General features: G+C 50.1%; 1 protein-coding gene across 2 annotated transcripts; it reads left to right on the top strand.

The window, feature by feature from the left end:
* Positions 1-20,649: 20,649 nt before the first annotated feature.
* Positions 20,650-67,984, top strand: calb2a (calbindin 2a). Of its 2 annotated transcripts, XM_052028672.1 has the most exons (10): positions 20,650-20,713; positions 22,336-22,416; positions 25,405-25,461; positions 36,156-36,233; positions 36,743-36,798; positions 38,856-38,895; positions 48,244-48,261; positions 56,861-56,914; positions 61,196-61,267; positions 64,210-67,984. In XM_052028672.1, the coding sequence occupies exons 1-10, from the start codon at positions 20,654-20,656 to the stop codon at positions 64,321-64,323; spliced, it is 630 nt and encodes a 209-aa protein (XP_051884632.1). In that variant the 5' UTR covers positions 20,650-20,653; the 3' UTR covers positions 64,324-67,984. The 2 variants fall into 2 exon arrangements, with proteins under 2 accessions (XP_051884632.1, XP_051884633.1); XM_052028673.1 differs by lacking the exon at positions 48,244-48,261.
* Positions 67,985-71,463: the final 3,479 nt, after the last annotated feature.

The following is a 71,463-nucleotide window of genomic DNA, read 5'->3' as shown; positions in this document are numbered from 1 at the left end:
AACTGGAGTTACCACATACACGATGTGGCTACAAGAGCAGGTCAGAGGCGAGGAATGCTGTGGTGAGTATCTCACCTCCTAACTCCCCAATGCCTGTCCACCATCTACAGGCTCAAGTCAGGAGTGTGAGGGAACGCTCCCCACTTGCCTGGGTGAGGGCAGCTTCAACAACACTCGAGAAGCTCGACACCATCCAGGACACAGCAGCTCACTTGACAGGCTCCCCATCCACACCCACTCACTCACTCCAGCACCGACACACAGCAGCAGCAGTCTGTCCCATCGACAGGAGGCACTGCAGCAACTCACCGAGACTCCTCAGGCAGCACCTTCCAAACCCACCACCTCTCCCAGCGAGAAGGACAAGGGCGGCAAAAGCTCGTGGAACACCACCCCCCTGGGAGTTGCCCTCCAAGCCACACACCGTCCCGACTCGGAAATATATCACCGTCCCTTCACTGTCACTGGGTCAAAGTCCTGGAAATCCCTCCCTAACAGCACTGTGGGTGCACCCACACCTCACGGACTGCAGCGGTTCCAGAAGGCAGCTCACCACCACCTGCTCACGGGCAACTAGGGACGGGCAATGAAATGCTGGCTCAACCTGTGAAGTGCACAGCCCTCCAATGAATAGAAAAAGAGTTGGGATGTCATGTTGCAGTTGTGCAAGGCATTGGTCAGTCTGTGTCTGGAGTATCGTATACAGTTCTGGTCACCACACCGCAGGAGTAGCAGTGGTAGCAATAGAGAGGGTGCAGAAGAGATTCACCAGGGTGTTCCCTGGAATGGAGGGCTGTCGTTATAGGGAGAGATTGGATGGGTTTGTTCTCACCGGAGCGCAGGAGGCTGAGGGGTGACCTTATAGAGGTTTATAACATAGGGGCAGAGATGGGGTCGATAGTAAGAATCTTTTTCAGAATGTGGGGGAGTCTAAAACTAGAGGGCACAGGTTTATATTGAGGGGGGGGAAGTCTTAAGGAGATCCAAGTGTCAAGTTCTTCACACACAGGGTGATGGGTGTATGGAAAGAGCTGCCAGAGGAAGTGGTAGAGGCAGGTACAGTTACAACGCTTAAAAAGCATTTGGACAAGAACTTGGATGGGGAAGGAATAGCGTGATAAAGGCCTAATGGAGGCAAATGGATTAACATAGGTAGGCATCACGGTCAGCATGGACAAGGTGGGCCAAAGGGCCTGCTTCTGTGCTGTACAACTCTGTGACTCTCTGACGTGCAAGCTATTGGTGAGGGGAATTAGAGGTGAGTGGTGTAGAAGGCAGGGATGTTGATTCATGTAGCACTGGCATCAGTTCTAAGGTAAGAGAGGGACATTCCTTTGGTTCCGGCATGGTTCAAGTGGATCCCTCCCAGTGTCCCGGCGAATCGGATAACTGGTGTAAAAACCTGACAACTGGAAGCGTGAGGTCACACACTTGGGTAAGAGGGACCAAAAGGAGGACTGTTATCTCAACAGAGAGACGGGAAATGACTGAAGTTCAGAGGGATCTAGTTGTTCTAGTGCATGAATCACAAGTTAGCAGGCAGGTCCAACGAGACAGTAACTGGCACGTTGGCCTTTATTGTGAAGGGGTTGGAATTTAAGAATAAGGAGGCTTAGTTCTGGTTGTACAGGGTGTTGGTGAAGCTACACCTGGAATACTGTGTGCAGTTTTGGTCTCCTAACCTAAAAAAGGATGTAGTAGCATTGGAGACCGTCCAAAGGAGATTCACCAGGCTCATTCCTGGGCTGAGAGGGTTGTCCTGTCGGGAGAGATTGGACAGGTTGGGTCTGTATTCCTTGGAAGTTAGAAGAATCATGGGTGACCTTTTTCAAACATACAAGATCCTAAGGGGTTGACAGGGTGGATGTTGAGACATTTCCCCTAGTGGGAGAGTCACGAACAAGGGGACATGGTTTATAAAATAAGTAGTTGTTCATTTAACACTGAGGTGCATGGAGATTTCTTCTCCCAGAGGGGGTTGAATCGCTGGAATTCTCTGCCCCCAAGGGTGGTGGAGGTCAGATCCTTAGATACAGGAGCCTGAGGGCATGTAACACCAGGCTCAAGGACAGCTTCTACCCCACTGTGATAAGACTATTGAACGGGTTCCCTTAGACGATGAGATGGACTCTGACCTCACGATCTACCTTGTCGTGACCTTGCACTTTATTGTCCACCTGCACTGCACTTCCTCTGTAGCTGTGACACTTTACTCTCTACTGTTATTGTTTTTACCTGTACCTCCTCAATGCACTCTGTACTAACTCAATGTAACTGCACTGTGTAATGAATTGACCTGTACGATCAGTTTGCAAGACAAATTTTTCACTGTACCTCGGTACAAGTGACAATAATAAACCAATACCAATCGTTAGATATGTTTAAGGTGGATATAGATAAATATGTGAAAGATCCAGGAATCGAGGGTTATGGGGAACTGGCACAAAACCATAGTACAATACAGGCCCTTCAGTCCACCATGTTGTGCCGACCTTCAAACCACACCTAAGACTATCTAACCCCTTCCTCCCACATATCCCTCTATTTTAAATTCCTCCATATGCTTATCTAACAATCTCTTGAACTTGACCAACGTACCTGCCTCCACCACCACCCCAGGCAGCACATTCCATGCACCAACCACTCTTTCGGTGAAAAACCTCCCTCTGACATCTCCCTTGAACTTCCCACCCATTACCTTAAAGCCATGCCCTCTTGTATTGAGCATTGGTGCCCTGGGAAAGAGGCGCTGGCTGTCCACTCTATCTATTCCTCTTAATATTTTGTATACATCTATCATGTCTCCCCTCATCCTTCTTCTCTCGAATGAGTAAAGCCCTAGCTCCCTTAGTCTCTCCTCATAATCTATACTCTCTAAACCAGGCAGCATCCTGGTAAATCTCCTTTGCACCCTCTCCAACACCTTCACATCCTTCAGTACTCTAAGTGTGGTCTAACCAGAATTTTGTAAAGCTGCATCATTACCTTGCGGCTCTTAAACTCGATCCCACGACTTATGAAAGCTAACATTGCATAAGCTTTCTTAACTACCCTATCCACCTCTGAGGCAACTTTCAGTGATCTGTGGATATGAACCCCCAGATCCCTCTGCTCCTCTACACTGCCCAGAATCCTGCCATTTACCTTGTACTCCGCCTTGGAGTTTGTCCTTCCAAAGTGTACCACCTCACACTTCTCCGGATTGAACTCCATCTGCCACTTCTCAGCCCAGCTCTGCATCCTATCAATATCCCTCTGGAAGCTTCGACAGCCCTCCACACTATCCACAACACCACCGATCTTTGTGTCATCTGCAAACTTGCTAACCCAGCCTTCTGCCCCCTCATCCAAGTCATTAATCAATATCACAAAAAGTAGAGGTCCCAGAACCAATCCCTGTGGGACACCACTAGTCACAGCTCTCCAATCTGAATGCACTCCCTCCGCCACAACCCTCTGCTTTCTACAGACAAGCCAATTCTGAATCTAATTAGTCCCTAATTAGTCCATGATTCTCTAAATGCTCATAGATCCTACCTCTTAGAATCCTTTCTAACAGCTTGCCCACCACAGATGTAAGGATCACTGGTCTGTAATTCCCTAGACTATCCCTACTACCTTTTTTGAATAAGGGGACAACATTTGCCACCCTCCAATCCTCCGGTACCATTCCCGTGGACGACGAGGACTCAAAGATCCTAGCCAACAGTTCAGCAATCTCCTCCCTCGCCTCGCAAAGCAGCCTGGGGAATATTCCGTCAGGACCCGGGGACTTATCTGTCCTAATATTTTCTAACAGCTCCAACACGTCCTCTCTCTTGATATTTACATGCTCTAGAACATTAACCTTACCAACACTGTCCTCAGCGTCATCAAGATCCCTCTCCTTCGTGAATACTGAAGAGAAGTATTCATTGAGAACCTCACCCACTTCCACAGCTTCCAGGCACATCTTCCCACCTTTGTCTCTAATCGGACCTACCTTTACTCTCGTCATCCTTCTGCTCTTCACGTACGAGAAAAAAGCCTTGGGATTCTCCTTAACCCTACTCGCCAAAGCCTTTTCACGTCCCCTTCTTGCTCTCCTCAGCCCCTTCTTAAGTTCCTTCCTTGCTTCTGTATATTCCTAATGAGCCCTGTCTGATCCTTGCTGCTTACACCTTATGTATGCTGCCTTCTTCTTCCTAACTAGTTGTTCCACCTCTCTTGTCACCCACGGTTCCTTCACCCTGCCATTCCTTCTCTGCCTCACCTGGGACAAATTTATCCCTAACACCCTGTGAAAGATCCCTGAACATCGACCACATCTCCATAGTACATTTCCCTTCAAAAGTGTCATCCCAATTCACACTCCCAAGTTCTCATCTTATAGCCTCATAATTTGCCTTTCCCCAATTAAATATCTTCCCGTCCTCTTTGCTCCTATCCCTGTCCATGACAATGCTAAAGGTTATGGAGCAGTGGTCACTGTCCCCCAAATGCTCACCCACTGAGAGATCTGTCACCTGACCCGGTTCATTACCTAAAACTAGATCTAATATGGCATCCCCTCTAGTCGGCCTGTCGACATACTGTGACAGGAATCCGTCCTGTACACACTTAACAAACTCCGCCCCGTCTAACCCTTTGGCAATAAGCAGGTGCCAATCAATATTTGGAAAGTCGAAGTCTCCCACTATAATAACCCTGTTATTTTTGCAGCTTTCCAAAATCTGCCTCCCCATCTGCTCCTCAGTATCCCTGCTGCAACCAGGTTGAGGGGTTGAGCAGGTTTGAGGGGCCAAGTGGCCTCCTCCTGCTCCTGTTTCCTGGTGTTCTTTAGACTCTAGGCTGGGCTTTAAACATTTTAAGCAGAGTGAGAGTGTGGCAGGATTCAGGGAAGGGCAGATTTAAAAGCAGCACGAGAATTGCCAAAACTGTGACAACGTAACAGAGATCGGGGTAAAAATATGCAGAGAACCCAGAGGGGGGAGAGTGCAACAAAGGTGAAGGCCTCAGTACCTCGTATGGTTGGGAAAATAGAAAAAAATCAAATCTTAAGTCACCATATCTGATTGCGCAAAGCATTTCCAACAAAACAGATGGATTAATAGATCAAAATTAATTGGATTGATCTAACAGGCAATACAGAGAGGTGGCGTCCAAGGTTAGGAATTAAATATTCCAGGAAGATTTAGGAGACTCAGGCAAAACAGGAGAAGAATAGAGGTCACCCGATGATGTAGGGTGGGGATGGTGGTAGCAGAGACCAGGAGCTCGTAGCTTGGAAAGCCCAGAACCTCTGTTGAAGCAAGGGGAGGGATGTAAACTGGGAACTGTTGACCGCTTAACCTGACACCTGTCGTAGGAGAAATGCTGCAATCTATTCTTCAGAAAGTGATAACAATGCATTTTGTAAACAATGAAAAGAATCTCGACGCTGGAGGAACTCAGCGGGTCGGGCAGCATCCGTGGAGGGAAACGGACAGTCGACGTTTCGGGTCGAGACCCTTCATCTGGGCTGAAGGACAGAGGGGGAGACTGCCGGTGTAAAGGGGTGAGGGGAGGCGGTGTGGCAAGAGCTGGCCGGTGATAGGTGGATCCAGGTGAGGAGGGGAGAGTGGGGATCGTGTCGGGAGCTGGCAGGTGATAGGCGGAGGTGACAAAGGCGTGGAATCTGATAGAGAAAGGTGGAGCCGGGAATAAAGGGAGGGAGGTGGGGAGGGCAGAGGGCGACAGTGGGGGGAGGGGAGCCGATGGGAGGAGTGCATGGGGGATGGGCAGATGTAAGAGGTTGGGAGGGAGGAAGGGACAAGGTGATGGGGGCCAGGTCGATCAGGAGGGGAGAGGAAAGGGGATGGGGGAGGATTAGTTGCCGGAAGTTGGAGAATTCAGCATTTATTTCGTCGGGTTGTAGACTATCCAGGCGGAATATGAGGTGCTGTTCCTCTAGTTTGTGCTTGGCCTCAACTTGGCAGTAGAGGAGGCCGCTCCCCTCCACCCCTATCCCTCCCCTTCTTCCCCTCAGCTCCCTACACCGGCCATCTCCCCTCTATCTTTCAATCCTGAAGAAGGGTCTCAACCTGAGCCGTCAACTGTTCACTTCCCTCCCACAGATGCTGCCCGACCCACTGAGTTCCTCCAGCGGAGCGTTGCTCCAGATTCCAGCATCTGCAGTCTCTTGTGTCCCAATAGAAAGAATCGAGCAGTCAATGTGATTTGTGAAAGGGAAATCATATTTAACAAGTCTTTTTGAATTTTTTTAACCTTGTAGGTAACAGAATAGATAAAGGGGAACCGGAGGATGGGGTGTATTTGGACTTTTAGAAGGCCTTCAACAAGGTGCCACTCAAGAAGTTAAATTAGGGTGAATGTTATTAGAGGTGAAAGCACTAGTAGGGATTTCAATGATCCAAAAAGTAACCGGGAATAAACGGTATTAAGAGCACAGTGTCCCGAATGTGAATTGAGGAAAACCTCTTTACCCAGAGTGGAGTCCAACAAGATGGGTGGAAATCAGAGTCCGGTTTATTATTATAGATTTGTACGATGTGAAATGTGTTGTTTTGCGGCAGCAGTAAAGTGCAAAGGCGTGAAGTTACTATAAATTACAAAAATAAATAAATAGTGCAAAAAGAAAGGAATAACGAGGTAGTGTTCACGTGTTCAAGGACAGTTCAGAAACCTGATGGAGGAGGGGAAGAGAGCAGGGGTGCAGAAGGAGTGACCCTGGATTTAACATTGAGAGGTTGGAAGAGCAGTTGTTGGTAATGATCATTATTCCGTTAGACTAGCGGAGTTATGGAAAAGAATGTTTCTAAATTGGAGGACGGCCAGTTTTCTAGGGCAGGGAAGGGATTTGGTTAAAGTGGATTGGAAGCAGTCAATCAGCCACGGAGCATTCATGAGGGAGTAAAGCACGTTCCCACTGGGAAAAAGGGCACATCTCCCAAATCCAGAGTTCCGTGACTCTCAAGGTGCGGAGAGGATCAGGAAAGAAAAAGGAGTTTATGTGAGACACGGAGTTTGACACGACCGAAGTCCTGGAAGCATAAAGAAAGTAACAGAGTGAAAGTAAATGAGAAGTTAGAAAAGAGAGCGTTTGAAAACTACGGAGAAATAAGTTCAGAAGATTCAAAGGTGCTTAATAAGTGCAAAAAAGTTTGAAAACTACGGAGAAATAAGTTCAGAAGATTCAAAGGTGCTTAATAAGTGCAAAAAAGTTTGAAAACTACGGAGAAATAAGTTCAGAAGATTCAAAGGTGCTTAATAAGTGCAAAAAAGAGCGGGAGGATAATTAAGGAAAGAGTGCGGCAACTGGGTCTCGAAAGGAAGCCCGTGTGTGGAGGTGGAGGATGTGGAGAAGGCTCGTAATGAGCACACTGAGAGTGTGGTCTTCACAAAAGAGGGCTAGGATGCAGATGTTGTAGTTATGTGCGTGAAATATTGATTGGTTTAAAGGGAGCAAAGTAGGAATTATTGAGGGGTTTATCATAGTAAAAAAAGTGGATAAGTCACCAGGCCCAGATAAAATCTATCCCAGGCTGTTAAAATTAATAAGGGAGGAAATTGTGCAAACTCTGACTGGAATTGTTTGGCCTTCTCCGGCTGGGGATGGGATGGCTTTTAACATTGCACGTTTGTTTAAAAAGGAAGGGATAAACCAAGCAATTAGGGCAGGCACGGTAGCGTAGCGGTTAGCGTGACGCAATTACAGCACCGTGACCCGGGTTCAATTCCCTCCGCTGTCTGTAAGGAGTTTGTACGTTCTCCCCTTGACTGCATGGGTTTCCTCCGGGTGCTCCGGTTTCCTCCCACATTCCAAAGACGTACGGGTTAGGAAGTTGTGGGCATGCTACGTTGGCGCCGGAAGCATGGCGACACTTGTGGGCTGCCCCCCAGCACATTCTTAGCAACGCAAAAATAACAGAGTACAAAGTAAAGTGTCACAGCTACATTGCATTGCAGGTAGGCAATAAGGTGCAAGGTCATAACAAGGTAGATTGTGAGGTCAAGAGCCCATCCCATCGTATAGGGGAACTGATCTTATCACAGCAGGATAGAAGCTGTCCTTGAGCCTGGTGGTATGTGCCCTCAGGCTCCTGTATCTTCTGCCTGATGGGAGAGGAGAGAAGAGAGAATGACCCAGGTGGGTGGGGTCTTTGATTATGCTGGCTGCTACACCAAGGCAGCGAGAGGTATAGACAGAGTCCATGGAGGGGAGGCTGGCTTCTGTGATGCGCTGGGCTGTGTGCACAACTCTCTGCAGTTTCTTGCGGTCCTGGGCAGAGCAGCTGCCATACCAAGCCGTGATGCATCCAGGTAGGATGCTTTCTTGGCTTGGTAATAGGAAGCAGAAGGCAGAGAGTTGTTTAGTGATTGGAAGCCTGTGACCAGTGGTGTACCTTAGGGACCGGTACTGGGACCCTTGCTGTGTGTTATATACGTTACCGATTTGGATATGAATGCAGGAGGTATGATTAGTAAATGTGCAAATGACCCAAAAATCAGCGGTGGTGTTGATAGTGAGGAAGATGGGCTTAGGCTGCAGGATGACATTGATTGGTCTGTAAAATGGGCAGAGCAATGGCGGATGGAACTTAATCCGGATAGGAGGACTTGTAAGGGTTGGACATGCGCAATAATTCAGGCCTAGTGAGTACTGAGGAACAGGGGAACCTTGGTGTACAAGTCTAAGGATACTGTTTCTAATCCATTTATGGTAGCATATGGCTATAAGTGTATAAGAAATAGAATCAGGAGAAGGCCATTCAGCCTCTCTAGCCTGCCCCACCATACATCAGGATCATGACTGACCTTCTACCCCGGCTCCACTTCCCTGCGCCATCCCCACGTCCTTCGATTCTCGTCATGTTCAGAAACCTGTCAACCCCTGCATTGAATGAAAATACCTACATCTCCACGGCGCTCCGGTGGAGAGAATTCCAAAGGTTTATTGCTCCCCGAGCGAAGAAATCTCTCCTCATCTCGGTCCAAAACAAACTACCCCTTGTTCTTAAACCGTTCTCCCTGGCCGTAGACTCCTCAGCCAGGGGAGACTTCCTCCCTGCAGCTCTACACAGTGCTCTAGGTGCAGCCACACCGAAGCTTTACACAACTGCAATAAGCGCCTTACTCCTGTAATCAAACCCTCTCATAATAAAGGCTAACAGGCCATTTGCCTTCTTAATCACCACCACCCACTGCATGGTGGCCTTCGGTGTACACACTGAGGTCCCTTTGAATATCAACACTGCCTGGTCTCTCGCCGTTTAACAAATACTCTGCCTCGCTGTTATGTACACCAAAGCGTGTGAGCCTCTCCCTCTCCCCCATTATATTCTCTCTGCCGTGTTCTCATCCACGGTCGGGGAACTGCTTACACTAAATGACAATGGAAATTGAGCGAGTTTCTTGAGGAATATGGAGTGTGTGGGAGAGAACTTGAGAAGTTAGGAGGGCAAAGAGGGGCCACAAAATATTCTCGGCAAATAAGATGAAGGAGAATCCCAAGACATTCTACAGGTCCTGCCTGGGTTACAAATGCCCAACTTATGGACACCCTGTATTGGTATTGGTTTATTATTGTCACTTGTACTGAGGTACAGTGAAAAACTTGTCTTGCATACCGATCGTACAGGTCAATTCATTACACAGTGCAGTTACATTGAGTTAGTACAGAGTGCATTGAGGTAGTACAGGTAAAAACAATAACAGTACAGAGTAAAGTGTCACAGCTACAGAGGAAGTGCAGTGCAATAAGGTGCAAGGTACATACGAACAAGTGTTTGGGAGACTGGCGGGATGGACGCTGGCTGCTGCAGGCATCTTGGCTGCACAGGTCGATAAGGTGGTAAAGAAGGCAGACGGTATGCTGGCCTTTATTAGTCGAGGCACTGAGTTCAAGAGTCGAAGTTACAGTATGTTTGCAGATTTATAAAACTGTTTAGGCCACATAGAGTACTGCATTCAGTTCTGGTCGCCCCATTACAGGAAGGATGTGGAGGCTTTGGAGAGGGTGCAGAAGAGGTTCACCAGGATGCTGCCTGGATTAGAGGACATGTGCTATTAGGAGAGGTTGGACAAACTTAGGTTGTTTTCTCTGGAGTGGCAGAGGCTGAGGGGAGACCTGATAGAGGTTTATAAGATTATGAGAGGCATGGATAGAGTAGACAGCTGATATCTTTTTCCCAGGGTCAAAATGTCTAATATCAGAGGGCATGCATTTAAGGTGAGAGGGGGTAAGTTCAAAGATGTGCGGGGCAAGTGTTTTAACACAGGGAGTGGTGGGTGCCTGGAATGCGCTGCCAGGGGTGGTGGTGGAGGCAGATATGATGGAGGTGTTTAAGAGGCTCTTAGATAGGCCCATGAATGTGCAGAAAATGAGGGGATATGGACGTTGTGTAGGCAGAAGGGATTATTTGATTGGGCTTTTAACTTCTAGTTTAATTAGCTTGGTACAACATTGTGGGCTGAAGGGCCTGTTCCTATGCTGCACTGTTCTGTGTTCTATGTTCTGGTGGGTGGGAACAGGGCATTTCCTTGTTTAGCAGTTAGCTTAACGCTATTACAGCGTCAGCAACCCGGGTTCAATTCCGGCCACTGTCTGTAAGGAACTTGTACATTGTCTGTGTGGGTTTCCTCCGGGTGCTCCGGTTTCCTCCCACATTCTAAAGACGTACGGGTTAGGAAGTTGTGGCCATGCTATGTTGGCACCAGAAGTGTGGCGACACATACAGGCTGCCCCCCAGAACACTCTACGCAAAAGATGCATTTCGCTGTGTGTTTTGATGTACGTGATTAATAAAGAGATCTTTAAAAAAAAAATCGGGGTCCAGGTGGAGCTGAGCAGAGCCAGGGGCGCTGAGCAGACTCACTCGCTCACTCGCCGAGTCAGTGAGGCCAGCTAGCGGCCGCTGTCCCCGCGCCTGCTCACTGTCCCGTCACCGCTGTTTCTGTGACCCTCTCCCACACACTTCCGACTTACAAACAGTTTGGGTTATGAACGGTTCTCAGGAACAGAACCCTGACGTGACCTGGGACTGCCGGTATAAGTACATCAGGAGCACGTGGGTAGCCAGGGAAAGAGTGAGCCCCTTGGGGACTAAAGGGGTAATCTATGTGTGGAGTCAGGAGACGGGGGCGAGGACCTAAATGAATACTACTTGTAGGAGGGGGTGGAAGGTGATGAGTTCAGGGAGGGGTACGTTGATAATCCTGGTGACGGTCAGTATTAAGAAGGAGACACAAGAGATTCTGCGGATGCTGGAATCTGGAGCAACACACATAAAGTGCTGGAGGAACTCAGCAGGTCAGGCAGCATCTATGGAGGGAAATAAACAGTCGATGTTTCAGGCCGAGACCACCCACCTACCTTCCCCCTCTCACCTGGACTCACCTCTCACCTACCCGCGTGTGCTCCTCCCCCTCCCCCTCCCCCCCCCCCCGACGTCTTATTCTGGCTTCTGCCCTCTTCCTTTCCAGTTCTGATGAAGGGTCTCGGCCCGAAACGTCGACTGTTTATCTCCCTCCATGGATGCTGCCTGACCTGCTGAGTTCCTCCAGCACTTTGTGTGTATTAAGAAGGGGGAAGTGTTAGATGTCACGGGATGCATAGGGGTTGATAAATCCCCAGGGTCAGATAAGATCTATCCCAGGTTGCTATGGGAAACAAGGGAGAAGATATCTGTCTTCCTGATGGACAGTTTTACATCTACGCGAGCCACAGGCATGGAAGACTGGAGGACTGGGAGTGTTATTCCTTTATTTAAGAGGGGCACAGAGATAAGCCAAGTAACTACAGACCGATGAGCCTTACATCAGTGTTAGGGGAAGTATTGGAGAAAATCTTCTGTACATTTGGAAAGACGGGTAGTTCGGCATGGCTCTGTGTGCAGGAGATCCTGTCTCACTAATTTGACTGAATTTTTTTGAGAAGGTGGATGAAGGCTCAGTGAGCTTGGATTAAGTTTAAGTATTGGTATTGGTTTATTATTGTCACTTGTACTGAGGTACAGTGAAAAACTTGTCTTACAAACTGATCGTACAGGTCAATTCATTACACAGTGCAGTTACATTGATGTAGTACAGGGTGCATTGATGTAGTACAGGGTGCATTGATGTAGTACAGGTAAAAACAGTAACAGTACAGAGTAAAGTGTCACAGCTACAGAGAAAGTGCAATGCAATAAGGTGCAAGGTCACAACAAGGTAGATCGTGAGGTCATAGTCCATCTCATTGTATAAGAGAGCCGTTCAATAGTCTTATTGCAGTGGGGTAGAAGCTGTCCTTAAGTCTGGTGGTACGTGCCTTCAGGCTCCTGTATCTTCTACCCGATGGAAGAGGAGAGAAGAGAGAATGACCCGGGTGGGTGGGGTCTTTGATTATGCTGGCTGCTACACCAAGACAACGAGAGGTAAAGACAGAGTCCACTGAGGGGAGGCTGGTGTCTGTGATGCACTGTGCTGTGTCCACAACTCTCTGCAGTTTCTTGTGGTCCTGGGCAGAGCAGTTGCCGTACCGAGCCGTGATACATCCAGGTAGGATGCTTTCTATGGTGCATCGATAAAAGTTGGTGAGTGTCAAAGGGGACAAACCAAATTTCTTTAGCCTCCTGAGGAAGTAGAGGCACTGGTGAGCTTTCTTGGCCGTGGCATCTACGTGATTTGACCAGGACAGGCTGTTGGTTAAGTTAGGTTGTCGAGCTAGGTTAAGTGGGCTAGGTCTTTTCTCTTTGGAGAGGAGGAGGATGAGAGGTGACTTGGTAGAGGTATGCAAGATGATAAGAGGCATAGATCGAGTGGACAATCAGAGACTTTTTCCCAGGGCAACAACGGCTAACATGAGGGGACATAATTTGAAGGTGATTGGAGGAAGGTATAAGGGGGATGTCAGGGGTAAGTTTTTTTTTACACAGAGAGTGGTGGCTGCGTGGAACGCACTACCAGCAGAGGTTGTGGGGGCAGATACATTAGGGACTCTTGGATAGGCACATGAATGATAGAGAAATGGAGGGCTATGTGGGAGGGAAGGGGTAGGTAGATCTTAGAATAGGGTAAAATGTCGGCACAATATCGTGGGCCAAAGGGCCTGTACTTTGCTGTAGTGTTCTATGTTCTATGTTCTATGTTAAGGTAGGCTGGTAGATGTTGTCTATCTGGACCTGATAGACAAGATCCCACGTGGTAAGCTGTTGCAGAAGTTTAAGGCATGTGGGATCCAAGATGAACTAGTAATTGGATCCAAAGTTGTCTTGGTGATAGGAGACAGAGGGTAGTGGTGAAAGGATGTTTCTTCTGATCGGCAGTCTGTGACCAGTGGTGTACCACAGGGATCGGCGCTGGGACCCTTGCCTGCAACGACTTGGATGTAAACATAGGGGGAATGATTAGTAAGTTTGCAGATGGTGTTGTGGATAGGGAGGAAGGTTGTCTAACGTCTACAGCAGGATATGGAAAGTTGGGCAGAGTGTTGGCAATCCCGAAAAGTGTGAGGTGATCTATTTTGGGAAATCAAATAGGGGTAAGACATGGACAGTAAACGATAGCGTGCTGAGGAGGAATGTTGATGAACGGAGGGATTTCGGGGTCCTAACCCATAAAATGGCAACATGGGTAGATAGGGACATGGCACATTCACCTTCACTGCTCGAGGTAGAGAATATAAAGGTTAGGATGTTTTATTGTGGTTTTACAGAACATTGGTTAGAGTGCACTTGGGACAACTGTGTGTGGTTCTGGTCACCACATTATAGGAAGGATCTGGTTGTGCTGGAGAGAGTGCAGAGGAGATTCACCAGGATGTGTTGGTGGGACCCGACACAGATTGGGTGACCGCTTCGTTAAGCACCTGCGCTCCGTCGGCCGGAACAGCCGGGATCTCCCGGTGGCCGCCATTTTAATTCCACCTCCCATTCCCACACCGACATGTCTGTCCACAGCCTCCTCTACCGCCACGTTGAGGCCAGGCACAGATGAGAGGAACAACACCTCATATTCTGCTCTGGCAGTCTCCAACCTGACGGCATCAACATCGATTTCTCTAACTTCCGGTAACCCCTCCTCTCTGTTCCCACCACCACCCCCCCCCCCCCCCCCCCCCCGCCGCCTTTGTTCCCCTTATCCCTCTGGCCCCTTTACCCCTTCTCTTTCCCCTCCCCCACCCTCACGACCTGCCCGTCGCCCACACCTCCCCCTGGTTCCCCACCTCCTTCCCTCTATTCCATGGTCCACTGTCCTCTCCAATCAGATACCATCTTGTTCAGCCCTTTGCATCTTCCACCTATCACCTCCCAGCTTCCGATTTCTCACATCACTCCCACTCCCCCCCCCCCCCCCCCCCCCCCACCCACCTAACCTTCCCAACTCAGTTTTGGGCCCCATATCTGAGGAAGGATGTGCTGGCGTTGGGGAGGGTCCAGAGGAGGTTTTACGAGAATGATCCCGGGGGTGAAAGGCTTAATGTATGAGGAGCGTTTGATGGCTCTGGGCCTGTACTCACTGGAGTTTAGAAGGACGAGGGGGAATCTCATTGAAACCTACCGAATATTGAAAGGCCTGGATAGAGTGGACGTGGAGAGGATGTTTCCAGTAGTGGGAGAGTCTGGGACCAGAGGGCACAGCCTCAGAATAGAAGGACGTCCCTTTAGAACAGAGATGAGGAGGAATTTCTTGAGCCAGAGGGTGGTGAATCTGTGGAATTCATTGCCACAGACGGCTGTGGAGGCCAAGTCACTGGGTATATTTAAAGCGGAGGGTGATAGGTTCTTGATTAGTAAGGGCGTCAAAGGTTACGAGGAGACGGCAGGAAAATGGGGTTGAGAGGGAAAAATAAATTAGCCGTGCTCGAATGGCGGAGCAGACTCGATGGGCCGGATGGCCTAATTCTGCTCCTGTGCCTTATGGGCTCACCTGGACTCACCTCTCCCCTGCTTGTGTGTGCTCCTCCCCCTCCCCCCCCCCCCCCCACCTTCTTATTCTGGCTTCTGCCCTCTTCCTTTCCAGTCCTGATGAAGGGTCTCGACCTGAAACATCGACTGTTCATTTCCCTTCATAGATGCTGCCTGACCCGCTGAGTTCGTCCAGCACCTTTTGTGTGTTGCTCCAGATTCCAGAATCTGCAGAATCTCTTGTGTCACCAGGACATTGCCTGGATTGGAGGACTTTAGTTATGGGGAGATGCTGGGCTCGTTTTCCCTGGAGCAAAGGGGGCTGAGGGGTGACCTGACAGAAGTATGTAAAATTATAAGTGGTATAGATTGGGTAGATGATTAAAATCTTTTCCCTGTGATTGGGGTATCAAAAACAAGAGGGCATAGGTTTAAGGTGAAAGGAAGGAGTTTTAAAGAGAATTTTTTTACAGTGGTTGATATCTGGAACTCAACTCCAGAGGCGGTGGTGGAGTCAGATATAATTTCTATGTTAAAGAGACATTTAGACACTTGAAGGCACAGAAATAGATGGACCTGATGCGGGCAAATGAGCTCAGCGTACATGGGCAAAAAGGTCGGCATGAACGTGGTGGGCCGAAGTGCCTGTTTCTGTGCTGGACAACTCCATGATGCTCACAGGTTGCCCAGTTCCCCTCGAAGCCTCTTTACATCCTCCTCACAACCCCGTGGAGCTTGGTATGATACTCAAACTTGGAAATATAATACCTGGTCCCTCAGCTAATTTATAGATTGCGAACAGTTGGGGTCCACGCACCGATACCTGCGGTACCTCACTAGTCACAGCCTGAGGGTGGTCCGTTTAGTCCCCATCTGTGCTTTCTGGTGGACAACAATTCTCAGTCCCCGTCGCTGTACTGCTACTAGTGTTAGGTACAACAAGTAGGTTACTTAGTGGTGCAGGGGAGTGTACGTCGACAGGTCAGTATAGTTAGAAGGGCAGAAGGGGGGGTTTTCCTCTATAGCTGGGGTGTCAGAGTTATGCTGGAACTGTGTACAACCCTAGTTAGACCACAGCTTGGGTCCTGGTCAGCACGTTACGGGAAGGATGTGGTTAGGAGGAGGTTTGCAAGGACGTAGCTGAGACTGGAAGCCGTGAGGAATGATTGGACAGGTTGGTGGCTGAGGGAAGATATAATTGTGTGAAATTAGGAGGGGCCTAGATATAGGAAGGTGTCCTTTCCCTAAACACAGGGCTCAAAAATCAGAGGCGGGGATGTGGAAGGATTATCTGAATCAGTTTATTATCACTGACATATGTTGTGAAATCTGTAGTTTTGTGGCAGCAGTACAGTGCAAGTCGTGGAGACAAAAATTACTACAAGTTACAAAAATCAATAAATAGTGCAACAGATGAATAACGAGGTAGTGTTCTTGGGTTCATGGACCGTTCAGAAACCTGATGGCGGAGGGGCAGAAGCTGTTTCTGAATCGTTGAGTGTGGGTCTTCAGGCTCCTGTACCTACTCGCTGATGGTAGTAACGAGAAGAGGGCATGTCCCGGGTGGTGAGGGTCTTCAGTGAGGGATGCCGCCTTCATGAGGCACCGCCTTTTGAAGATGTCCTTGATGGCCGGGAGGGTTGTGCCCGTGATGGAGCTGGCTGAGTCTACAACCCTCTGCAGCCTCTTGTGATCCTGTGCATTGGAGCCTCCGTACCAGGCGGTGATGCAACCAGTCAGAATGCTCTCCACTGTACATCTGTAGAAATTTGCAAGAGTCTTTGGCGACTTACCAAATCTCCTCAAACTCCTAATGAATTATAGCCGCTGGCGTGCCTTCTTCATGATTAGATTCATGATGGGATTAGAGGGAGGATGAGGAACAACCCGCTGTGTGATTGGCTGGGAGACAGAAACCCTCAGTAACAGCACTTGAAGAGCCATCACCTGCTGGAAATGAGATTGGGCTTGGGGGGTGGGCTGTTTATTCCACCCGTCACTGCTCTCCTGTGTTGTAAATTTTCCGTGAGTCTGTGGCGGAGAGGAGGGAGTGGAATATGTGGGATCTTTTTTTGGGTTGAGAGGCTGCGAGCCATGAGGTGCCACCGGGATCAGCGCTGGGACCCCAATTGTTCCCAATCTCTGTCAGTGATTTGGATGAGAGAATCAAGAGTAATATATCCAAGTCTGCTGATAAAACAAGGCTGGGTGGTAGCGTGAGGAGGATGCAGAGGGGTAACGAGGTGATTTGCACAGGCCGAGTAAATCTACAAAGGCGAGGCAAGATGGAATATAACATGGAATTCATCATTAGTTTTACCGCTGACGACCTTAAAGTTAAGAACGCAAGGGACAACATTGTGGGCCGAAGGGCCTGTTCTGTGCTGTGCTGTTCTATGTTCTAAAACAGAGCAAGAGTTGGCCACCAGTCCCTGTAAATCTGCCCCACCACTTGGCATGGCCAGGGCTGATCTGCCCCAGGCCTCAGCTGCACTTCTGTACCACTTCCCCGTAGCCCTCAATTCCCCTATCTTTCAAAAATGTTTAAGTACCCCTAATGATCCAGCCTCCACAACTTCCCGGGGTAGACGACTGCAGAGATTCACACCCACTGCATGAAGAAGTTCCTAAGCACCTCAATTTTCAGTGGCCGCCCCTAATCTAAGATCCCTCATTCGAGACCCTCCCTCTAGCATGTACCCTGTTGTGTCCCCTGAGGATCTTGTATATTTCAGTAAGATCACCTCTCCTTCTAAACTCCGAAGAATAAAGATCTAATTTCTTTAGCTGCTCCTTGAAGACCCTAATTCTGGACTTCTCTGCAGTGGATACTTCTTCCGAACGACATTATCTAACCCTCCTGCAGTGCTCAGGACATCCACAACCCACAGCTCACTACTTTGAAAGTAAAGAGCATTGGCCTTTCCAGTCCCTTACACCAGGAATACTCTGCTCACTCTCGAGGGCTCGAACTGAAGAGCCACACCATTAGTGTAACTTTGAACATCGTTCCTCTGGGAACGCACACGTGCTTCATTGGACTGTTTTATTATCTGTGTCACTTCAGTGAACTGCCTCTCTGCATTCCACATCTAATTGATCTTCTGTCGTATTATCGAAGGATAAGATATCTTCATTAGTCAGATGTACATCGAAACACACCGTGAAATGCACCTTTTGTGTAGAGTGTTCTGGGGGCAGCCCGCAAGTGTCACCACGCTTCCGGCGCCAACACAGCACGCCCACAACTTCCTAACCCGTACGTCTTTGGAATGTGGGAGGAAACCGGAGCACCCGGAGGAAACCCACGCAGACACGGGGAGAACGTACAAACTCCTCACAGACAGCAGCGGGAATTGAACCGGGGTTGCTGGCGCTGTAATAACGTTACGCTAACCATACACTACCGTGCCTGCCCATACGTAGTGCTTTAATGGGATGTCTGTGACACTAAGGTATCTGCAAGAACTCTACGTAAGGGGTGTATGGACTGCATACATGAGATATGTGTGAGTGTGGGATGTGTGGTGGTGTGTGTCTGTGGTCATTGTACATGCGCTATATTTCTATGCCTATGGTGGGAAGGGAGGAGTGTATAAAGGCAGGTGTTGGATCACCTGTGGTTGCAAGGGATGGTAGAGTAGATCGGGGAGAGGCGAAGGGAGAGATCCCTTCGAAATGCCGGAGGGAGGGAGCAGGGGTGGTGGAACCCTGCTGGAGCCGGCGGGAATTGCGGACATTGATCCGTTGACTGCCGAGACCAGTGGGGTGCAGGGTGAGGACTAGGAGAACCGCCGTGCGTGTGGCTAGGGGAGGCGTAATGAAATGTGTCTATCAGTACGTGCGCCTGGGATGTTTGCGGCAGTGGAGTGCACGCATGGGATGCATGTGTGCAGTACACATGTGAGTGTATGCAGTCTGAACGTGTAAGTAAAGTGAGTGTATGACGAATGTGTCTGGGTTTTGTGGAATAATTGTAATAAGACAACACTTGTACAAGGGATGGGCACGTGTAAAGCAGTGCATGTGAGTACGGACTTTAGTTTCACTCTCCCAGCATCTGCAGACTTTTTACTTTTAAACTAGAATTAATGGATTAAGCAACAGGACAGAACCGGCAAATGCATTTCAATGCAGGTGAATGAAAGATTAATGTTAATAAAGATCTGTGGGTACGCGATCTGTGCGTGCGCGCGCGCGTGTGTGTGTGTGTGTGTGTATGTGTGTGTGCGCGCGCATGTGTGGAACGTGTACGCTCAGGGTCATAGAGCCATACAGCACAGAAACAGGCCCTTCTGCCCAACTGGTCCATGCCGACCAAGATTCCCACCTAAGTTAGTCCCATTTGCCCGCATTTGGCCCATATCCCTCTGAACCTTTCCCATCCATGTACCTGCCTCAATCACTTCCTCTGGCAGCTCATTCCATATACGGACCACCCTGTGTGAAAAGGTTGCCCCTTGGGTCCCCTCTCACCTTAAACCTGTGCCCTCTTGATTCCCCAACCCTGGGAAAAGACTGTGCACATTCACCCTATCTCTGCCCCTCATGATTTTATACACCTCCGTAAGATCACCCCTCATTCTCCTACGCTCCAATGAGAAAAACTCCCAACCTGCTCAACCTCTCTCCATAATTCAGTCCCTCGAGTCCAGACAACATCCTCATAAATCTCGCCTACACTATTTCCAGCTTAATGGCATCTCTCCTATAGCAGGGTGACCAAAATTGAACACAATATTCCAAATGCAGTCTCACTAACGTCTTGTACAACTGCACCATAACATCCCGATTTCTATACTCAGTGCCCTGACTGATGAAGGTCAGTGTGCCAAGTGCCTTCTTCACCACCCTGTCTACCTGTGACGCCACTTTCAGGGAACCATGTACCTGTACTCCTAGGTCCCTCTGTTTTACAACACTCCCCAAGGCCCGACCGTTCACTGTGAAAGTTCTACCCTCATTTATCTTCCCAAAATGCAACAGCTCGCACTTATCCAAATTAAACTCCATTTGCCACTCCTCGGCCCACTTACCCAGCTGATCGAGATCCCCCTGTAAATCCTGAACCATCTTCACTGTCAACGGCACCACCTAGTTTAGTGTCATCTGCAAGCTTACTGACCATGCCCTGTACACTCACATCCATATCAATGATATAGATGACAGACAACAACGGGCCCAGCACTGAGCCCCGGAGAACACCACTGGTCACAGGTCTCCAGTCCGAGAAACAACCTTCCACCATCACCTTCTGCTTCCTGCCATCGAGCCAATGCTGTATCCAATTATCCAGCTCTCCCTGGATCCCATGTCATATAACTTTCCATAGCAGCCTACCATGTGGAGCCTTGAGCCTTATCAAAGGTCTTACTGAATTGTGTGTGCCTGTACTGCATGTGTCCGTGTGTCTGCCTCTCTACCTGTGTCTGTGTGTGTATCATGCAGTGTGTGTGTGTGCCTGTGTGTGCATCATGTGTTGTGTATGTCTGTGTGTGTGTTTATCTGTGTCTGTCTGTGTGTGCATCATGCAGTGTGTGTCTGTATCTGTGTCTGTGCGTGCATCATGCGGTCTCTCTCTCACTCTCTCTCTCTCTCACTCTCTCACTCTCTCACTCTCTCACTCTCTCTCTCTCTCACTCTCTCTCTCTCTCTCTCTCTCCTGGAGATGCAGGAAAGTGCTCTGATTTCAACAGGCCCTCCGCTGCTTTGACCAAACCTGTTTCTCCCCCGACGGTACACTGGGCTCAGAGGTTTATTTTGTTTTGCACAAACAGGAAATACAGATGAAGGAGTTCATGGAAAAATACGACAAGAATGCCGACGGGAGGATTGAGATCGCCGAGGTAAGTGCATCTCCTCACTGAATTGTTGCGACCCGTGTACAGCCTTTAACCATGACAGCTCCGCCTCCTGCACGGTGCCTATATAATCTGGGTGCTGCGTGACCCAAGGACGGGTGAAATTTCCTGCTGCCACAGTGCTGGGAGGCATCATCGGGAAGGTACGGAGTTCCCAAGCCGGTGTGGGCGCTGGGATGAAGTCCCAGCCCAGGGATGAAGAATAACACCACAGTTGGCCTCAGTACCTTGGCAGGGGAGTAGAGTGAACCCTGCCCCTGGCATTCACTGTATGGAATGCAGACTGAAGAGATGCCAGGGTGACAGTGTGGTGCCCCACACTGTCGAAGAGCCAGCGACGCACTGAGTGAAGCATAGACACTCGGGGTGGATGTGGAGAGGGTCTTTCCTCGGCTGGGTGAATCCAGGATTGGGGGGGGGGGGTCACGGTTTAAAAATAAGGGGGTTGCCCATTTAAGACAGAGATGAGGCAACATGTTTTTTCTCTGAGTGGTGAGTCTTTGGATCTCTGTGCCCCAAAGGGGAACCGAGGTGGAGTCTTTGAATGAGGCCGAGGTAGATAGACTCTTGATGGATTCGTGAAGAGTGGGGGTGGCCGGTCGACGTGCCATCACGTCTTTGGAAGGGTGGGAGGAATCTGGAGCAGCCACAGTGGGGGGAGGGGGGGGCGGGGGAAACCCACACGGATCTCGGGGAGAACATGCATACTCCACATAGACAGCAGCTGAGGTCAGGATTGAACCTGGATCGCTGGAGCTGTGAGGCAGTGGCCCTGCCGGCCGCCCCCACCGTCCAGTTCTCACTCGTAGCTTCAAGTGACAGGAATTCTTCAGGGGAACTTAGCAGAAGGAGATGTCAGAGTCGAACAGCACAGAAACAGGCCCTTCGGCCCACCACATCCATGCCGACCCTTTTGCCCATCTACACCAATCCCATTTGCTTGCATTAGGACCATATCCCTCTACACCCTGCCTGTTTAAGTGTCTGTCTAAATGCCTCTTAAACGTAGTGATCGTACCTGATTCCACCCCCTCCTCTGGCAGCACGTCCCAGATATCAACCCTTCTCTGCGTAAGAATCCTCTTTAAAGCTCCGTCCTCTCACCTTAAACCTACCCCCTCTTGTTTTGATCCCCCTACCACGGGGATGAGGACTCTGAATTTCTACCCTGTCTACGCCTCTCATAATTTTATAAACCTCTATCAGGTCACCCCTCGTCCTCTGTCACTCCAGGGAAAACAAGCCCGGCCTGTCCGATCTCTCCCCATAACTAAAGTCCTCCAATCCAAGGCCACATCCTCCGCACTCCCTCCAACACAACCGCGTCCTTTCCTATTCCCCTTGTACATAAAAATCGGCTTCCTTTTGTGAACGAGCACTTCAACGTCACGCTGCAGTAGTAGGCTGCCAGTCAGGATTCGCTTCATCCTGAATATCTCAGCCAAGCGCCGCTGAGTTCGGAGTTTCACAGCCAGAGTCCTCGGCGCTCACGAGCACCACCCGCAATCATCGCAGGAAGTTTGGCAAGAATCCCGGGCGTTGGGTGAGAAAGGCAGCAGCAGGCTGTGTCTGATGGGAATACTGACTCTCGCTCCTTTCTGTTCCAGCTTGCACAGATACTCCCAACAGAAGAGAACTTCTTACTCTGCTTCCGGCAGTGTGTACGTTCAAGCGGAGAGTTCATGGAGGTATCGTTCAAGTTTATCGTTGTCTTAAGCAGACATACCCAGGGTGTAAATGCCATGAAAATTAGCTTTCTGCAGCAGCAGCACAAGACAAGGACAAACACAAGTCAAACTGATAATTAACATAAATGTGTAAACAACAATGTAAACATAATGACTCTGCTGCAAGATTGTGAGAGAGGGAAAAAAATATTTGGGGGTCGTGTTAATGTTCTCCAGGTCGATTCAAGAATCTGGGGAAGAAGCTGTTGTTGAACTTTGAGGTGTGGGTCTTCAGGCTCCTGTACCTCCTGCCCGATGGCAGCATCAAGAAGAGGGCACGGCCCGGATGGTGGGGTCCCTGATGGTGGATGTTGCCTTCCTGAGACATCATCTCTTGTAGATGTACTCAAATGGTGGGGAGAGCTGTACCTGTGATGAGACTGGCTGCGTCCCACCGCTCTCTGTAGCCTCTTGTGTTCCTGTGCGTTGGAATTCCCACACCGGGACGTGATGCACCCAGTCAGGATGCTTTCCCCTGTACATCTGGAGAAGTTTGTTAGCATCTCCGATGACATGCCAGATCTCCGTAAGCTTCCAAGAAAGTAGAGACGCTGGCAACACCTTCTCCGTGGTTCTTTGTAGGAAAAATATTTGGGAACTTCATGTCTCACTTTGCAAAGAGGTCATGTTGGGTTAGGATCACCATGGAGATGGGAGTGGTGAAGGGAGGTATCACACTGCCTGACACCTCTGGGAATTGGGGTCCTGGTCAGACTGACGACCAGCAGCTCCAGTGTCGGTGAACTGAGGTGAGGTTGGACCAGAGGGGGGAGACCCACGCTGTAGAATATTCCACACTTGCACCCGACGGCGTTCAATCTCAAGCTCATTCACTGCCGCCTAATTCAATCCCTCGACACTCGCCGTCAGCCCTCCCCCTCTCCTCTTTACGCCAGCCGCCTCCCCTCTCCACTCTCACTCCTGATGCAGGGTTTTGACCCGAAACGTCGGCTATTCCTCTCCCCACCACGGACACTGCTGGACCCGCTGAGTTCCCCCAGCAGATTGTTCGTCGCTGCAGATTTCGGCATCTGCAGTCTCCTGTGTCTACACCTGTCCCACGCTCCCCCATTTTATCCTCCCCGTTAACTGCCCCAGATTCCACCAGCTAGCTGAATGATCCGATATTCCCCACATTACAGTCACCTTTTGCCTCCTCCATCCAAGGGACCCTTCCGCATCCATCTGCAGACCGTGATGTTCTCCTCGCTGTTCATCTTCCTGCATTATATCTGCATATTTTACCCCGTGTTCATTAGTATAGGTGGTAGGGACCAGCACTGATCCCTGTGACGGTCCTCTAGTAACAGCTTGGCAACCAAAAAGTAATTTATTCTCATTCTCTATATTCGCTCTTTGAATCAATCATCCATCCAGGCCAAAGTATTAAGCCCCTGAGTCTTTATTTTTATGGAACAAACTTCTGTGCGTTACCTTATTAAGTGTTTTTTGAACAAGACGTATTACAACCATCGTTGCCCTTGGCTGAATACATCATCGAAACGCTCAGTTTGGTTTGTCAGACGCGGCTTTTCCTTTTCACTGCCTCATCATTTTATGATTTTTTAGGTCCTGTTACCACTCTTGGTAATTACTTTCTCCATTCTCCTGGCAACTGATGTCAGGCTAAACGATCAATAATACCTTATTATGCCTCTCCCTCGATTCCCAAACAGCGCTGTTATATTCGCTGGGTTCCAGCCCACTGTGAGTATTCCAGAACTGAAGGATCTCTGAATGATCATCATTAATGTAGCTACTAGCTGAGCCAAGGGTACAGACAAGCAGGCCCAGGGGATTGGTTGAACTTTGATCCTAATATTTTTTACTTTGTTCTTCAGACCCATTGGTTCCCAGCTACTTGTGGTATTTCCTAGAGATGGGGAAGGATTATTTCCTGCCTCAGCCACTTCTTTACTTCCCATTGTAGTTTCTCCTGCCGTCACTTCTAAGGGACCCACATTTCCATTTAGTACTCTCTTCTGTTCTACGTAAGTGTAGAAGTTGTTGCAACACTTCCTAATGCTTCTCTTTCCACTGGCTCTTCTTCCCACCACTCTGTCCGGCAGTGTGTTCCGGGTACTCACCTCTCTCTGGGTGAGAAGTGACCCCCCTCCCCCCCCCAGATCCCCTCTAAATCTCTTTCCCCCCCCCCCTCCAACCCCCTAAATCTGTGTCCTCTGGTTTTATTCACTTCTTATTAAGGCAAACGCAGTCTACCCTACCTTTACTCCTCATTGCTTTATATAGCTGTCACGTCTCCTCTGAACCGCTCCAGGGAGGACAGACCCAGTCTCCCGAGTCTGTCCTCACAACTGAGCTGCTCTGTCCCAGCAACGTCCTTGTGAGTCTCTCCTACCACACAATCACATTCTGTCATATTCCGACCACATTCCTCCGCAGGATGACTTGCTTTCAGAATTCTAATTTAAGTTTGTCTCCTTGTAACAAAACAAATCCTAAAATAACCTGCTCTGCCCCTTTATGTATTGCCCCAAGAAAACACCCAAATACATTCTATGAATTTGTCCTCCAAATTACTTCTGGCGACTTCAAGATTACAATCCCCTGTGATTAGTGCATTATGTCTGCTGCAAGCTTCATTTTTACCCTTTGATCGGTAATATTACTGTGATGAGTGGCTATAACCTACTCCCACTGTCCCTTGCCATTTCCTATTTCCACCCACACTGTTTGTGTGGGCCAAACTATTACTGCTCTTCTGGCATTCTCCATTGTCAAGGCTTCTACCCTTAGGGCACAGAGAACGCCATCACGTGGACCATTGTTGGGAGTCATCAACATGGCTACTAAAAGCCCAATGTTAAAAGTGCGTGGGATTAAAATGGGGGAAAGAAACCATCTCTGAAGGGGCCAGAGTCCCCTGGGGGAGAGCACTTTACCCGCAAAGTGTATAATAATCTCAAACCGTGTCTTTTTGTTTTACAGACCTGGAGGAAATACGACGCAGACTGTAGCGGGTATATCGAAGCAAATGAACTGAAGGTGCCGGTACATTCATTTCATTTTGTCTGCAGCAACTCTGAATTATATGGCCAATAGTATTCCATAAATCCCAGCAGACGTAGTGTAAGAATCAATGATGTGATTCTCTTGAAATGTTTTGCTGTTTTGAAGGACTGGGTGCCTTGGTGAGGGTGGTCACAGACTGTATATCCTGGAGAGATTATCTGGTTACTTGATTAGAGAGTCACCAACTGTTTATCTCAGTGAGATGGTCACAGAATGTAATAAACCCACCTGATTCCTTGAGACTAGATTCCTTGGAGATAAGTTCCAGAGTGAAAACTTTGCTGATGGTGTCCCAGACAGAAATACTCAGTGAAAAGGTCCCAGGCTGGGATCTCAGTCCATGGCTGGATATCTCAGTGAGTATGTCCCGCACTGGATTCTTCATTGAAATTGTCCGAAAGTGTATTTTTCGCTGAGATTCTCCACCCTGGAAGCTCTAGTGTCATTCCCTCAAGCTCGAGATCTCAGATTGGATTTCTTCTTGAGATAGTCCCAGGCTGAATCTCCTGTTGAGTTTAGCCAAATTGGATTTTGTGCTGAGAGGGTCTGAGACCGGGTTTCCTAGTGAGGTTGTCTCAGCATGGATTTCGCGATCAGAGTGTCTCACACCAGATCTCTTGGTGATTTTCAGTCTGGCTGGAATTCCTGGTGAGATTGTCCAGGCTGGAATTCTTGCTGAGTAGTCTCAGATATACTTCCTTGGTGAGAATGCGAAGGCAAGAAATTTTGGTTACATTACCCTGGGTGAGTTTCTGGCTGAAATCCTCTCAGACTGGATTTTATGTTGTGTATGCCCCCAAACTCGATCCTTTAGTGAGGTTGTTCAGTCTGGAAATCGTGTTGTGATTGGGCAGCACAGCAGGGAGCACTGCAGAGACCCGGGTTCGATCCTGACCTCGGGTGCTGAGCTGTCTGTGTGGAGTTTGCACGCTCTCCCTGTGACTGGATGGGTTTCCCCCCTGGGTGCTCTGGTTTCCTCCAACATCCCAAAGATGTGCAGGTGGGTTAATTGTCCACTGTAGATAACCCCATAGATTAGGTAAGTGGCAAACTAACGACGAGGGGAAATTGGTGGGCATGTGAGGGGAGAATTGGATTTACAGGAACGCTGCTGAGAGATTGTCTCCGACTGGATTCGATGAGATTGTCCAAGCTGGAAATCTGTTGCAATGAACCCAAACTGGATTCTGTGGTGATACCATCCCAGACTCCATTTCTTGGTTAGAAAGCTCTGGAGAGGGTTTATTCATGAGATTTTCCGAGACTAGACTTGCAGATCATACCCGGGCGGATTTCCTGTTGAGAGAAACCCACTTGGGATTCATCAGTGAGGTTGTTTGGGCCTGGATTTCTCAGTGAGGTTTTCCAGACTGGATTTCTTGGAATGTTTGCCCCAGGCTCCATTTGTCACTGTGATTGTCTGGGCTGGATTTCTTGTTCCGACCTTCCCAGACTAGATTTTGTTTGAGGTTAGTAAGTTTGCGGATGACACGAAGGTTGGGGGTGTTGTGGATAGTTTGGAGGGCTGTCAGAGGTTACAGAGGGACATAGATAGGATGCAGAGTTGGGCTGAGAAGTGGCAGATGCAGTTCAACCCAGATAAGTGTGAAGTGGTTCATTCTGGTAGGTCAAATATGATGGCAGAATATAGTATTAATGGTAGGACTGTTGGCAGTGTGGAGGATCAGAGGGATCTTGGGGTCCAAGTCCATAGGACACTCAAAGCGGCTGCACAGGTTGATTCTGTGGTTAAGAAGGCATATGGTGTATTGTCCTTCATCAATCGGGGAATTGAATTTAGGAGCCGTGAGGTATTGTTGCAGCTATATAGGTCCCTGGTCAGACCCCACTTGGAGTATTGTGCTCAGTTCTGGTCGCCTCACTACAGGAAAGATGTGGAAGCCATAGAGAGGGTGCAGAGGAGATTTACAAGGATGCTGCCTGGAATGCGGAGCATGCCTTATGAAAGCAGGTTGAGGGAACTCGGCCTTTTCTCCTTGGAGGATGAGGGGGGACCTGGTAGAGGTGTATAAGATGATGAGAGGTATTGATCGGGTAGATAGTCAGAGGCTTTTCCCCAGGGCTGAATTGGTGGCCACAAGAGGACATAGGTTTAAGGTGCTGGGGAGTAGATACAGAGGAGATGTCAGGGGTAAGTTTTTTACTCAGAGAGTGGTGAGTGTGTGGAATGGGCTGCCGGCAACGGTGGTGGAGACGGATACGATAGGGTCTTTTAAGAGACTGTTAGATCGGTGTATGGAGCTGAGTAAAATAGAGGGCTATGGGTAAGCCTAGTAATTTCTAGGGTAGGGACATGTTCGGCACAGCTTTGTGGGCCAAAGGGCCTGAATTGTGCTGTAATTGTTCTACGTTCTATGTTCTAATATCCCAGAGCGGATTCCTCAATGGGATTGTCTCGACAGGATTTATTTGACTGGATCAGGCTGGATTTCCAGTGAGACTAAGGCTGGATTTATTCATGAGATGATCCAAGACTGGGTTTCTCAGTCATACAGCACGGAAACAGGCCCTTCGGCCCAACTCATCCCTGCCAACCAAGGTGCCTACCTCAGCTAGTCCCATTTGCCTGCGTTTGGTCCATATCCCTCTAAACCTTTCCAATCTATGTATTTGTCCAAATGTCCTTTAAACATTGTAACTGTACCCGCCTCCACAGCTTCCACTGGCAGCTTGTTCCATATACCCACCACCCTCTGTGTGGAAAAACTTGCGCCTCAGGTCCCCTTTAAATCTTTCCCCTTTCCCCTATGCCCTCTGGTTTTAGATTCCCCTACCCTGGGGAAAAATTTGGTGACCATCCACTTTATTTATGCCCCTCATGATTTGATAATTGTCCTGATGGGTTCCTCAGAGAGATTGTCTCGAACTCAAAATCTGGGTGAAATTCTCCTGACTGGGTTCCCTGGTGGGACTTATCCGTGAGATTGTCTCAGACTGGATTCCCCAGTGAGACCAAGGCTGGATTTCATCATGAGGTGAAAGGAATCATTCACGAGGTTGCATGAGGTGAGATTTCTTGGTGAGATATTCCAGACTGGATTCTTTGGGGAGAGGTTTCCAGAATGGAAGTTCCAGTTGTCCCAGAGTGAAATTTTGTGAAGCCGAATGTCTTGTTAAGCTTGTCCCAGAGCACATTTCTTGGCCCCAGACTGGGATTATTCGTGAGACTACATTACTTGGTGAGGTTCTGCAGACAGGATTCCTCACCGGGACCGGGCTCACGGCAGAATTTGTTGGTGATACTGCCCAGACTGGAATTCTTGGTATGTTGGTCCCAGAGTGGATTTTTGATCGAGAGAGTCCCATGCTGGATTCTTCGTTGAGATTGTTCCAGACTGAAAACCACATGGCAATTGGGCGGCATGGTGGCGCAGCTGGTCGAGCCGCTGCCTCACAGCGCCGGGGACCCGGGTTCGATCCTGACCTCGGGCGCTGTCTTTGTGGAGCTTACATGTTCTCCCTGTGACCGCGTGGGTTTCTCTCATGTGCTCCGGTTTCCTCCCACATCTCAGAGATCTGCCGGTTTATGCATTAATTGGCTGCCGTAGACTACACCTCAGTTTAGCTAGATGGTCGAAAAAGATCCATAAGGGGCAGACGGTGGGCGTGTGAGAGAGCATAGTTGGCAGGGGAATATGGAGAGAGCATTGGACTTTTGGGATTGCTCTGGTAGGGACCAGCATGCACTTGAAAAACCAAACGGCCTCCTTCCATGCCTCAAGAAGGACGTGAGACTTTTCTTGTTCCAAATATCCTGCTGAATGTGTCCCAGATGGGATTTCTTGCAGACACCCCGTCTCATTTTGTGCCTTACGAGGATGTGCGTGTATTGTAAGTTGTGCGCTTCTTTGAGATTAACCATTTCTTGTCTGATCTCATCCCTTGTATTGTGCCTTCCTGCTCTGTAGGAAAGGGACTTTTAATGTAGATATAGAACAACTTGTATCTCATACTTTTGCAGTTAGCTCTGTTTAGGTTTAAGACGCTTGTTCCTGATTTTTAATCTTGGTTAAACATCCTGTCGTATCGTTATGCTAACTAAATCTAAATCAGCTGTTCCTTGTTGGTGATGATCCACCCCATCCTCCCCACCATCACGGCTAATTAAGTTTGTCCAATCCACGTGTAAGGCCCCCTTGTTACGTGCCCAGTTTACACTGTGCCCTGCCCTCCAACTGCAGGCTGTGGGACTGGGCTCTGCCGTGGTGTCTGCTGCCCTCTGCTGGTGGCGAGCTCCACCCAAACCGCTTCGACGTTTCCCCGTCCTTTATCACCAGGTCTACCCCTCACCCTTTTCCATTCTGCTTATTTCTTTTATTAGAAGTATCTTGCGATATTTAATTCCCCCATGCCTGTGTTACGCCTCTGTTTATTTCTATTGTGTGTTAGTTATTTATCGTAAAAGCTGTGTGCATTTTTTAACGTGTTCATTCAAGCATGTGGGCTTCACAGGCATTTAATCGCCCGTCCCTAGTTGCCCGTGAGAAGGTGGCGGTGAGCTGCCTTCTGGAACCGCTGCAGCCCGTGAGGTGTGAGTGCACCCACAGTGCTGTTAGGGAGGGAGTTCCAGGACTTTGACCCAGCGACGGTGAAGGGACGGCGATATATTTCCGAGTCGGGACGGTGTGCGGCTCAGAGGGCAACTCCCAGGGGGTGGTGTTCCTCGTGCTTTTGCCTTGTCCTTCTCGCTGGTAGAGGTGGTGGGTTTGGAAGGTGCTGCCTGAGGAGTCTCGGTGAGTGGCTGCAGTGCATTCAGATGACCTTTCACTAATTTTCCCTGCTCTGACTCCAGTTTGTTGGGTGGGTGTCCGTGCACACTGCGCCTTCCTGACAGCCTCGCTGCCCGTTCTGCTGCCTTCCCTTGTCCTTTCTCTTTGACGTCCCAAATTTCCCCTCAGCCGCACCCTCCCCACACTCTGGTTTAAAGCCTTGGCTTCGGCCCACCTTACATGGTCCCAGCCTGATCCCAGTGAAGCCTGCCCCAGTGGAACAGCTCCTCTTCCAGCGGTTCCCTGTGAATTGAAACCCGTTTCTCCCACGCCAGTCACTGAGTGATGCAGACAGCTCTCCGATCTTGTTGACCCTGTGTCAGCTGACCCTGTTACTCGGGTAGTAATCCAGAGATGGTGACCTTTGTGCTTCTGTTTTTGAGTTTGCACCCTGGCCACTCGTGTCCTTTCAGCAGCTCGTCCTCTCTCTGTCCTGGGTTTCCACAAGGATCACAATGGCTAAGTCCCCACTCTCACTCCAAGTTCCTCTCCGATCCTGAGAAGGGTCCTTAACCCTGGCACTGAGGAGACATGAGGACAAGAGCTGGCAACAGTATCTACCTCCACCTGATTACACTGTGTCCTGTCACTCCTACATTCCTTCTCACTCCCCAGACTGAATGGTCAGTCCCCTGTACAGCAGAACTGTGGTCAGTTTGTTCCTCTTTCCTGCAGTCTCTGCTCTTGCCCACACAGGCTGCAAGAACTGGGTATCTGTTGGACCAGGGTAAGGCCTGAGGCTCCTCCAAATGCTACCCTCTGGAGTCCTATTCCTGCCTCACTCGTCGTCCCACTCACCTGGACCCCTTCGCTGACTGGTTGTACATTACTGTGTGTAAGGGGTGTGACTGTCTCCTGGAACAAGGTGTCCGGGTAGCTTTTCCCCTCGCTGGTGAGGTTTCAGCGACCGAATCTCGGACTCGATCTCATCAACTCTGAGCCTATGTCCCTCAAGCTGCAGATGTGGGTGCCATGGATCCCAGTGGCCCCCACCTGCTGCAGCTGCAACGAAACATCTGCCTGTCTTAATTCATTTATGTAGAAAATTTAATGCTTCTTTTATCGGTATAAATCTACACCGTTGCCCTTGCCTCACTCAAGTCCACAGCCCTTAAAGCACACACTGCAGGCACCACACTAAAACACACTGTGCCCTCAGTGTGTTCGAAGGAAATTGGGTCCATTTCCCCACTAAACAGTCTGCAGTTAACCAGTCCTACCTGGTTACCTCATTAGGCAGCATTTACCAATGTTATACCACAGTGATTGGTCCCACTCTGTGAATACAGACCCGTCCCCAGCTGTCTGCATGTGGTCTTGGCCTACAATAACAGGCTGCGTCATTGACAGTGACCACTTGCTTACCAAAGCAAGCCCTGCCCTTAACAAATCCTGTCCCTGACTTCGATTGGGTTAGATAACAAACTGTGGCCATTTGACAAGGGAAAGGGAACTGCACAGCAGGATGTTCTGCAGCCACTTCTGGAGATGTGAGCTGGAGGGGGTGCACATTAGATTCACAGGGATATCACCGGGACCGGGAGGCTTGATTTAACAGGAGAGGCTGGACAGGCTGGGACTGTTTTCCCTGGAGCGAAGGAGGCTGAGGGATGACCTGAGAGGTTTATAAACTCATGAAGGGCATAGATAAGGTGGCTGGTCACAGTGTTTTCCCCAGGGTAGGTGAGAGGGGAAAGATTTAAAAGGGCGCTGAGGGGCAACGTTTTCACACGGGGTGGTGGGTATATGGAACGAGCTGCCAGAGGAAGTGGTTGAGGCGGGTACAATAACGACGTTTAGAAGGCAATTGGACCGGTACATGGATGGGAAAGGTTTAGAGATACAGGCTAAACGCAGGCAAGTGAGACTAGCTCAGGAAGGCACCTTGGTCAGCATGGACAAGTTGGGCCGAAGGGCCTCTTTCTGTGCTGTATTGCTGTACCACTCCGTATCGGAACCTCAGCTTTCCAGTCCCAGTGTTGAGCAGATCGCCCCCAGTCGGGAGTAGCTTTTACTTCCTGACGTGACTGCCCACACCCACGGAGACCTCCCGGCCGATAGAACGTTCCCACACTCGCTGCCAGAGATTTAACACCATTGGCGAGGGAACGAGAAGGGAAGTTACAGAAAGTGCTCTGATATTTCTCCCATAACCCCCCGCCTTTAACCCTGGGTAACACAACAACCAGGGGAGAGATCTGTCCACATCCTTCACCACAGTGACTGATCCCACAGGCAATCTCTTGGGTTGTGAAGCTCCTTTGGGTGGTCCCACCATGTGAGTAGTTGGCAGTAGAAATTCCTGGTTGTATCAGTGCAAGGATCTGACGGTGGGGCTTCCAACCCACACACTGCTGCTGAAGAGGAGGGTGTGGGCTGGAATTTCTTCCGTGTAGGACGACAGTGTAGTGGCATGGGTGTGGGAAAACTGCGCGACTCGCGACACCCACAGTATTGAAGACACCACTTGCACCAGAATGTAGGACCAGCGCCTTCCACAGTACGACATTGTGCTGCAGTTGTGCAGAGCACTGGTGAGGCTGCACTTGGAATATAGTGTTGAGCTTTAGTCACACTGGTGCAGGAAAGATGCCATTTTAAGCTGGAAAAAGAGCACAGAGGGAGATTTATGAAGATGTTGCCAGGACTCGAGGGGCTGAGTTACAGAGAGAGGTTGAGCAGGTTGGGACTTTTTTCATTGGGGTGGAGGAGGCTGAGGGGTGACCTTACAACGGTGTATAAAATCATGAGGGGCAGAGATAGGGTGAATGCGCACAGTCTTTTTCCCAGGGTTTGGGAATCCAGAACTAGTGGGCATTGATTTAAGGTGAGAGGGGAGAGCCAGAGGGGCAATTTCTTCACCCAGAGGGTTGTGGGGGGGGGTGGTGGTCAATGTATGGAACAAGTTGCCAGAGGAAGTGTCTGAGGCAGGTACATTAACAACATTTAAAAGATATTTGGACAGGTACATTGGATAGGAAAGGTTTAGAGGGATATGGGACCAGCTTAGATGGGCATCTTGGTCGGCATGGGCCAGTTGGGCTGAAGGGCCTGTTTCCGTGCTCTATGATGACGTCAATCCTTGTGCTGCGCTCCTGCGGGGTAAAGTGTCACATCAGTCTGATTAGGAAACTTGCTGGGGCCCTCGGGGCCTCCCGAGAAGCCCCATCCCCGGAGACAGGGGCACTTCACTGGGATCGGCAGCTGCTGCCCAGGCCAAGCCGTGCAGTAACGTCCCCAGCCGTGCCCATGGGCGCACCAGGGACCCCCCCTGCCGGGAGTGGGGACGGGAGGCAGGGGTTGGACAGGGGGTTGTAGGCAGGAGGAGGGGAAGGAGAGCGCATCTGCATGAGAGGGGACAGAGCCAGGCTCCAGGGTCTGTCCGCCCCAGCAGTGGGTGTGGAGGCTGCTACCTACGGCAGTGTGACACTGGCCGTCACCTCATGTAGACACAACCCCAGCCGCACTCACTGTCCAGGACAGTGTCTCCCCGCCCCCCCCTCCCCTCCCCCAGGGCTCCCTGTCCAGGACAGTGTCTCCTCCCCTCCCCCAGGGCTCCCTGTCTGGGACAGTGTCTCCCAGCCCCCCCCCTCCCCTCCCCCAGGGCTCCCTGTCAGGGATAGCGCCCACTCCTGACCTCATCGACTCTGGAACATCCCATGCCAGTAGCCACAGACAGAGGTCTGCATCTACTCCAGGCAATGGGGACCCCTTCTCGGGCGGGGAGCGGTGGCTATCGGGGTCTTGTGCAGGTAGCAGAGAGTGCGGGCTGTGTGCGTGCTACACATCACCCTCGTGTACACTATGTGTGGGTGTTCCAGCGCTCCCGTTCCCTGCTGGTTTGAGCTCAGCCACAGTGCCAGACGGAACCCCTCCAGTCTGTGGTAGCCTGGTGTGTTTGAACCACTGCACAGTGGCCTGGCCCTTGGAGGACGAGGACTATCCCTCCTTTGCAGGGCCCTGCTGAGACAACCAGAAGCTCGCGGAGAGTACCGCTGAGTTCAGGCTTCCTGCAGTGTCCCCCGGAGAGAGCCACCAGCTCCAGGGTCCGAGCTGTGCCCGAGGCCCTTGGCAGAAGTGGGAGGTGGATGTTCGAAGGCAGAGCAATGCCTTCTCTAAACGGACCGCCAGCCGGTGCTTCCCTCTCCAGAGATTCTGTGGAGAGTCCCATTCCGCAGGCGAGGAGGTTGTAACTCGGCTGACATGGTCCCGGGACACGCCCAGTGAGACAACCAATGACGCGGTTCACCTGGTTGGAGGGTAAAGCTCTCGAAGACACAGCCAGTGGGTTCCTCCTAACACTGGACCTTGAGGATGTGGTTGACTGCGTCACCAAGCACTGGAAACCACCAGGATCTGTACCACAACTTCTCCGATGCGGAGCTCCTCATTGCCGGGGCCTCCTCGTTGACCTTGCCTTGAAACGTTACACCGTCGAGGCCGACTCGAGGTTGCCCGTTCTCCATAACCCAGTGGATCGTCGTTCCCTGCCCGTAGCTCATCACCCTTCTGCGTCGGAAGCAGGAGCTGGCCTGGGAGTTGCCCAGGCACAGACCTCACAGCTATGAGCGTCACGGTGGAGAGCTGACCTCCGAATCTGCCCCCCAGCTACCCTGTGGGGTTCGGCGCATTGCCCACCTGCCCTCTCACCCTGCTGGTCACCTGTGGAAGTCTGCGTACCCGTACGGGTCTGGTGAACGGTGACCAGAAGAGGTGGACACCAAACTCAATGCTGCAGTGGACACAGTGCATCAGGAGTCCTTGCACACGTGCTGCTGAAGGATAGGAAAGAAAGCTGGTGATCAACAATCTCAGCTCCCGCCCCGCCAGCACTCAAAGATTGACCCAATTAATGTTGATGCAAACAGCCCAGGAGAAATAGAGATGTCATCTATCTCTTCAAATGCCTTTAATTATTGGTCCAAGAAAGACTAAAGATGGGCGGGGAAGTTTCCTGAAGTCATCCATTGACACTTGCAGCAACGTGTATAGACAAGAGGTGTCCGCTGCCAGGTTTCCTCCAGCCAGGATTCCACGCCGAGGGCAGGATACAGGGGAAATGGCGGAGATGTATCCGTGGGTGGAGAAGAATGTATCGTTATTCACAGCCTTCTACGGAGATTCGAGTCGGTTCTCTTGAGTTGTGAAGGGTGCCGTGTAAGTGGAGGTCTTCCTGCAGAGCTCGGGTTAATGGGGCAGGAGCACAGGCTCTCGCCTGCTGCACGTGTAACCGAACCGCGTACACTGGACAGGGAGAACCATCGTCACCAGTGGAGTGACAGGTCTACACCGGCCAAGGAGCCTTTGTCACCAGTGGAGTGACAGGTCTACAGTCGCTGGTTCTTTCCCCACTACCCCAGGGCAGAAACAGTTGCCCCTCTGTGGTGATGGGGTTGGAAGACAGGACACTGAGTGGCGGAAGCGCAGCAAGGAGACCTCAAGCTCAGTCACGCACCCCTGGCGGACACATTCTGCACAGGGGTGGTTTAACCTCACCGCCCGGTGTGTGTGGGCTGTGTTTGGGGATGGTTCGGATGGGAGAGCCCGTTTACGGCGTATTGAGTTTTATTTGGGGTGACCCCTGACCTGACTCAGCCCACAAAAACTGAGCGACGCCGGTCAGCTCCCGTCCTGGGACTCTCTCTGCCAGAACCCCTCATGTGAAGATGTCACGGCAGTCGGCAGTGTTACCGAGGGTTCTGGACCTCGGTCGGTGGGGGGGTTGGTGGGGGGGGGGTGTAGATGGGCTGAACTACCAACCAGCCACGGCCTAGCTGAGTGGCAGTGCAAGGTCGGGGGTAATCGGCAACCTGCTCCTTTGCTGTAAGGGGTATCTTGCAACGTGAGGTCACTAACCGGGGCCTTCCCTCCCCGCAGAGCTTCCTGATGGACCTGTTGAAGAAAGCAAACAGACACTATGACGACAAGAAGCTGCAGGAGTACACACAGACGATAGTGAGTGGTGGCTGTGCGCGGGACAGGTCCACCACCACCACCAACCACCCCCCCCCCCCCCGCCTCTGCCCCCTCCCCGGTCACTAGCTCTGGGTCTGGGTCTAGCTGGAGAAACAGTACCGGGGTCCCTCACACAGCGCTTGTAGGCCGATTTCTTCACGGCGTGCCCATCTCGCGCCGGTAACCGGCTTGCCGACTCTCCCTCGCCTGCCCAACAACACCGCACAGCCCACCCCCCACCCCCCTCCCTTGACCATCCCTTCCCCGGTGACCCCTCTCAAACCCAAACCCACGGTAACCCGCCTGGGTCAGTCCCTCTGCCGCAGGTCACCTTCCAAACCCCGTTCCAGATCCTCCTCCGAACTCCCTGACCCCCACCCCCACCGACCCCGAGCCATGGCCCTCACCCTGCTGGAAGGACACCACTTGGTCCCTGTGCGCCACTGTCAGGGGGAAGGTCCCATGGGCCCTGGAATCAGTCGCCATGCCTTTACTCTCTTTCTTTACAGCTGAAAATATTCGATGCGAACGGCGACGGGAAGCTGGGTCTTTCGGAGATGGCACGGTGAGTTGGCTCCTCCAGACGCCTCCCGGGGGGTGGAAGGACTGGCCGGGTCTGAGTGGAATGGGGGTGGGAAGTGAGGGAGGGCCTAAACCTGATGCGCAGCCTTCAAGACAAGGTAAGGTTTAAAGGACTGGTTGGTCTTTTCCTGTTGATCAGTTTTGCGAATTGACATAATACCTAAAGCTTAAGAAAAAAAAGGTCAAATTTATTGTCACACGTACAAGTACGTGTGCGCACAGGTGCAATGAAAAACTTACTTGCAGCAGCATCACAGGCACAGAGCATCAGAGACACAACATTCACAGGAAAAACATAAACTAATAGATAAATGCATTTACAGCATGATGTAGATCAGCTGCAGATGTGGGCAGAGAAGTGGCAGATGGAGTTTAACCCGGATAAATGTGAGGGGTTGCACCTTGGTAGGACTAATGTCAGGAGGCAGCACACTCTTACGGGCAAGACCCTTAAGTGTTGAAGAGCAGAGAGACCTTGGGGTGCAAGTCCATGGCTCATTGAAAGTGACTACACAGGTAGACAGGGTGGTTAAGAAGGCTTATGGAATGCTTGCCTTTATTAATCGGGGTATTGAGTACAGGAGTCAAAAGTTATGAAGCATCTCTGTAGAACTCTGGTTAGGCTGCATTTAGAGTGTTGCGTGCAGTTCTGGTCACCTCACTATAGGAAGGATGTCGAGGCTTTAGAGAGGGTGGAGAGGAGGTTTACCAGGATGCTGCCTGGATTAGAGGGCATGTGCTATCAGGAGAGGCTGGACAAACTTGGGTTCTTTTCTCTGGAGTGGCAGAGGCTGAGGGGTGATCTGTTGGAAGTGTATAAAATTATGAGGGGCATAGATAGGGTGGACAAGCAATATCTTTTACCCATTACTGAGCGATCCAATACCAGAGGGCTTGCATTTAAGGTGAGAGGGGGTAGGTTCAGAACAGACGTGAGGGGTATGTTTTTTACTGAGAGAGTGGTGAATGCCTGGAATGCGTTGCCTGATAGGGCGGTGGAGGCAAATTCATTGGGGGCTTTTAAGAGGGGCTTAGACGGGCACATGAATGAGAGGAAAATGGAGGGATATGGACATTCTGTAGGTAGGAGGGATTAGCTATGTCGGCACAACATTGTGGGCCGAAGGGCCTGTTCTGTGCTGTACTGTTCTATGTTCTAAACATAAGTTATACAAAATAATATAAGAAAGAACACAATTTGAACTAAAAAAGTAGTGCAAGGTAGTCATAGTGTTGCTATTACTGAGGCAGTGATTAGGGTTGGTGCAAGTTGGTTCAAGAACCGAGCGGCTGTAGGGAAGCCGCAATGTGGACCGGGATATGTTCACCCTCCTTCCCCTTGCTAAAGTCAACAATCAGTCCTGTAGTTTTACCGATGTTGAGCGAGAGATCTCAACCTATCAAATTCTGAGGACGTTCAAGGAGAAGGCGCAGAGGTACATTGTACTGTGGAGTGCCGGATTTGAATACAGGAGATCTCGGGGCAGCTGAGCCTGATCGGCTTTGACACAATCCCTCCGTGCAGTGGGTCCTGAGGCTGAGAACTCCCCCTTTGGAATGGAGTCCATACCTCTCACCCAGCACACAGTCATGGTCTGCCAGGGCAGCAATGATCTCCCCAACATTTATCCCTTAAACGTGACAGGAAACAGATAATGTGGTTGATGTCACGTAGAAGTTGGCTGTATTGCATTGGCTACTACACCTTGTATTAATGCAGATCTTTTGTCTTTAATTGTAAAGCGTATGGGTCCTCCCCACGTTACGGCGGGGTTCTGTTCCTGTGGAAATGTTGGTAACCTGAGCAGCTAGCAAGTTGGAACTGCGGCTGCGAACTGAATTCCCTCCCGGCAGAAGATGCCGGCAGCCCCACAGCAGCCGGCCCATCCATCCCGTCGGTCTCCCAAAGGCTCGATCGTACACGTCCATGCGTTGGGTGTTCCTAAGCTGGGGAGGTCCTGTACGCTATAAATATGGGTGATGTGTAAGGATCACTATTATATCTCTTTAAGACTCATTCTTTCTCTTTACTTCCTTTAGCTTATTACCTGTTCAGGAAAATTTTCTGCTGAGGTTCCAGGTGAGTGTGCTGAGCTGTCTTCACCACATCTCCTCCCCTTCCCTGAAGTATTGCCTTGCTGTGTACACAGTCCCAGCCACTCTAACTGAAGTCTGGTGTTTGCCTGTGTACCCAGCCGTCATCTGTGTGCCAGAACCGTGGCTGCCAACACAACCGTGCAGGGCAGCAAAGCCATCGCCGCCCTGTCCCTTCCCAGCGCCCACACACACACCCATCCTTTAGTGACTGGGAGCGACTGGCCCCCCCGCCCCCCCCCCCCCATCTCTTCACCCTTGGGTAGTCTGGTGGTGTCACTTCTGTCCCCAGAACCCTGCTGAGGTCTCCTAACTAAACACAAGTCGGAGAATTAACTTGGGGTCTCCTTTCTTGGTTGGTTACAACTGAGGGAAGCCCCGCGGCCCACTTACCCAGTGGGCCATCAGGGAGGACGTCCCCTCCTGTTCCCCGTGACGGGTGGAAGAAATGATGCCGTGTATCTTAAGCACCGTTCCCCCTTGACTTTTGAACTACCTATCCAATGGCCTTGCCAAAACCTTCTTGTGAAACTTTTCTGGCTAGGATTGTGTAATGAATTGACCTGTACGATCGGTATGCAAGACAGGTTTTTCACTGTACCTCGGTACAAGTGACAATAATAAACCAATACCAAGGAGAGGCATCCATGCTCATGCTCACGACAGTTACAAACTCATCAACGCTGCTGATACTTTCTGCATTTCTTCTGCTATCCTCTCTTCAGCCCAGATTGCTGCTCTGCGTGGAAGTCCTTGGTGACTTTCACTACCCAAACATGATCAGTTCTTGTCCTCGTGGAACTCCTCATGGTTTTTTTTTGATCCATCAGCCTTTCGCCCACCACCACCAGCCCTTCATGATGTCGTCCAGTCATCTTTTCATTCCACCATGTCCAAATGCAGTTGGGACACGTTCTACAATGGATTCTTCTTTGGGGGAAGTCAGCAGTTAGCATCGTCCTTGGTTCCCTCTCACCTGCGCTTCAGCGACAGTAACCAAGCAAAGGCCCGCTTTCAGGGACCCAGTGTGGCGCTTTCTTGATTCCATTGCTCGTGTTGGGTTGTCAGTCTCCTGTCCGAAACCAGAACATGGATGAGTTAGAATTTTCTCCGGTTAAACTACCTGTAAGAATGTTCAAAGATTGTGCCTCTGAGCCTCCAAGCTGACACTCCGTCCCTGCCCCCTCACTGGAGACGAGGCCATCAGTATGCAGCTTTGGTCCCTGTTTAACCCCGGACTCGGGTGCCACCTTTTTTTTTTCGCTTCTGTGACAAGGACCGCTCCCTCCCCACCACCCTGCACCCCGCCCTCAGCGTCCCCGCGTTCAGCGTTCCTCCTCCCTCCTATCCCCCACCCTTCACTCTACGCAGACCCCCAGCTCCTGAACATGTCAGCCAGCCAACTCCCACTCCATCTCCATGTCAAAGCAGCCCACTGCTTCGGCCGCGGCCAATAACGTTTATTCCCAAATTTCTATGTCGTTGTCCTGATCCATTTCTGCCGTATTTCCCAGCGCTGTATCTGAAGCACAGCTGGTCCTGATGTTATGTGCACCTTTACTCAGCAGCCCCCACCTCTCACACCATAGAACACTACAGCACAGAAAACAGGCCACTTGGCCCTTCTAGTCGGTGCTGAAACTTTATTCCGCTAGTCCCATTGACCCCCCCACCCAGTCCATAACCCTCCAGACCTCTCCCCTCCATATATCTATCCAATTTATTCTTAAAAGTTAAGAGTGAGCCCGCATTTACCATGTTGGATGGCAGCTCGTTCCACACTCCCACCACTCTCTGAATGAAGAAGTTCCCCCTAATGTTCCCCCTAAACCTTTCCCCTTTCACCCTAAAGCCATGTCCTCTCGTACTCATCTCTCCTAATCTAGCTGGAAGGAGCCTGCTCGCATTAACTCTGTCTATACCCCTCATAATTTTGTAAACCTCTATCAAATCTCCCCTCATTCTTCTGCGCTCCAAGGAATAAAGTCCTAACCTGTTCAATCTTTCCCTGTAACTCAACTCCTGAAGACCCGGCAACATTCTAGTAAATCTCCTCTGCACTCTTTCAATCTTACTGATATCCTTCCTATAGTTAGGTGACCAGAACTGCACACAATACTCCAAATTTGGCCTCACCAATGTCTTATACAACCTCACCATAACGTCCCAACTCCTATACTCAATACTTTGATGTATGAATGCCAGGATGCCAAAAGCCTTCTTTACAACCCTGTCTACCTGTGACGCCACCTTCAGGGAATTATGTATCTAACTCCCAGATCCCTTTGTTCCTCTGCACTCCTCAGTACCACCTTCGATCATCATTGCTCCATACCCTGCCACCTCTTGAACCTTGCCATTAAACCAGCTCTCCACCATCATTGCAACCACACCTTCTGACATCGCTCCAGGCTCCCTCACAGCTGCTGGCTGCCCTCGGTTCCATTTTGTGACGTTTTGCTATGTAAAAGGCGAGGTCTAGTTGTCCATCAGAAGAAGCAGGTTGTTTAACCCTGTACGTTGTCTCGTGTCTGTTCAATGTCTCTGCTGCGTTCCATCTTTTTTTTTTAAACAAGTTTTGTTAGTTTTACGTCCATCGAGAAGAGGATGTCTGTGCTGGAAAATGAAACCCTGTCCCACCTTTCAGCCGGTGACAGATACGGGTTTCAGTTTGTCTCCAACGCCCTCAACTCTCCCCAAGCCCTACGCCCTGCAGAGGGTCATGGTAGGCAGCACAGTGGCACAGCTGGCAGCGTGTGGCGCCTCACATCTCCAGCAGCCCCAGTTCGATCCCGACCTCGGGGGCACTGTCTGCGTGGGGTTCACACGCTCCCCCTGTGACCGTGTAGCTTTCCTCCCCCTTCCCCCCCCCCCCCCCCCCCCCCCCCCCCCGGGGTGCTCTGGTTTACTCCCACATCCCAGAGACGTGCGGTGGGTAATTGTCCACTGCAGATCACCCCTAGTGTATAGGTGAGGGGTAGAATCTGGGGCAAGTTGGTGGGAACGTGGGAAGAATAAAATGGGTTAGGGTAGGATTACTGCAAATATGGTCAGTGCAAATAAGGTGGATTGAATTTCTTTTCTTAATTTTCTTAATAAGAAATTCACACTTTCATTTCTTAATGACTGCCGCCTCTGACTGCCAACCAAACCCACGAAGGAGTTGTCCATGAAAATACAGTGCCGACCCCCAAATGCATTTCATACAAAGACTTTATAATCACATCAGCCAGGGCTGGACTCTTAACGCGAGTGACAGACCCTCATGGTCATCCTCCAACATTGCCCTGACTCAGGACCCATTCCTAAATTTACATTGGAAAATTAAGTGTCAGCTGCATGAGAAAAATAAGAGCGGAATTCCAGGGGATTGTAGACCACTTGGTCCAGCGTCTGTTGTTGGGGAATTACTGGAGTCTGTAAGGCAGTGTGAATGCACACCTTGAAGATGTGTAGCCGATCAGAGATCCAATCGGGACTTGTGAAGGGAAGGTTGTGTTGGCGAAATGGACCCATTATTTTGAAAGGCTGGCTGAGGTAGGGGATGGGGGTTTACTATAAATGTAATTAATACGGATATAAGTTGTTTGACGAGGTCCCTTGTTGGAGACTGTTAGCTGGAGAGATGGTCCAGAACAAGACGGAAATCTAAAGCTCCTAGAAATGAAGATACAATGAACACATTATTAACTGGTGTCTTTTGGCAGCCACTAGACAAGAACCTTCTCACATAATTCCAATCATTAGGATGCCCCAGCAGGTAATGATCAAAGTCATCCCTCACTCCTAATATTCAAACGCTTCAAATCCTATGGATGCCTTAGCTCATCAGGCAATAACCACTACCATTTGCAAATTAATTTATGCTTTTACCCACCCCCCCCAACCCTTACAGAATTTATGTGAAAATAAATAAATAGACACAGAATGTATATAAAAAACTGAACTGGTTTACCAAGGACAGTGATCGCAGACTGCCAATTGACAGCGGGGGGGCCACTTAAGGGATTTGCTTTGGAAACTGACAAGGCAATCTCTTCTGTTGATCCTCATACAATGACACAATCAAACAATGTGACATCCATTTCCAGTTATTTAAAACAACAAACCCTTCCTCTTCTGCCTACAATACAATCAGAATTCCCTTGCCTCTGGACCGCACACCCACAGGGGCATTTTCGTTGAGGGAAAAACTTCCCATTGGATCACATTTCCATTTATAACATGGGATTCAGTGGGGGGGGGAAGGGCTTGGTTTCTGAAAATTGCGATACAGGGGTTTCTAGGAACGTAACCCCCTCCTTAATGCGGGATTGACCTACACGTAGAGAGGCAGGGATTAATCAAGGATAGTCAACATGGCTTTGTCGCAAGGTGATTCTGCCTGACCAATTTGGTTGAATTTCTTGAAGAGGTAACAAGGTCACCACATGGAAGATTGGTCCTAAAGCTCAGAGCCCATTGGATCCAAGGCCAGTTGGCAACTTTGGCTTCGTAAGAGGCAGAGGATGATGACAGAGAGAGTTGTTTTTGTGATTGGAAGTCCCTGGCCAGTGGTGTCTCACAGATGGGTACTGGGGCCCTTGTGGTTCATTACAGATTTATTAACAATTTGAATATGAATGTAGGAGGTCGGACTGGTAAGTTTGCAAGTGACACAGTAATTGAAGGTGTTGTAGACAGTGAGAAAGATAGACTTAAGCTACAGAAAGTTGGTAAGGTGTTGTCGGATCCAGTTATTTTCGAATCCGCAGATTCCTTTAGGAGTCCAGGAATGAGTTGAAAACAACTCGGTGCTTCGCAAAGCTTTATTGGAAGAGCTTAAAACAAAGAAACAGTCACAGAGCGCATGACACCAGCTTTACTACTGGGAGATGAGCTGAGACAAAAGGAACTAAAGATGAGCTTGGGCCAGGGGGGAGGAGAACAAAAGAGAGATTAACAAAAAATGACACCTTTTATACCTGAGATAAGAGGCACTCCTTAGCTAACAATAGTCCAGTCAGAAAACCTATTAGATACCCGTGGCCAAATCAACCAATGAGAAAACATGTATTCACCTGATGGACGAACCAATAAGCTAGTAAGCGGCCATTCCCTGTGCAGCCAATTGAGGTGTATTAAACACTATACATGTTAAAAAATGACTTAAAACAGTCAAATCAAACAGTGGGCAAAGTAATCCTGACAGGTGCAAGGTAACAATGTACTTTGGGAGGATTAGTAAGGGTAGGAATTACTGTGTCATCTGCAGATTTACTAATTGTACCTGCTATGTTCATATCCAATGAGGGGTAGGGCCCTGGGGAGTATTGAGGAACAGAGGGACCTCAGTGTACATCCAAAGATCTCTAGAGATGGCAGCCCAGGTAGACAAGGTGGTGAAGAAGGCAGCCGGGATGCAAGAGCAGGGAGGTTATGGCACAACTTTATAAAACACTTGGTTAGGCCATGGCTGGAGCAATGCGTGCAGTTCTGGTCACCACACCATAGGAGGGGAGTGACTGCACTGGAGAGGGGGGGGTGTTGCCTGGGATCGAACGGTTCCGTTAATTGGAGAGGCTGGGTTTGTTTTCCTTGGTGGATGATGCTGAAGATGGAGGTCTTCAAAATTATGAGGGGTTTGGAAAAGGGTAGATAGAATAAAACATTGCCCCATAGCAGAGGCGTCCACACTACAGGGCATGGGTTGGGAGGAAGAAGTTGAGAGGTGATCTGTGAAAGAATATTTTCACCCAGAGGGTGGCCAGAACCTGGGCTGCTCTGCCTGAGGCAGGCACTCTCACATCTGGATGAGCCCTTGCATTGGCTACGGACTAAGTGGTAGTCAATGGGATCAGCAGAGGAGGGTCAGCATAGGCATGGTGGGGCAAAGGGCCACTTTCTGCGCCATACAACTGCGTAACTACTAGGCCGCAGGAGGCGGGACCTGAGCCCCTGCCCTGAATGACCAAAAATGATTTTGAAAGTTTGGAAGGATTTAAGTTACTTTAAAATCAAAATCAAAAGTGCCAGAAATTAATTAAAAACATCGTGATTAAGTAAAGGAACGAAACAAACCTCTTACCCTCTTCAATCGTGGTTTGCGATCCATGAACACAAGGAAACAGGAGCAGGAGGAGGCCACTCGGCCCCTCTAGTCTGCCCCCATCATTCAATGTGATCACGGCTGGTCTGTGCTGGTCTCTTCTGTGCCAGTTCGCCATCACCCTCGAGTCCTCCATCTATCACAGATTTATTCACCTCCACCCTAAATGCTCCAAAGGATCCAGCTTCCAGTGCCCTCGGGGGCAGAGAATCCCAGAGGTTCACCACCTTCTAAGAGAAGACATTTCTACACAGCTCCATTTTAGATGACTAGCCCCTTGTTTTGTATCTATGTCCCCTTGTTTGTGACTCTCCTGCTGGTGGAAACACCTCAACATCTACCCTGTCAACTCAACATCTACCCTGCCAACCCCTTAGGATCTTGTATGCTTGAACAAGATCACCCTTCACTGTTCTAACCTCCAAGGAATACAGACCCAATCTATTTAGCCTCCTTTGATAGGGTCATCCCAGGAATTAGCTGGTGAATCTCCTTTGAACTACCTGCAGTACTACTGTATCTTTATTTTTCGGTAAGGTGATCAGTTCCAGGTGTGGCCTTACCAACCCCCTGCAGAACTGGAATGAAACCTCCCTATTCTTAAAGTCCAATCCCCTTGCATCGAAGGGCAAAAATGCTGTTTGCCTACTAAACCGCTTGGACCTGCGTGCTAACTTCTTGTGGTTCATGCGCTAGAACACCTCGATCCCTCTGGACTCCACTCACTTGCGGCCTCTCTCCATTTCGACAATAATCCGCCTTTCCATTTCCCTTACTAAAATGCGTGACCTCACACCTCCCCACGTCAAGTACCATTTGCCGGTCTTTTGCCCACTAACTCAATCTGTCTAAATCCCACTGGAGAATCTCAGTATCATCACTTCACGCCCTTCCTATTTTCGTATCGTTGGCAAATTTGGAAACCTTGCACATTGTTGCTTTCTCCAGGTCACTAATGTAAATAGTGTACAATTGAGGGCCAAGAACCGACCTGTGAGGTACAGCACTCATTACATCCCTCCAGCCTGAAAAGGACCCATTTATTCCAACTTTGTTTTTCTTTGAAACAGCTAGTTTTCCGTCCATTCTAGCAGGCTGCCTCCCGATACCTTGGGCTTTCAGTTTGTTCACCAGGCTTGATGAATGGGGCCAGGGTACACTCGTGATCCAGCCCACGCAGAGCAGAACGCCCAGACGTCATCTGGCCTCTCAGTGTGGTGCTCTTGCCCCTGGACCCGGTGTGTATCAGTGGCACAGCAAGAGTCCGGGGTGCCGGCTCTGATTCCCAGCTCGTTCTGCATTGTGAAGTTGGGAGTGAGCTGACTGACACCCACAGAACTGCCAGCTGGATTTAGTAAGATCCAAGCCATTCAGAAGGTCCGGGTCGGATTTAGGAAGCCGCATTGAGGCTCGAGGTTGTACAAAGCCTGGTTTACCTCCAATTACTGGGAGGATACCACCAACACTGTCCCTGCAAAGCCACTGGGAGGACACATGAACCAAGCTCCCCAGTACTGAGGCCCTGCTTGCATTCAGGCAGTTGTGTTGGATGGACCATGTCATTCAAATGCCCGATTCCAGACTCCCGAAACAGAACCTCTATTCCGGGTCTGTCCTGGGAAGAGATTACCGAGCAGTCAGAGGGAAAGGTTCAAGGATGTGCTCATGGTTTCCTTGAAATGCAGTGGCTCCTGGGAACCCCTGACTGGTCACAGTGGAGGAGCAGAGGTGAAAGTAAACGGAGAGCAAGAGAACATGGCCAGTGCTCCATTTGGAGAGCGGCCGGACTGGTGACGAGTTCCTTCCTTTCACCTGTGAAAGGACCATTGAGGCCTTGCACTGGGTACACACGCGGAGCTCCCCTATAAGTGGCAGGTGGAGCAGACTGCCTCACCACCCACCGACCCACCCCGTCCAGCCACACCTGTGGGAGAGCCTGCACTTCCCTCACTGGCTTCATTGGTCACCTCACAACGCACAGAAACCAGAGTAGGTGCAAGTCGGGAGAAGCAGGGTCTACAGACAGCAGGTCCGGGAATCAAGAGTTTGTCTTGAGGACGCTCAGCATAGGTTCATCTGAACAGCACTCAAGTCAACAAGGGGTAAGTTACGGGGAAAGATCACACGGTGTAAGATTGCATTTCCTGCCGTTTGGAAAGTTGATTCGATTATAGTTAATCTTAAAGAATGTGCTAATGTGGATAAGGAGAGATGGTTTCTGTTGGATGTGGAGCCTGTGAGCAAGGGCAGAGTCTAAAAGCTGGGTCTTGTAGGAATGAAGGTTGAGAAGCACTTGCACAGGTATGGGCGGGTTCGATCTCAAGTCGAGTTTATTGAGACGTGCACGAGTGCGGTGAGGTACAGGTGCAATGGAAAAGTTGCTTGCATCACAGGCACGTCGGTACAGACAACACACAGATTATAAATCGTACATCAATTTATACCATGCAGTTTAAAAAAAGACTGTGCAAAAGGAAGAGCTTGGTGCGAAACAAAACAAAGACACCATCGAAGACAAGTCCACGGCAGTGCAAGAGGTGGTCCGTAGTGTTCCGTTGCTGAGGTAGCGTTGGGGTTGTGCATGAAGCGCAGTTAATGCCGAATTAAACATTGAGCAGACTGAGGCAAAGGTGAGCTTGGAGTTGGGCCGAGAATTAGCTGGGATCTCCTTCAACAGTCGAACGGGCTTGAGAGGTTGTAGAGTCTGCTCCTGGTTCTCTGTCGCTGCACCGACTGTGGCTCAGTTTGAGGAGCTGTTCCCTGGTGTGGTGTGAGTGGGTCAGGCCCACACCAACTGTGGGTCATCGATCCACGAGGTCAGAATTTCTGTAATCGGGGCAATGGTAGTCTCCTCCCTCTGCTGGTTCGGTGAGAATTCGGCACTTTCACTGACCTGCCTTGGCATTCTCAAGAGCTCCATAGAATGGCTGGTGAGGGAAGTGGGAAGTTTACGGGAGGGGAGCAGGAGTGGGCAGAACCTGACCAAGAGGAACAGTACCGGGGAAACCTTGCCCTGCGTCTGCCCTCTGTAACAGGCCTGGGAGTGTTGCCTACACCGGGTAGATCCAACGACGAGTGTTTCATTTCCCAGCACCAACTTCCTGCACATTTATAAACACAGAACAACTTCCACAGTAACATTTCAAATAAATAACTAACTTGTTTCCATCATGAAGGACAGAGATGTTTACAGATAAAACTTAATTACATACATGAAAGATTGATGAAGTTCTATTTTACTCTCAGGATGGCAGAGGATCAAAGGTATGTTTCAGTGCTAAGGTGATTTTAATTTCACTTATGACATTCCATATTAACAACAGACGTCTCCTCTGTGTTACCGTGTTTGTGTTTGAGCTTTTGTTTTTTGTAATTATCTGTTTTACTGTGTATTCATGTGTTCATGCACCTGAGAAAAGTTGTTGATAATTTGCTGCCTTACGAAGCTGTACGTTCAGTTCCACTGGTTTAGCCTTTCCTAATTTTCTCCCCGCCCCACTTCCCATCATTCCCCTGCCCCATCTCCCCTCATACCCGCTGCCCCACTTCCCATCATTCCCCTGCCCCATCTCCCCGCTGCCCCACTTCCCATCATTCCCCTGCCCCATCTCCCCTCATACCCGCTGCCACACTTCCCATCATTCCCCTGCCCCATCTCCCCTCATACCTGCTGCCACACTTCCCATCATTCCCCTGCCCCATCTCCCCGCTGCCCCACTTCCCATCATTCCCCTGCCCCATCTCCCCTCATACCCGCTGCCACACTTCCCATCATTCCCCTGGCCCATCTCCCCTCATACCCGCTGCCCCACTTCCCATCATTCCCTTGCCCCATCTCCCCTCATACCCGCTGCCCCACTTCCCATCATTCCCCTGCCCCATCTCCCCTCATACCCGCTGCCACACTTCCCATCATTCCCCTGGCCCATCTCCCCTCATACCCGCTGCCACACTTCCCATCATTCCCCTGCCCCATCTCCCCTCATACCCGCTGCCCCACTTCCCATCATTCCCCTGCCCCATCTCCCCTCATACCCGCTGCCCCACTTCCCATCATTCCCCTGGCCCATCTCCCCTCATACCCGCTGCCCCACTTCCCATCATTCCCCTGCCCCATCTCCCCTCATACCCGCTGCCCCACTTCCCATCATTCCCCTGCCCCATGCCCCACATCTCATCATCCCACGGCCCATCTCCCCGCTGCCCCACTTCCCATCATTCCCCTGGCCCCTGCCCCATCTCCCCTCATCCCCCTGGCCCCTGCCCCATCTCCCCTCATCCCCCTGGCCCCTGCCCCATCTCCCCTCATCCCCCTGGCCACTCTCCACAGTTCTTTGAGTTAAACCCTCTGCTGCTCTCCCTGCTCATTCCCCGGGTTCTGTTATCTCAGCCCTTGCTCTGCAGGACTCTCTCCATTTTCTTCCCATTTTCTCGACCCCCAGATCTTCTGCTCTTTCTCTGCGCTTTAATCCAGTTTCTATCCATTCTTGTGGTCCTTACTCCAGCCCTCCCAATATTTCAGTCCTCTCTTCATTCCCCCTTGTTTTTGAAGCTTTGGACCATTTTCCACGCTCTCTGGGCCTCTCTCGCCCTCAGGACCTTGGGACAGTGTTACGGTGTTCCACGGTCTCCTCTGCTCCATCCCATAATGGCCCTCTCTCTCCAGGGTTCTGCCCCCTCACATCTCGCCCCCTTAGCCTCCAACGCAGACATGATTAAGTTCAATATTTTAATGTATCTCAATATTTTTTGCCTTCCTTTCAATTCTTTATACGCCTGTTTCTCCGTTCCTCCTTTGATGTTATTGGGTAAATTAGAGTGTGCGATAGAAAAATCTTAACAGGAAGCAAGCTTAGCTTTGAAGGAACATTTTTAAACTCAAGAAAGAATAAATGAATTACCCTGCTATTTGGACTTCTATTATATGTAATGTATTAATGAAGAGTCCAGAAGTCCCACGAGGAACCTACTACTTGCATCAAACTTTTAACCAGTATGACACATCTTAGTATTAAAGCTTAGACAACAAGCCTCAAAACAAGGTAGCACGACAGACGGACAATACCTTGAAAGTTAAAGTATAGATGGTGAACAGGATTAGGGTTGGAATTTCGGAGCTAGCACGAGGTCTCGGAAGCCACAGGTGTCAGTGGAGGAGCCATTAAGACTGGGAGCAGGATTAGAGTTTCACAGGAATGAGGATGTTTGTAGAGCTAGAGGAGGTTTCAGGGATGTGGAGTGACAGGGGCACAGGGGAAACCGGAATAAATCAACAGACACAGGAGTGGGTGTGGGCCAAGGGATGGGAAGCAGGAGCCCGGACAAGCAGTCCTTTAAGAACAGGGAGGGTGGAAGGATGTTGGAGCTGTCAGTCAAGAGGGGTGGACGAGAAGGGGGGGGGAAATCGAGCGAGGTTCCTGATCTGAGGGAGTGAATATGTGGTCAAAAGCACGTTCTTGGTTAAACATGACCCTGAGCTTCCCAGCACTCCGTTTTTAGCCTCAGACCGGGAGGGAAATCACAACCGGGCAATGTAACGGTGACATTAGGGAAGAGGGGATGCAGGGGGTTGGGAGGGAAGCAGTGGAGGAAGGGTTGCTTGGCACTGAGGTGTGGTGGGTGACCAGTCAGAGAGGTGATTGGTGGAGCAGTGGATTGTGAGGGGCTGGGCTCAAGGGCGGCAGGAGGCCTGGGGTGGGAAAGAAGAAGCTACCTGGAAGGAGGTAAATTCCAGGGACTTCAGGCAAGGTGAGGTTGGACCGGCCCTTTAGATCACTCCGCAGCGGGGATCACCCCTCCAGTTACGGCCTGCTTCAGGTACGAGGCACACGTCAACTTTCTGCAAGGATTACGGGTTACCGGAAAGGTCAAGGGATAGAGCAGACCCCAGATAGAGCAGAGGCATCCAGATGAAACGTCGACTGTCCATTTCCCTCCATAGATGCTGCCCGACCCGCTGAGTTCCTCCAGCACTCTGTGTGTTGGAAGGGATCGAACAGTTTTATTGGTCCAGCAAGAAACGGTGGTGACTGTGGTGATCGCAGTGTAATGATACAGTGTGAGTGTAGCAGGTGATTGGTCAGTCAGTGTACAACAAAGTGTGTCCTCATCTCTACCTTGGTTGACTTCTCAGCCCTCATCCTCTCCACTTGATCGAGTGTCCACTTCAGGGAGCACTGCCTGCCGCCCTTCACACACACACGCACACACACACAAGGCGAATCCTTCACTTCATGAGGTTGCAAGAAGCTCCCAGTCCATCACTAACCTAATCACTTAACCCAACGAACAAACCAATCATAAACAAACGGATCTCTAACCAACCCTTCCTTGATTAGGTAATGTAGTTGTGACTCTTCCTTCTCTCCGACCCTGCTCGAGGGGCCTTGGTATGTCCTGCTTGGACAACTACTCCAGGTAAGCCCACTCTGCTGGCACCAACCTCATTGACCTGACTGTTCCAGAGGGTACCAGGCTCTCCCTTCCCCCCTTGCCTTCATTTCAGCCAGCATGGTGTGTCCATCCCATCCCGGAGTGATGCTTCCCGATCCCGCCGGATTCCTCAGGTCACCAGCTGCCTTTGCTGAAAACATGCGTTTGGAGCTCTGCAGTTAAAGAAGGCTGTTTCAACATTCCCCTGCCCTTGCCTTTCCTCCCCACCCCCCCCCCCCGGTACGAGATTATGTGGTTATAACGAATATCACAACCTTTCTAACTCTGCTGCCAACTAACCCATAACTCCATAACCTAACTTCAGCACATTAACAATGCTGTAACCACACCCTCTATGTGTAAGTGAAGTGAAAACAAGCATTTACCGCACTTCATACGGTTTAGCACTGTCGTTGTGTATAGTGTATTTAACTCTTTCTTTCCCTGTATGTGCTCAGGTTTTTGATAAAATTCTATTCTGTGGGACATAGAAATGTTGCCTAAACAGACGGAGTTTCCAGGCATGTTTGTACCCCACCAAGCCAGCCAGAGCTCTGTCATCGAAGAGCAGGGCAACAGACTAGGTCCTCAGGACAGGAATTGATGCCAGTCGGTTCAGAGGCAACTCTGTTTGTTCCTGGGTACAGGAGTTGGCTGCAGGGCTTTTACCAACTCTGTGTGTGTGTGTGTGTGTGTGTGTGTGTGTGTGTTTGTATGTATGTGAGTGGGTGCCTGTTCATGTTTTGTGTGTGTGTTTATCTGTGTGAGAGTGCGCATCAGTGTTTTCTTTGGTTTGTGCCCTTGGCCAACTGTCAGCAACCCTTTTTTTTTGCAGTCTTCCTGCTCTCTCTGGGGTCTCTGGCCTCCTGGTCCCCATCTGCATCTGTCCCCCTCTGTCTCAGTGTGAGGTGCTCTCTACATCCCCTTCTCTCTCACTCTCTAACTGATTCTCTACCAGTGTAGCTTTCCCCCCTCCCACACCTCTTGTTTTCTGCTTCTATCCTTTCTTTCCGCCTGTGTCTTTGCCTGTGTGCACCTCTATCCTGCTCTGCCTTTTATTCAATCTCCTCTCTTTCTCTCACTCGCTATCTCCCTGTTTTCTCTTTCTCTTTCTCTCAGACTTTGTATTCCGTTTTATTCTCTCAGTACCTACCTCTATTGAAGTTCCAGGGTTCAATTCTGTAAAGGTCCCTGGTCAGACCCCACTTGGAGTACGGTGCTCAGTTCTGGTCGCCTCACTACAGGAAGGATGTGGAAGCCATAGAGAGGGTGCAGAGGAGATTTACAAGGATGCTGCCTGGAATGCGGAGGATGCCTTATGAAAGCAGGTTGAGGGAACTCGGCCTTTTCTCCTTGGAGAGACGGAGGATGAGGGGGGGACCTGATTGAGGTGTATAAGATAATGAGAGGTATTGATCGGGTAGATAGTCAGAGGCTTTTCCCCAGGGCTGAACTGGTGGCAACAAGAGGACATAGGTTTAAGGTGCTGGGGAGTAGATACAGAGGAGATGTCAGGGGTAAGTTTTTTACTCAGAGGGTGGTGAGTGTGTGGAATGGGCTGCCGGCAACGGTGGTGGAGACGGATACGATAGGGTCTTTCAAGAGACTGTTAGATAGGTACATGGAGCTGAGTAAAATAGAGGGCTATGGGTAAGCCTAGTAATTTCTAGGGTAGGGACATGTTCGGCACAGCTTTGTGGATCGAAGGGCCTGAATTGTGCTGTTGGTTTTCTATGTTCTACACTATCAAATGTCACAACAAGTTCCCTCTCCACTCTTCTCTCAAACACTCTAGAGGACAAGTACAGCATGGGATCAACACCTCCCCCTCTACACTGCCCTAGAGAAGACTCCCAGGATAGGGTTAATACCGAGGAAAGCTGCTTCAACCAGCTGGTGTGACTTTGCGGCCTGATTGTCTGGCCAGTGTCCATTGGTGCACAACAGGTCATGTGAGAAATCATGATGGCCACGGACATTTTAAGAGTCCAACTGAAGCAAGGAATTTGGCTTTTCCACTCTCTGCCTGTGCTACATTGGTCAGGACGAATGGATGGAGGAAGGTTCTTTAGATTTAACTATTTTTAATTTTCATTGGTTGGATAAAACAGTCTCATCTCCAGCTCCCCATTAGCATTTAGAACTCCCAGGATTCAGCACCAAGTAACTCTCCCTCTGTCTCAACAAACACCCCCAGGGTAGGCTCAGCATGGGTTCAAACCAGCAGAATTCCCCCTATACTCCCATCAAACACTCAAGGGGACAAGAAGAGCACAGGGTTCAGTAACAGATAAACTTTCCTCTACACAAACACTTCCAGGTTAGGGAGAATACAGATTAAATACAGAGTATTGCCTTGTCATACGCCCGGGTAAACCACGGGTACAACACCGAGTGAACCTTCGGATCCAGTGTCACACCGAATGTTCCCCAGGCAGGTACAGCAGGAGTTACAAGCGCGGTGCACTAGTACCTCCCTCAGCACTAAGCGTGCGTTGCCAAGAACGTGAGCGCCAATGGAATCTGCGCTAAATCTAGAGCATGGAACAGTACAGCGCAGGAACAGGCCCTTCGGCCCACCATGTCTGTGCCGAACACAATGCCGAGTTAAACTGAATCCCTTCTGCCTGCACGTGATCCATATCCCTCCTTTCTCTGCATATTCATGTGTCTGACAGCCTCTTAAACGCCACGATCGTACCTGCCTCCACCGCCACCCCTGGCAGCCCATTCCAGGCACCCACCGCTCTCTGTGTGAACAAAAATTTTGCCCCGCACATCTCCTTTAAACTTGCCCCTTCCCACCTTAAATCCTCTAGTATCTGACGTTTCTACCCTGAGAAAAAGATACCGGCTGCCAATTATCTGTGCCTCTCATAATCTTATAAACCTCTGTCAGGTCTCCCCTCAGCCTCCGCCGCTCCAGAGAAAACAACCTAAGTTTGTCCAACCTCTCCGTATAGCACATTCCCTCTAATCCAGGCAGCGTCCTGGTGAACCTCCTCTGCACCCTCCGAAGCCTCCGCACCCTAAAGGGGGGTCACGACAGCATTATGGAGGGTGCTGCAGTACATGCAGCTTGTTACAGAGACCTCTGGGCAGGGGAGGGCTGTGCAGCAGACACAGAGAGGGGATGGGGAAGACAGCAGCTCCCATCGCAGCCAGGAGGAGGCGATGAGAGAGACCGCAGGGTCCGGGCGCTCTGCCGACACGCGGAGCGGGTGCTGCCCGTCCCCAGCGGTGGGCGCACTCAGCACTGAGCGGCCTCATTGCTCGCTCCAGCCCTCCCTGTTATGTTTGCTCTTCATCAAGAGACAAACTTCACGTGGGTTTAACGTCTGAACGTTTTATTAACCAACACCAGGCTGGCTTGCTTTCCCTCTCTTTTTACAGCCTCTTCCTGTTCCCCATGTGACCCCTTGCATTGCCTACCGGGAACTGTAGTTCTTTATTATAACTACATAATAACACACTCCCAACGCCAGCCCCACGGGCAACCTACCCAGACCAGGCCCCGGGGCGATTCATTGCCGAGAGAGTGCCAGGTTCCAAGCCCAAGCAGCCGTCGATTTGAAGTAAATCTCCTGTTGTAGTATCACACCCGAAGGTCCCCAGACAGCTGCAGTATGAGTTAGAAAGCTGTGACTGTTCAGACTGGAGGACCAAGATCGCCAAACCCAGCCAGTGTGTGTGGAGTATTGCTAAGAGGGGTACCAGTGTCATGTTGCCTCTTCACTGGTTAAATACTGGGGATGCTGTATTTTTCCTGCAAGTGTCTTTTTATTATTCGTTCGAGGGCTGCGCACTTCGCAGGCTGAGCCAGCATTTCATTGCCCGTCCCTAGTTGCCCGTGAGAAGGTGGCGGTGAGCTGCCTTCTGGAACCGCTGCAGTCCGTGAGGTGTGGGTGCACCCACAGTGCTGTTAGGGAGGGAGTTCCAGGACTTTGACCCAGCGACGGTGAAGGGACGGCGATATATTTCCGAGTCGGGACGGTGTGCGGCTCGGAGGGCGACTCCCAGGGGGTGGTGTTCCCCGAGCTTTTGCCTTGTCCTTCTCGCTGGTAGAGGTGGTGGATTTGGAAGGTGCTGCCCGAGGAGTCTCAGTGAGTTGCTGCAGTGCCTCCTGTAGATGGGACAGACTGCTGCTGCTGTGAGTGAGTGGGTGTGGATGGGGAGCCTATCAAGTGGGCTGCTGTGTCCTGGATGGTGTTCAGCTTCCTGAGTGTTGTTGAAACTGCCCGTGACTAAGGTATTGAGGACCTCAAACCCCTGAGAAGGTCAGTGTAGATAGAGAGAGTGTGCACCTCCTCATAAACTACCTGCCCACACTGCCAAGCACCCAACTGGGGGGGGGGGGGGGGGGGGAAGATCTGTAGGTCCCACATCAGCCGTCTCAGAACACAAGAGAACAGTAAGTCATGTTTGATGCTGAGGGAGTGCCAAGGGTAAATCTCCCGCTTCAACGTTCCCTCAACCATTCCCAGAGCAGTTACACTGTGGTTTAGATATAGTATGAAGCTCTGAACATGTGTCTTTGCCCACTGGAGAATGCCTGGTCCTCATTATGGCTGTAAGTGCTGACTCCGTGGTGAGCTGTATACCCAGGCTAACAAAATCTACCAGCCCCATAATCACCTGTCCACCATCCCCACCACCCCCACATCCCCTGACCCTTCTCAACACAGACAGATTATCCTATCCAAGTGTTCCACGAAGGTGAGAAAGGCTAAACGCTGGGCCAGCATGCTTATTGAAGCCTCGATCCAAATGACAATGCTGAGTGAGAAGTGGTGAGACTGTGTGGCGCGGAATCTGTGGAGCGACGTGCGTATGCAGGACTGCGCGGTGGGCGTGGATCACCTGTAGGGTGGGCAATTTGTAGAAGAGAAAAGGATCTTCACTTGGACTCTTTAGAAGATGGGTGGAGGTTAAGTGGAGCTTATGGCTGAGGTGTTGGGTTGAAGGCACTTTCGGAAGGTAAGACATAGAGCTTTGAGCCATGGTGCATCCATCCTCTGAACCTCCCAGCAAGAACTGAGTGTCAAAGGAGGACGGGTCTTGGTGAAGGGCTTGTTGTTGTCACACAGTGGGGCTTCTCCAGAGTCCCGCAGCACTTGTAGCGGCTAGCTTACGGCTGCAGGCTCGTCCGCTTCCAACCCTCTGCTGCTTTCCTTCACGGACAGAGGGAGGGTCCTCGCCCACGTCCCAGGACTGGCCGGTCATTCTCTCACCTGGCACCGGCCCCACCCGGCTGTGTGCACGGGGACACCGACGGAAGGTGGCAGCAGAATGACCAAGACATTCAAAAGCCAACGCAGAGGCCGTAAACCCAGTTGAAACAGGTTAGACAAGGTGGAGATTATGGTCTGGAGAACGGGCTTAACATAAACATTCTGCTCAATGTTCCTAATTTTGTTTCTTGCATTTACAGGGCATGAAGCTGAATGCGGAGGAATTCAATGCAATATTCACGTTTTATGACAGGGTAACTATAACCTCGTGTTCAGGTTAAATCCATTGATGGTGGTCCTGGACCTGCAGATCTTAACCTGAATGGGTGAACTGGACTTGACTCTCCTCATTTTCTCCCCCTCACGTCTGAAGATGGATGAGTCTTTCAGGTGAACCGCTCCAGGGATTCAGGGTACCCTCACCTGAGCTGCCAGCCCAATGCATGAGGGAAGGCAGTGAATGTGATGAGATCACGATGATGGGCCTGTACTGACTTGAGTTCAGAAGAACGCAAGGTGATCCTGGAAGATTCGGAAAGAGATTGGCAGGGAGGATGGTTGCTAAACTTGGAGAGATTAGAACCAGGGAAGGTAGCCTCAGGAAAAGCGGATGGCATTCTGGTCATAGAGTCATACAGCTTGGAAACAGGCCCTTCAGCCCAACTGGTCCATGCCAACCAAGATTCCCGTCTAAGCTTGTCCCATTTGCCCGTATTTGCCAATATCCCTCTAAACCTTTCCTATCCATGTACCTTTTAAATGCTGTTAATATACCTGCCTCAACCACTTCTTCTGGCAGCTCATTCCATATACGGACCACCCTCTGGGTGAAAAAGTTGCCCCTCAGGTTCCTATTAAATCTCTCCCCGCTCACCTTCAACCTATGTCCTCTAGTTCTTGATCCACCAACCCTGGGAAAAAGACTGGGCATTCGATAGGATCGCCCCTCTCCTACACTCCAATGAGAAACAGTCCCAACCTGCTCAACCTCTCTCCATAACTCAGTCCCTCGAGTCCCGGCAACATCCCCGTAAATCTCCTCTTCACTCTTTCCAGGTCTGAAGAGAAAGACCTTTACTCAAGAAGACTGGAATTCTCTTCCCCCAAGGACGGCGAGCGTTCAGTCTTTAAACCTGTTCCTGGGTGAGAGCGACAGACTTCTGGATGTTTAAGGAATGTGGGGATGAAGAGGGAAAGTGGGCTTGAGGCACAAGGATCGAGCGGACACGTGACCTACTCCCGCACTTGTTCCTCTGACCGTGAAGGGGCAACGTCAAGACTAATCCCATCAGACTTGACGTTGCCCCATCATGGTCATATTTGGAAGAGGTGGGGGGGGGGGGGGCGGTTGGTGGTGGTGATGCAAATGAGGGTTGAGGTGCCCCACCAAATTGTTTTTCAGATTAGAGGCCTGTGACCGGTGGTGTGCCACAGGGATCAGTGCTGGGACCACTCTGCTTTGTCATATATTAATGATTTGAATGAGAGTGGAGGTGACCTGGTTGGTAAGTGTGCAGATGACACCAAGATTGGTGGTGTGATGGACGGTGAAGAATATTGTCTGAAGTTCAACAGGGAAAGCGGGCAAGGGAATGGCGGATGGAATTTAACTCGGACAAGTGTGAAGCGATGCACTTTGGAAAGTTAAACCGTGGCAGGACCTACACAGTGAACGGCAGGGCCCTGGGAGGGTTGAGCAGAAGATATCTTGGGGTACAAGTACGTAGTTCCCTGAAAGCAGCAACACGAGTAGACGGTGGTGAAGAAGGCGTATGGCGTGCTTGTCTTCACTGGCCGAGGCACTGAGTACAGGATTAATGTTATAGTTGTACAAAACATTGGTTAGAGTGTTGTGTGCAGTTCTGTACGGAAGATGTGACTAAACTGGAGAGGGTACAGAAAAGATTCACGAGGATGTTGCTGTGACTGGAGGGTTTGAGTTATGGGGAGAGAATGGACAATGCTGGGACTGTTTTCCCTGGAGCGTCAGAGGCTGAGAGGTGACATGAAAGAGGCAGATAAAATTATGAGAGGCATAGATTAGGGTGGATAGTCAGTGTCTGTTTCGTATGGTTGAGGTATCTAAAACTGAAGTGCTTGGGTTTAAAGTGAGAGGGGGGAGGTCTAGAACATAGAACACTACAGCACAGTACTGGCCCTTCGGCCCACAATGTTGTGCCGACATTTTATCCTACTCTAAGATCTATCTGACCCTTCCCTCCCACATAGCCCCCCATTTCTCTATCATTCATGTGTCTATCTAAGAGTCTCTTAAATGTCCCGAATGTATCTGCCCCCACAACCTCTGCCGGCAGTGTGTTCCACGCACCCACCACTCTCTGTGTAAAAAAAAAACTTACCCCTGACATCCCCCTTATACCTTCCTCCAATCACCTTAAAATTATGTCCCCTTGTATTAGCTACTGTTGCCCTGGGAAAAAGTCTCTGATTGTCCACTCGATCTATGCCTCTTATCATCTTGTGCACCTCTATCAAGTCACCTCTCATCCTCCTCCTCTCCAAAGAGAAAAGCCCTAGCTCACTCAACCTATCCTCATGAGACATGGTCTCCAATCCAGGCAGCATCCTGGTAAATCTCCTCTGCACCCTCTCTAAAGCTTCCACATCCTTCCTATAATGAGGCGACCAGAACTGAACACAGTACTCCAAGTGTGAAGGGGATCTGAGGGGTAAATGTTTCACACACAGTGTAGTTGGTATCTGGAATGAGCTGCCAGAGGAGGTGGTGCAGGCAGGAAGAGTAACAACACTTAAGAGACGTCTATACAGGTATTTGAATGAACAGGGCACAGAGGGAATGGAACTAATGTAGGCAGGTGAGATTAGTATAGACAGTTCTGATGGTTGGCAGAGACCATAGAACAATACAGCACAATACAGGCCCTTCGGCCCACCATGTTGTGCCGACCTTTAGACCACACCTAAGACTATCTAACCCCTTCCTCCCACATATCCCTCGATTTTAAATTCCTCCATATGCTGATCTAACAACCTCTTGAACTTTCTCTTGACACAGTGGGCCAAAGGGCCTGTTTCTCTGTTGTACAAATCTGGCTCTAAGATTTCCACTGAGCAAGTATTTCCAGATAAAAGTCCAAAGGTGTGATTATAGAAAGCACTGACACTTGGTTCGAGAGCAGGCTTCACTCGGATTATGCTGTTGTCCAGTATTTTTCACTACGTTACACTCGGGGTGGTTTCTGCCCGGGTCCTCAGGATGCAAACGGTTCAACAGGTTTCACCTTCCTTGGCCACAGAGGCTGTGGACATCTTGTAGCACTGCAGTTAGCAACCCAGCAATGACTGGGGAATCCCCACTGACCGGGGGCTGTACTATGGGCAGCGTGCAGAGGATATTCACCGGGACGTTGCCTAGGATGAAGCGGCTCAGTGATGAAGAGAGGCTGGGTCCCTTCTCCCTGGAGCGGAGGGGGTTAAGGGGACATGACTGAGGTGTATAAAACGATGAGGGGTATAGAGATGGTCAACTGCAGGAAACCTTTCCCCATATCAGAGGTATATAAAAGTAGAGGACACAGATTTAGGGTGAGGGGGGAGAGATTTAGAGGGGATCTGAGGGGGACCTTTCTCACCCAGAGAGCGGTGAGTACCTGGAACACACTGGCGGAGAGACCGGTGGAAGCAGAGTCACCGACAGCATTGAAGAAGTGGCTGGATCAGCACTTGAACCGCCCCAGGTACAGGAGGCCACAGGCCACGTGCTGGAAGATGGGATTAACATGGATGGGTGCCCACCAGTCAGTGTGGACGTGATGGGCCAAATGGCCTGTCTCCCTGCTGTGTGACTCTATGATCCTAAGTATCAGTCCAGCTGGCTTTAAAAAGTTACCGTTGGTTCTGGGTTCTACCACCAGGTCGAGCACCCCTGACTGTGGGATCCCGCTGTGTAAAAGCATTCTCCTGCCCTTCCCGCTGAGGCTTCTGTCCATGAACGAGCCTTCCTCCAGCCCCTCAAGCTTGTTCTGCCTTGGAATTAGATCGTACCCCATCAATTCTGCTCCACCAACCAGGATTTCCCACAAGCAGTGGCATCCAATATTCACATCTACCCTTGTATGATATGATAAAACGTTAAGTGCTTGCTGTTCACCATCCCATGTATGTCCTGGGAACGCTGAACACTGTGGTGGGGTTTTCTAAGGTTTGAAGGGGCCAGCTTTGCTTCACACCACACTGTAAGGGTTCGGGTGGTGTTGTCTTTGGGCCTATCACTGTGGAGGTGTCAGCCCCAGCACCTGCCCCCTAAGGCTCTGCTGGCCTTTCCCTGGCACCTGAAGGAGGAGCAGGGGCCAGGGGGTGTCAGTGCAGGCACAAGGTACAAAGTAACGGGAAGATGCCCCGTTGAGGTTTCCACAAAGAATGCCAGCTGAGAGGCCAGAGCTGCAACGTAGAGAGCCTTGACACGGGCCAGCAGAGCAGGCCACACTCCGACTGTGCTGTTGTCTAACATTTTTCACCACGTTATTCTCATTGCCTTCTGTCTGTGTCCTCAGGATGGAAATGGTTATATCGACAGTCACGAACTGGATGCATTACTGAAAGATTTGTATGAGAAAAATAAAAAGGTGGGTCACATCTAAGTGCACGGGCGCTCATTTTACCCTGGTCAGTGCTAGGGATTCAAGCGATTTTCTGCTCTTGTCCCAAGGTGGCTATACCGTGGGTTAGAGAGAGTAAGGACCCCTCTACTCCATCCCGACAACCACTCCCATGGTAGTTATGGTCTGACCCATGGTATAAGACATAGGAGCAGAATTAGGCCTTTCGGCCCATCAAGTCTGCTCCTCCATTCTATCATGATTTTTTATTTTCTCAACCCCCTTCTCCCACCTTCTCCCTGTAAGCCTTAACCCTTTTACCAATCAAGAACCTAATAATCTCTGCCTTAAAAACACCCAAAGACTTGGCCTCCACAGCCCTCTGTGGCAACGAATTCCACAGATTCACCACCCTCTGGCTGAAGAAATTCCTCCTCATCTCAGTTTTAAAGGGACGTCCCTTTATTCTGAGGCTGTGCCACTGATGGAAACATCCTCTCCACGTCCTCTCTATCCAGGCCTTTCAGTATCGAGTAGGCTTCAGTGAGATCCCCCCTCATCCTTCTGAAGTCTATACGTAAGATGCAGAGTAAAGCTCCCCCTCTACTGTCTCACCTAGTGTTCCCAGGATAGGGACAGAACAGGTTAGCTCCCTCTAAATGTCACATCAGACACTCCCAGTACAGGAACAAAAGTTTTGAAGCAGAGTAAAGTTCATTTAACATTCAACCATTAAACACTCACAGGACAGGTACTGCTTAGCGTAGAAGTAAAGCTCACACTACCTTGTACCCAGATACAAGAAAGGATAGACAGAGTAAAATTCACTCTATGGTATCCCATTAAACACTCCCAGGAGGGCTGCTTTTCTACTGACGTACAGAGTAAAGGCTGTCTACACTGCACAAACACTCTGGAGCATGTACAGAGTGAAGTTTGCCCTCCACTGTGTATATGGCAACACGGTAGTGTAGTGGTTAGCATAACACTATTACAGTGCCAGCGACCCAGGTTCAATTCTGCCGCTGTCTGTAAGGAGTTTGTATTGTGTGACTGCGTGGGTTTCCTCCGGGTGCTCCGGTTTCCTCCCACATTCCAAAGACGTACGGGTTAGGAAGTTGTGGCCATGCTATGTTGGCGCCGGAAGCCTGGCGACACTTGCGGGCCGCCGCCCAGCACATTCTCACTAACGCGAAAAGATGCATTTCACTGATAGATAAATATATCAAATATCAATATCATAAGAACAGCGGCAGCAAACAATCTGCTGGAGGAACTCAGTGAGTCGAGCAGCGTCTGTGGCAGGGAAGGAATTGTCAGGGTTTTGGTTCGAGAGGAGATATCTGGTATAAAGAGGAGAGGGTGAGGGGTGAGATGGGGGCCTGAGGTGGTTGGTGGACCGAGGAGGGGTGAGGAATGATGGACAGATGGAGCCAGGGAGGGGAGAGACGAGGGTGAAGGTTGGAGCCAGCTGCTGGAGGGAGGTAAGCGGGTTACCAGTGCTAATGGGAACCATTAGGGGAGAGGTGCTAATGGGAACCATTAGGGGAGAGGTGAAGGGCAGACAGAACCAGTTTGGGGGGGCAGGCGGTGCGGGGAGAGCCGATGGGTGAAATAAATGGGTCATGGGTGGATGGAACCGTAAGAGGGAGGAGGATGAAAAGGGGGGCTGAGGGGTGGGGGGGAACGGGAAAGGGGGCAAAAGTGTGTGGGAGGAAGGACCAGGAATGGATCAGAAGGGGGGGTTGGGGGTGGGGAAAACAGAGGAGGTCCAGGTTCCCCGAAGTTGGAAAATCCAATGTTCATGCCACTGGGTTGGAGATTACCCAGGTGGGATATGGGGACTGCAGTGCTCATCGAGCAGAGCTGATTCAGAGAAGTTTAGTGCTGTGGGAACTGCGTGGGCCACGACTAAAAAGTTAACCTCAGCAAGACACAGGCTGCAGGGTGGCTGGCGAGGAAATAGAAATGTAACAGACATTCCATCTGATGGCAACAAACAAGCTGCTGGAGGAACTCAGCGGGCCAGGCAACATCTGTGTGGAGAAAAGGAGTCATCGACATTTAGAAACATCGACAGTTCCTTTCCTCCCACAGACGCTGCTCAAGCCGCTGAGTTCTTCCAGCAGATTGTTTGTTGCTCCAGATTCCAGTGTCTACGGTCTCGTGTCTCCATTACATCTGATTGGTATTGGTTTATTATTGTCACTTGTACCGAGGTACAGTGAAAAACTTGTTTCGCATACCGATCGTACAGGTCAATTCATTACACGGTGCATTGAGGTAGTACAGGGTAAAACAATAACAGAATACAGAGTAAAGTGTCACAGCTACAGAGGAAGTGCAGTGCAGGTAGACAATAAGGTGCAAGGTCTTAACGAGGTAGATTGTGAGATTAGGAGTCCATCTCATCGTATAAGGGAATCGTTCAATAGTCTTATCACAGTGGGATAGAAACTGTCCTTAACCCTGGTGGTACGTGCCCTCAGGCTCCTGTATCTTCTGCCCGATGGGAGAGGAGAGAAGAGAGAATGACCCGGGTGGGTGGGGTCTTTGATTATGCTGGCTGCTTTGCCAATGCAGTGAGAGGTAAAGACAGAGTCCATGGAGGGGAGGCTGGTTTCCGTGATGCGCTGGGCTGTGTCCACAACACTCTGCGATTTCTTGCGGTCCTGGGCAGAGCAGTTGCTATACCAAGCCATGATGCATCCAGATAGGATGCTTTCTGTGGTGCATCGATAAAAGTTGGTGAGTGTCAAAAGGGGACATACTGAATTTCTTTAGCCTCCTGAGGAAGTAGAGGCGATGGTGAGTGCATTGGTGGTGACTTCACTGACTGACTGAAATAAGATGAATTCATTTCTCTCAGTATCAAATTCCTTGAACGTAGACTCTGAAAACAATGCTACTGTTTTTACAAGTGGTGGTCAAGGGTGTTATCTGACGTATTATTCGTTAATTCTCCACAGGAGATGGATATTAAGAAACTGACTGCGTACAAGAAAAACATCTTGTCTCTGTCGCATGGCGGCAAACTATATCGGCGGGAGCTGGAGATGATACTGTGCACGGAGCCGTTGTAGGGGGTGGGTGGGGCTCGCCAGCAAAGAATGCACCCCCTCTGTCATTCACGTCACCACCCACCCCACAGAACACCTCCCCAACGCATGTGCAGTGCGTTCCGAAAACCACAATCGTGCTTACATTGCAGATTTCAAAATGCCAGAAGGGACAGGTGTCAGGTGTGACTTCGCACACAGCAATTATCATTCTTTTCTATGTCTTTCCTTATCCCCGGCATTTTAAAGCAACAAATGATATAGCTACCTACATATATATACTGTAATATATATAGAAAAGCACATTGTGTTTTGGTAAATGCTGTTGTTTGCCAAAAGTATGCCTGAGATTTAAAGCAGAAAGTCAGTTAGGCAAGAGGCAATTAGTTTTGTTACGTTACTCTGCTGTATTCGTTGTCCTGACTCTGGAGTCTAGGTAGACTGAACGGTGAGCAGGATGCGTGTGGAAACCCGGGGGCGTTGGTAGACCGACCTTCCCACATTTTGCCTCAGTTCCTGTGAGGAAGAACCTGGTTCTCTTGCAGCTCTGGCCCTTCACCACTGCCTTTCCCACCCGCCAGCCTCTCTCCAAAGGAAACGGTTGCGATGAAATCCAGCCTCAGTTATTGAGGTCATCCGAGCAAAGTGTTCGGTGAGGTGAAGTTAAAAAGTAAAATTCAGAAAGTTAGGAGGAAACAGAGATGTTGCGCAGAACCCCTTCACCCAAAGGGTAGTTCAGGTAGGAACCATTTAACAAGGAAGGACATTGAAGAAATGATTAGAACTTTTCTTGCACAGGAACCAAAAGCAAAATACTGCAGATGCTAGAAATCTGGGATAAAACAAAAGGAAATGGTGGAAAATTCAGCGAGTCAGGCAGCGTCTGTGAGGATGGTGCCAGGGCCGACAATGACCTTTTGTCGGGACTCACAAGATGGTCTCTGACCTGAAATGTCAGCAGTTTGTGTCTCCACAGGCGCTGCCGGACCTGCTGAATGTTTCCAGCGTTCTCTGGATTGAGAAGGTGGGCAGGTGAGATCGTCGGAGAGGGCCCAGCCCGTCCGACGCGTGAGCTGGCCTTGACGACGCTGGGGTGGGGGTGACTGAGCCGCCAGCCCACTTCTCATCTGCTGGATGTCTCGGTGTGTTATCCCTGGCACATGGCCTTCAATATTTAAACATGGGACTGGCAGACATTTTTGGTATGGACCCTAAGGCAGCTGCTAATGTCAGGGGTCAGTAATGTAAATATAACATTACAGTGATGCAAATGTAAATAATATTGATCGGTGATGTAAATGCAGTATTACAGTCTGTGAGGTAAATTCAACAGTACATTCCAACATGGGTTAATGATGCTGCAAGAAATGTTAGACCCTCAAAGAAGCCAGTGATGCAGATGCAAACATTACAGTCTGTGAGGTAGAGGTAACCGTCTCAAGGTTCTGTGATGGAAGTTCAAAAATCACCATTTGCCAGGGATTAGTTAATTATTAATTGGGAATTGATTTATTACTTTCACATGTACCGATACAGCGAAGAGCGTTGTTTACGTGCCATCCAGACAGATCATTCTAAACATAAGTACATTGAGGTAACGCAAAGGGAAAACAATAACAGAATGTGGAATGTAGTGCTACAGTTACAGAGAAAGTGCAGTGCAGGCAGACAATAAGGTGCAAGGACCATTCCCAGATAGACTGAGAGATCAAGAGTTCATCTTTGTCGTACAAGAGATCCTTTCAGGAGTCTTATAACAGTGGGATAGAAGGTGTCCTTGAGCCTGGTGGTGCGTGCTTTCAAGCTTTCATATCTTCTACCCGATAGAAGTTGGGAGAAGAGAGAATGTCTGGGGTGGGAGGGGGCCCTTGATTATGTTGGCTGCTTTCCCGAGGCAGCGGGAGGTGTAGACAGAGTCAGTGGAAGGGAGGCTGGTTTGTGTGACAGACTGGGCTGTGTTCACAACCCTCTGCCGTTTCTAGAGGTCTTGAGCAGGCTGTCGGTGATGTAAATATAATCATTAAAGCTTGTCAGGGATCCATGGATTAAATATCGTTACTGTCTGTCCATTATGTAAATATAAACTTTACAGTCTCTTTGCATCCAATTAGTTCCTAACTGACATGGAAGTTCTTGGTTCCATTAATCTATCCAGCAACTGATTCCAAGTATTGATTGCTCATTGCACGGTGACAAGTTGTTGCTATTAGTCCTAAATTTACTTCTCACTAATTTGAATTCCTATCCTCTAGATTTAGTCTCAATGTTTAAAGCTCCAACAATATATTTCAATACATTTCTGTCCCCAGGGGTAGGCATTAGGAGTATTCAACAGACGTTAATGATTTGGACTGGGACGAACTGGGCACAGCTTCTAAATCTGCAGGCGATCCAACATTTGGAGGTGAGAACAGTGACAGGCATCCAGGAGATAGAGGCAGGCTGGAGGAATGGGCAGGTGGTTGGAAGAACGAGGGGAGGCAATACAGACCAGGGGGCACAGTTCCATAAGAGGTGCAGGGCCAGAGAGATCTTGGGGGGGGGGGGGGGTATCTCTGCAAAATTCATTGAAAGTGGCAGGGCAGATTGAGAAAATTAAGAAAAGCTTGTAGGTTCCTGGACTTTATAAATAGAGGCGAAGGGGTCATTGGTGGACCTTTATGAAACACAGGCTCAGCCAAAGCTGTGCCCATTTCTGGCCGCTGTACAGTAGGAGATGTGTGAAGGCTTTGGAGAGGGTGTGGAAGGGATTGACTGAAGTGATTCCAGGGATGAGGGACTGTAGTTCTGCGGAGGGGCTGGGGTTCTCTCGGGAACGGAGGAGGTTGTGAGGGGATCTGACGGAGGGATGGCGTTCCACAATGGATACAAGTAGAGGGAAACGGTTCCTATTGGCAGAGGGGTCATCAAGGGACAGAGAATGAGGGTGATTGGTGACGTGAGGAAAAACTACTTTAAGCTGTTGGGTCAGGAATTCACGGCCAGGGGAGCAGTAGGAAGGTTCAGTTGTCATATTCAAGAGGTGCAAGTGTGTGAAAGGGAAGACTCTGCAAGGCTCTGGGGCGAAGGTGAAGCAGAGGACCAGGTGGATTGCTCCAACGTGGACATTGGGCCGAATGGCCTCCTTCCATGATATCGTGTGCTTCTGTGGTCTATAGCTCAAAATGAACACCTCCCCGAATCCTCCTTTCCAGGCTGAACACCCCAGTCATCTCCATTCTTGTAGATTGGAATCTATCTTACTGCACATCATTCTTGAGCTTCTGGGCACTCCCTCCAGAACTTGAGCTGAGCACTCCCTCGAGGTTGGGTTGCAGACGTGGCATGGTATCGCTTGATCACAACTTCTCGGACTTGTACTGTTTCCGACGGAGCCGCTGATCACGGCTTTCTGATGTGGGAGCAGGGACGGGAAGTGGGCATTCTGTGTGCAGGCAGCTGATGGAGTATTGGCATCTGCAGTCAGTACTGGTCGCATCATGAAGCATTCCCGGTCCCGTGTCACCACTACTGAATGACTCTGTGTGCTGAGCCAGCAGATTACAACTGGGATAGTGCTCTGATAATCTGGTATCCAGTTGTTCAGAAATCCCCGGGGTCTAGCATTCTGGCCCACTCAGTCCTTGCTCTTCACAGACCTATTCGGGAGGTTGGCCATATATGTGTAGCCGGAGCCAGGGTTGGAAACACCAGGGGTCAGGAATGTTGGGGGAGGGAGGGGCTGGGTTTGTGGTGGAGGCAGGTTCCAGAGCATGGGATGGGAGTGTGGCTGGAGTTGGGAACACCTGGGGAAAGGGTCATGGGTAAGTGTGGGCCAGATACGCAGGAATTCCAGCTAAAACTCACTGGGCTGTGTTTCCCGTGTTCCCTTTTAAACTTGCCAGGTTCACTGGGGAAATTATTGCACTTGTGTGTAACAAAGTGAACTAAAGGTGTGTTGGTTCAGTGATCCAACAGTGCAGGAAATCTGCCGGTCTGGCACCACCAGAGCCCTGGGTTTGCGAGTTCATCGAAGACTTCTTGTATTTGGCTTGCACCGTGACCTTAAGAGGGTTTCAGAAAAAGAAACAGATAAGGTCCCTGCTCTTGGTTGTTCCCCAGTGAAACCCAACAAAAAATGTTTTTTATTTGATATCCTGTATGAGTGGCTTCATGCTGGGCTGGAATCTCCCTCAAGGGATCAATATTCTACCGACACTCATTGCCCGGGGTCTGCTATTAATGAGGAGCCAGACCACTGTCAGTGCCACCTCAATGTACGTTAACCAGTGCTTTTATGTGGGGAGACACGATTAGTAATCCAAATAATAACCCAGCTCTTATAACTGACCTTCTGCTGACTGTTAAAGACATTTTATTTGCTTTGTATATGAATTGGTTTTAGTTTTTACCCTGCCTTTTCCTATTTTATATACAGTTGTGTAAAGCCAAGCCTCATGTTTAGATGATCAATGGCAGTGCCCTCTTTCCAGTGAGGCCCAACCTTCCTTTCTTATTCCATGGCTACAAAGCTGAGTTGCTCCGAGTCAATAAAAACCTTTTCATTGAACAATATGCTCTGTATCTGAGTTTATTTCTATATACATTCACATTCAATTCAAAGTGTTTGCTGTGAGACAGAAAGTTACAAATAAACCCACATCCAGCTGAAGCACGTAGAGGCAATGAACCAAGCACTTTTACTAACCTCCATTGTACTCTCATTGACCTCTATTATGCTCGCTGCTTCTCCCTGGGCTCAATTACACCCCTCATTAACCTCCTGCACACATTGTGTAGAATGTGGCTGTCACTTAGTAACCCCATTACATTCTGGCTGCTCCTCACTAACCCCACTTACAGTTCCCATCACGTGGAGGATGTCATTCACCACACTGTAAAGTGTTACCCTCGGTACATTCCCCATTGCATTTTCACTGTCAATCACACTCCCAGTTACAGTGCATTCATCACTCACTGGACCATAGTGCACTCCCCGATGCACCACGGCAGTCGTTCACTGAGCCCACTGGTCTCCTAGGTATGGTGTGTACATCACTCACTGTCCCCAATTACATTCCTCATCAGTGTCACCCACTGGCTCCATTACACTCACCAGTTGCAGTGTTGACTGTTGCTGAACCCCATTATACTTCCATTTTAGCGTGATTGGCACTCACTTATCCATATTCCATTCCCTGTTATGGTCACTCAATGATCCTCTGTAGTGTAGCGGTCAGCGTAACGCTATTACAGCGCCGGCGACCCCGGTTCAATTCCGGCCGCTGCCTGTAAGGAGTTTGTACGTTCTCCCCGTGTCTGCGTGGGTTTCCTCCGGGTGCTCCGGTTTCCTCCCACACTCCAAAGACGTACGGGTTAGGAAGTTGTGGGCATGCTATGCTGGCGCCAGAAGCGTGGCGACACTTGCGGGCTGCCCCCAGAACACTCTACGCAAACGATGCATTTCACTGTGTGTTTCGATGTATGCCTGACTAATAAAGAGATCTTTTACAATTCCTGTCATTCTCCAAACCTCAGTTAAAGGCTGGTCACTCAATCACCCCATTACAGTGTTCTTGTCATTGCCCTGAGCTACTGCACTCCCAGTTACATGATCACCTATCAATGCACCATTACATTTACCATTTGCCAATGGGTTTATCACTTAGTCACGCTATTACATCCTCCGAAGTTGTTTCTGTCAAAATGTATCTCCGGTACTTGGAGCCAGTGGTGATTTTTTTTAAGGTCGGTACAGTATGTGACTTGAAAGGGACAGTGCCTGATCCTCTCAGCTTGAGCAGTAACAGTTGTGTGGAGGTGCTCTAGGTGAATTGCTGCGGTGCATTGCGCAGGTAGCACACGCTGGCACCAAGTACAGTGGATGGACTGAATGTTCAGGCTGCTGGGGTGCTGCCAATTAAGCACCTGCTTTGTCCTGCATGGATTTAAGCTTCTAAGATGTTGAGGCTGCACCTATCCAGGAAAGTAGTGTATATTAGAGAAACAAAGGACTGCAGATGCTGGAATCTAGATGAAAAACACGATGATGCTGGAGGAACTCAGCAGGCCAGGCAGCACCCGTGGAGAAAAGCAGGCGGTCAACGTTTTGGGTCAGGACCCTTGTTCAGGACTGAAAGTAGGAAAAGGGGAAGCCCAATATATAAGAGGGAAAAGCAGAGCAGTGATGGGTGGGCAGAAAAGGGGAGGCGGGGTGGGCACAGGGTGGTGATAAGTAGATGCAGGTAAGAGACAGTGATGGGCAGGTGCGGGGGAGGAGAGGAGAGCAGATCCACTGGGAGATGGGTCAGAAGTAAGGAGGACAAAAGGGTAGAAAAAAGAGAGAGAGGCTAGGACAGGGAAGAAAGGAAGATGCATGGTGGGGGGTGGGTGTTGGAGTTTGAGGGGATTACTTAAAGTGGGAGAATTCAATGTTGATGCCGTTAGGCTGCAAGGTTCCAAGATGGAAAATGAGGTGCTGTTCCTTCAGTTTGCGCTTGGAACTCTCCTGGCAGTGGAGGAGGCCGAGGACTGACGTATCTGCAATAGTGTGGGAGGGGGAGTTGAAGTGACTGGCAACGGGGAGATGCAGATCGCGGTTACAGACGGAGCACAGGCATTCTGCGAAACCGTCACCTCGTCTGCGTTTGGTCTCGCCAATGTAGAGGAGGCCACACTTGGAGCACCGAATGCAGTAGATGATATGAAGGGAGGTGCAGGTGAATCTCCGTCTCATCTGAAAGGACTGCTTGGGTCCCTGGATGGAGGTGGTGTAGGGGCAAGTGCTGCACCTATGGCGGGGCAGTGGAAAGTTCCCAGGGTGGGAGTGGGATGGGTGGGGGAGGAGCGAACGAGGGAGTCGCCGAGAGAGCAGTCCCTGCGAGAGGCAGAAAGGGGTGGGGAGGGGAAGATATGCTTGGTGGTGGGGTCCCGTGGAGATGGCGGAAGTGGCGGAGAATGATGTGTTGGATACATAGGATGAAATGTGGGGACGAGGGGGGAGCCCTATCCCTATTGGGTCTGAGAGGGGTGGAGGTGAGAGCAGGTGTGCGGGAAATGGCAGAGATACGGGTGTGAGCTCTCTCGACCACAGTGGGGGGAAGCCCCGGTTAGAAAAGAAGTCGGACATCTCGGATGTCTGGAGTGGAAAGCCTCGTCATGGGAGCAGATGCGGCGGAGGCGGAG

Source organism: Pristis pectinata, chromosome 13, assembly GCF_009764475.1.
Source record: "Pristis pectinata isolate sPriPec2 chromosome 13, sPriPec2.1.pri, whole genome shotgun sequence".
NCBI lineage: Eukaryota > Metazoa > Chordata > Chondrichthyes > Rhinopristiformes > Pristidae > Pristis > Pristis pectinata.
This window is presented reverse-complemented; position numbering and strand designations above follow the sequence as displayed.

Coding starts and splice junctions, on each gene's coding strand:
- calb2a (XM_052028672.1), top strand. CDS start 20,654: ATGAAGGAGTTCATGGAAAAATACGACAAGAATGCCGACGGGAGGATT. Junction 25,462..36,155: donor TCGAAGCAAATGAACTGAAG/GTGCCGGTACAT, acceptor CCCTCCCCGCAG/AGCTTCCTGATGGACCTGTT. Junction 36,799..38,855: donor GGTCTTTCGGAGATGGCACG/GTGAGTTGGCTC, acceptor TACTTCCTTTAG/CTTATTACCTGTTCAGGAAA.